Source organism: Pinus tabuliformis, chromosome 1_1 (genome assembly GCF_031772625.1).
Source record: "Pinus tabuliformis cultivar Carrire ecotype Pingquan chromosome 1_1, CPIR1, whole genome shotgun sequence".
Taxonomy (NCBI): Eukaryota; Viridiplantae; Streptophyta; class Pinopsida; order Pinales; family Pinaceae; genus Pinus; species Pinus tabuliformis.
The window spans coordinates 908,427,827-908,499,915 of record NC_142297.1 but is presented as its reverse complement, the minus strand read 5'-3'; positions in this window follow the sequence as shown (position 1 = coordinate 908,499,915).

Sequence of the window (72,089 nt, the reverse complement as noted above, 5' to 3'; positions counted from 1 at the left end):
AAAGGTACGTATTGCAACTTTATATTTGGAACCAAATCAGTTTGTATAGTATCAATGGCTTTGCTCTCGTAAGCAATTTATCACTTAGGCAATTTTTACGGAAGAATTGATAGCACATTATGAGGATACAAAAAGCAACACTTTTTTTAGCCAATTGATAAGTCTCAAACAAAAGGGTTCAATAATGGAGCACATTGAGGAGTTCCAAAAATTGAACATAAGGGTAAAAGATATTCCAAAGGAGCACAGGATTGATGTGTTCATAGGGACTTTAAAGGATAATATCCAACATGATGTTCACCCTTGGGAACCTGATTCATTAGAGAAGGCATTCAGGATAGCAAGAAAAATGGAAAGCAAAATTAAGGCAACCAGGAAGCATACCACTCACAACTATAAAGATGGAAGTGTGGCTGCTCCTAGTCTTCCACAACCTATAAGGTTGACACCACAACAATTGGAAGAAAAAAAAGCAAAAGGGCTTTGTTACAGTTGTGATAGCAAATACACCAAAGGTCATAAGTGTGCTGAGAAGAAATTGTTCTACATAGATTGTGAAGAGGAAGAAGAAAAGGAGCAAGAAAGGTCAAAAGAAGAGGATATACTCCAGGAACAAAGCCTAGATAAAGAAGAAATGAATCCGACCATATCTTGTAATGCATTGGCAGGAATTACCACTCCTCAAACCATCAAGATAGAATGACATGTTGGAAATAATACTGAGAGGGGGGGTGAATCAGTATTATCAAATTCTTTTCAATATATCTTCCTTATTTATACTTTGAATAATTCTTCAAATATTGATCATTACTTTGTATGTCAGAATCATAAAATAATGAGCAGGAACAAGAAAAGCAAATAGTCACACAAAAGAACACCAGATATAAGGTGGAAACCCAATGTGGGTGAAAACTACCTGCTGCAATATGTCTCTATCTTCTTTTAATAAGAAACTCCTTTTACAATGATTTTGTACTGGTGCAGTCCTTTACCAGTACGCAGGCTACAACCTACAGAGAGCTACAACTCTCTCTTTCGTTCTCCAGTCTCTCCTGGAAGGGAGCTACAACCCCCTACTTCTTTTCTTTCAAGGACCACTTTTCATAAATTTTCAAACTGGATCCAAGAACATCAAAAACCCATCAACTACACTTGCATCATCAATATCTGATTTCACCAAAGCCAACCCGCATACAGATATGCAAATATTTCCTTATAACTTTGCAGTTGTTACATTAGACATACCCAGATCATAACATGTGTAAAATAAAACATGAATCAATAATTCAGACCCAGATTATTAGATTTATAGATCAATTGTATGCCACATATCACAGATCAAATCATATAGAGATACCACTATTCCAGCCTTAAGATTTTGACCCATCAATAGAACTTATCCTTCTCCTTACGCTCAGGTTCCTTCTTCATTCAGATCCAGATCTGCACCATAACCCAATCACAATATTCCAGATCTAGCACTTTATCAGATATTCGATAATTCAGATGATACTTTGCCAAATGATCTCCTTCCTCTTTTATAGTCTTAGGCCTTTCACAATACCACGGGCCAAAACCATAGGATAAAAAAACTGTTGGACTAATACCATGAACCAACCATGAAAGTGCGTGAGATCAACACTTTTGACGAGGTACCATGGTCCAAAACCATAGGCTCAAATACCAAGGACTAACTACCATCGACCAAAGGTAAGTTCTCCAACATATACGCGCTTTTCCTTGCATGAAAGTGCGTACCATGGTCCAAAACCATAGGTTCAAATACCAAGGACTAACTACCATGGACCAAAGGTAAGTTCTCCAACATATACGCGCTTTTCCTCATAGGTTCAAATACCAAGGACTAACTACCATGGACCAAAGGTAAGTTCTCCAACATATAAGCACTTTTCCTCATAGGTTCAAATACCAAGGACTAACTACCATGGACCAAAGGTAAGTTCTCCAACATATACGCGCTTTTCCTTGCATGAAAGTGCGTGAACTTTTTCTCTTCATGAAATAAACTTTTCTCTGCATAAAAGTGCATGAACTTTTCTCTACATGAAATAAACTTTTCTCTGCATATAAGTGCGTGAACTTTTCTCTACATGAAATAAGCTTTTCTCTGCATATAAGTGCGTGAACTTTTCTCTACACCATAATTTATTATTTGAGATGAGTGGGTTGCCATCAAGTACAACATATGTATCATAATGCCAACAATCTCCCCCTTTGGACTTGATGGAAAAAAAAACCAATCACTCTCCCCCTTTGACATCAAGGGCAAAGGGTTATGCTCCCCCTAAGAACATGCTCCCCCTGACTATAAACCAGATCTGCAAAGAAGAACCATAATCCATGACCATGAAAGAGATAGAGACGTATTACAGCAATATTTAGACCAGCATCCATGATCTCCTTCTGTACTGCCTCCATAATGCCAACAATGCATGATATGCTCCCCCTGAACCTGTGCCATTCGATCTTTGACCAATCCGCAACCCAACACATGTACGCATATACTTTAGATGAACCTGCGTACAACCAACAATCAGAAGAGATTCAACAACAAGATGATGCATCAACAACCCCCAACTTTTGCCTGAGGTATTCAAAGGTCTCCCTAGGCAATGGTTTGGTGAGTATATCAGCAACCTGTTCCTTAGAAGGAACATACTCCAACTTGACCTTTTGTTCAAGCACTTGTTCCCGGAGAAAGTGATACTTGATTGGTATGTGCTTGGTTTTTGAATGCATGACTGGGTTCTTTGAAATGCTGATTGCACTTGTATTATCACATAAGATGGAGATGGGTGGTGTACAAGTGATTTGAAAATCCTGCAAGGTCTGCATCATCCAAAGGAGTTGAGTGCAGCAAGATGCAGCAGCAACATATTCTGCTTCAGCTGTAGACAAGGCAATCGAACTCTGTTTGTTGCTGAACCAAGATACTAATCTGGAACCCATAAAGAATGCACCACCACTTGTGCTTTTCCTGTCATCCACGCTTCCGGCCCAATCTGCATCTGTATAAGCATGAAGTCTGAGATCTGTATCTCTAGGATACCATAAGCCATAGTTTTGAGTCCCTTGAAGATATTTGAAGATTCTCTTTACTGCCTGAAGATGAGTTTCCTTTGGATTTGCCTGAAATCTTCCAACTATTCCCACTGCATGCATGATGTCTGGTCGGGTACCTGTCAAATAAAGTAGACTTCCAATCATAGATCTGTAAGTTGGTTGATGCACTGCTGCTAATTCATCATTTGCATTGAGGTTACATCCTGTGACCATGGGTGTACATACTGGTTTTGCTTCTTCCATACCATATTTCTTCAAAATCTGCTTGAGATACTTGGTTTGAGACAAGAAGATCCCTCCTTCATTTTGTTGGATTTGCAAACCAAGAAAATATGTCAATTCTCTAAGCAAGGACATTTCGAATTCTTTCCGCATCACCAAGGCAAAGCTTTGAGTCATAGATTCTTCATTGCTGCCAAAGATAATGTCATCTACATACACAACAAGTATTAGCAATTTGTCATTTTCAATTTTTATATAAAGATTGCTATCTGCTGATCCTTTTGAAAAACCTTGTTGATGAAGATATTTGTCCAACCGATAGTACCAAGCCCTTGGAGCTTGTTTAATACCATAGAGAGCCTTTTTCAATCTGCATACAAGATTTGGATCATTTCCAAGAATGAAACCATCTGGCTGCTCAATGTATACTTCTTCTTCTAAGTCTCCATTCAGAAAGGCTGATTTCACGTCCATTTGAAATACTTTGAACTTTTGAAAGCTTGAGAGAGCAAGGAACATTCGAATGGCCTCAAGTCTTGCAACAGGAGCAAACGTTTCCTCAAAATCTATTCCTTCTTGCTACGCATACCCTTTACAGACAAGTCTTGCCTTGTTTCTAATTACTTCCCCATTTTCATTCAACTTATTTTTGAAGACCCATTTTGTCCCTATAACATTCTTATCCTTTGGTCTAGGAACCAACTCCCAAGTGTTGTTCTTTTCAATCTGCTCAAGTTCTTCATCCATTGCTTTGACCCAACATTCATCTTTGCATGCCTCTTTTACATTTTGTGGTTCAGTGGAGGAGAGTAATGCCAAATAGCTTGAAGCTTCTACAATTGTTCTTCTTGTTTGTACACCTGCTTCTTTCTGCCCCAAAATCTGAGATTCTGGATGATTCTTCTGAACGTACTGGGATGGAGTCTTCTCTTCTATTCTTATCTATTCCTCTGGTGCTCCTTGAGGTTCTTCTTCTTCATCATTCTGTCTTTGAGGGTAGTCTTCATCTTCTTCGATATTTTCATGATTTACTTGCCTAGGAATGTATCCCTTTTCATCAACCACTACATCAATGCTGTCAACAATTCTTCCAAGTCTTTTATTGTAGCACTTATATGCTTTGCTGTGTGGAGAATAACCAAGAAGAATGCCTTCATCTGCTCTAGGTTCAAGTTTGCCAAGTTGCTCATCAATATTCTTAATATAGCATTTGCTTCCAAAGATTTTGAAGTGCTTTACCGAAGGAGTCTCACCACACCAGAGCTCATGAGGGGTTTGAGTGCTGTTCACCCGGACATTTGTTTTGTTGAGAATAACAACCGCAACATGTGCAGCTTCACCCCAGAAAGTTGCAGGAGTTCCCGACTCATCAAGCATAGCACGAGCCATTTGTTGGACTGTTCTGTTCATTCTTTCCACAACTCCATTTTGCTGAGGAGTTCTAGCTGTAGAGAATTCTCTTCTTATCCCATGTTCTTCACAGAAGTCGAAAAATTCATTTGAGGTAAACTCCCCACCTCTGTCGGATCTGAGGCACTTAATTTTGTGTCCTGATTCATTTTCAACCAAGGCTTTGAACGATTTGAATTTTTCGAATGCTTCATCTTTGTGCTTCATAAGTCCTAACCAGACAAACTTGGAGAAATCGTCAATGAATAATATCAAGTATTCTTCTCCTCGAGGTGTCCTTTTCTTGAATGGACCACATGTATCTGTATGTACTAGCTCAAGAGGCATGCTAGCTGATCCTTCCTTCTCTGGAAAGTTAGTTCTGGTTTGCTTTCCAAACTGACATGATTTGCATATGGTGTTGTCTGGAATTTTGATATCTGGAAGATCGCGAACTGCCTGATATTTGCATGCTTTCCTTATTTGTGAAAAGCTTAGATGCCCCAACCTCCGATGCCATAACCAGTGTTCATCATCCTTGCTTAGATAGCATTGTTGTTGTCCTTCTTCAAATATGTATAGATTATTTGGAGTTCTTTTACCTTTGATCACCGTTTTAACTGTATCAAGATCACGAACAAGACATCCATTTGTTCTAAATATCACCTCGGTTCCTTGATCACACATTTGGCTGACACTTAGAAGATTATGTTTCAATCCATCAACATACAAAACATTTCCAGCCTTGACCTTTTCTTTTAACTGAGCAGTGCCTTTTCCTTTTATAGTTGCAGGAGTATCATTTCCAAAAGAAACTTTCTTTCCTTTTTCTAGAGCAGAATATGACTCAAGTTTTTCTTTATCACCTGTCATATGCTTCAAACATCCACTGTCAATGTACCATAGATTTTCCTGTCCCTCTGCATAAAATGCTATCCCACATCTTTCTGTTTGTGGTTCCTTTATTCTCCATGTTTTGGTGCTTGAGGCTTGTTCCTTTGTCTGCTGAAACCTGCTCCTGCATTCAGAATCTTCATGACCAAAGTTATTGCAAATAGAACATTCAACTTCATTTTCAAGAGCCGAAAAGTTGTTATAGGTCCTTTTTGTAATCCCGGTCATACTTCTTTGTTTTTGAGCTTCTCTAGTCATGATTGTTTTATATGCAACACATTGAGCTGCTTTGTGACCAAAGTTATGGCAAGAGAAACATTGTCCATTGAAGAAACTTCTGCGGTTATCAAATCTACCAGCCAAATGATTGTAATTTCTATTGTCATCCATTCTTGAACCAAATTGAGAAGATTTTACCTGTGGCTGGTTGTAGCTTTTGTTCACCCTTAAGACGGATTGCCCCTGATAGTCTCTGTTTGCAATTCATCCCTGCTTTACCTGATGGTCTCCATTGTGATTTTTCTCATTCCTTCTTGCTGCATCAAGATAACTTTTTGAGGTGGATGCTTGAGAAGTTTCTCCATTATAGCCCAGACCTGTCTTATTTAGTGGAGAACGCTGTACATTGATAATCTCATCCAATGTTTTAGATCCTTTGACAAACTTAAGATTAATAGCTTTTGTTTTCTCAATCTCTTTTCTAAGACCAACAATTTCACCTTCTAATTTTTCAAGATGTTTTTCCTTTTCATCAATTTGAAATTGTAGAGTATCAATGTTCATATTCTTTTCTTCTATACATCTCTTGAGTCTAGTAATTTCTTCATAAAGGCTATCCACATCTATAGCATCCATATAATCATCATCTTCAAATGCCATTAATAGTTTATAGTCATTACCTCGTTCATCTTCATCACTATTTGATAGACCATCACTATCTTCATGAGTGTAGTAGCTTTTCTTATTTGCACTCTGTTTCTTGTTCCATCTAGCAGGTTCCTTTCCTTTATCCTTATAAGGACATTTTGTAGCATAATGACCTACTCTTCCACAAGAAAAGCATTTAAAAGGTAACTTACCTCTGAACCTTCCAGAACCCCTTTGAAGATTTCTGACAAAATTTGATTCTTCTTCTTCTTCTTCTGGCACGTGACTTGCTTCATAATAATCTCCTTTGCCTGAAGCCTTGAAAGCAGCTTCTCTTCTGTCTGATGGACCTCCCTTTCTCATTTCATAAGCAGTTAGAATTCCGTGTAGCTGAGACATAGTAAGAATTCATAGATTTTCCTTTTCTTCTATTGCAGACACTTTAGATTCAAACTTGAGGGACAATGATCTTAGAACTTTTTCAACCACAATAGCCTCTTTTATCTCTTCACCCAAGTTTTTCATGCAATTAACAATCTCATCTACCCGAAGAAAATAGTTAGCCACACTTTCATCATTATACATCCTGAGATTTTCATACTGAATCCTGAGGGTTTGAAGTTTAGCACGCTTTACCTGTTCATCTCCTTCGTAGCTCAAGACAATCTTGTCCCATATTTCTTTTGCGGATTTATATTGCATAACCTTTACGAATTCTTTTTGAGATAAGCATCCCAGCAAAGTATTGACTGCTTTAGCATTTGTTTCATATTTCTTCTTTTCGGCCGTATCTGTAGGAGTAGCTGAAGGAAAAGTGTAGCCTGTATCTATGATATCCCAAACTTCTGTACCAAGAGATTGAAGATAGGCAGTAACTCTTACCTTCCAATAATTGAAGTTTGTCCCATCAAAAATTGGTGGCCTGATTGATGCTTCCCTCTCGTAGTTGCTCATGATGAATGATCTTCCTTCAAGCGATCAAGCTTCTCCGAAGGACCTGGCTCTGATACCAATTGTTGGAAATAATACTGAGAGGGGGGGTGAATCAGTATTATCAAATTCTTTTCAATATATCTTCCTTATTTATACTTTGAATAATTCTTCAAATATTGATCATTACTTTGTATGTCATAATCATAAAATAATGAGCAGGAACAAGAAAAGAAAATAGTCACACAAAAGAACACCAGATATAAGGTGGAAACCCAATGTGGGTGAAAACCACCAGCTGCAATATGTCTCTATCTTCTTTTAATAAGAAACTCCTTTTACAATGATTTTGTACTGGTGCAGTCCTTTACCAGTACACAGGCTACAACCTGCAGAGAGCTACAACTCTCTCTTTCGTTCTCTAGTCTCTCCTGGAAGGGAGCTACAACCCCCTACTTCTTTTCTTTCAAGGACCACTTTTCATAAATTTTCAAACTGGATCCAAGAACATCAAAAACCCATCAACTACACTTGCATCATCAATATCTGATTTCACCAAAGCCAACCCGCATACAGATCTGCAAATATTTCCTTATAACTTTGCAGTTGTTACATCAGACATACCTAGATCATAACATGTGTAAAATAAAACATGCGTCAATAATTCAGACCCAGATTATTAGATTTATAGATCAAGCTTATGCCACATATCACAGATCAAATCATATAGAGATACCACTATTCCAGCCTTAAGATTTTGACCCATCAATAGAACTTATCCTTCTCCTTACGCTCAGGTTCCTTCTTCATTCAGATCCAGATCTGCACCATAACCCAATCACAATATTCCAGATCTAGCACTTTATCAGATATTCGATAATTCAGATGATGCTTTGCCAAATGATCTCCTTCCTCTTTTATAGTCTTAGGCCTTTCACAATACCACGGGCCAAAACCATAGGATCAAAAAACTGTTGGACTAATACCATGAACCAACCATGAAAGTGCGTGAGATCAACACTTTTGACGAGGTACCATGGTCCAAAACCATAGGTTCAAATACCAAGGACTAACTACCATGGACCAAAGGTAAGTTCTCCAACATATACGTGCTTTTCCTTGCATGAAAGTGCGTACCATGGTCCAAAACCATAGGTTCAAATACCAAGGACTAACTACCATGGACCAAAGGTAAGTTCTCCAACATATACACACTTTTCCTCATAGGTTCAAATACCAAGGACTAACTACCATGGACCAAAGGTAAGTTCTCCAACATATATGCACTTTTCCTCATAGGTTCAAATACCAAGGACTAACTACCATGGACCAAAGGTAAGTTCTCTAACATATACGCGCTTTTCCTTGCATGAAAGTGCATGAACTTTTTCTCTTCATGAAATAAACTTTTCTCTGCATAAAAGTGCGTGAACTTTTCTCTACATGAAATAAACTTTTCTCTGCATATAAGTGCGTGAACTCTTCTCTACATGAAATAAGCTTTTCTCTCCATATAAGTGCGTGAACTTTTCTCCACACCATAATTTATTATTTGAGATGAGTGGGTTGCCATCGAGTACAACATATGTATCATAATGCCAACAGGACAAATCAAGAAGAAAAAGGTACTAGTGTTGATTGATTCAGGAAGTACCCACAATTTTATTCATTGTAAGGTAGCAAAAGAATTGAATTGCTTCTTATACCTAGCACCAGAGTGTCAAGTGATGGTTGCAAATGGAGGAACAATAAATTGCTCTCGAAAGTGCCATAATATCAAGCTATCGATGGGAGAATATGTATTGACTAGCCCAATGCTTTCCATTCCAATGGGAGGTGGTGATGTTGTACTAGGAGTACAATGGCTACAATCCTTGGGTACAATAGCTTTCAATTTTCAAGAACATTTCATGAAATTTTCCATGGAAGGAAAGGAAGTTGAATTGAGGGGTATTGCAGGGAAACCGAGAAAGATAATTAGCTCTAATGGTATGACAAAGCTTCTAAAAGAGGAACAAAGGGGTGTAATTGCACAATTATATTCGCTAGATGTTTCCACATTGCAATCATCTATTTCTCCAGATCTCCAAAAAGTCTTGGACAATCATTCCAATGTATTTGAGACTCCCAAAGGTCTCCCACCTATTCGTGATCATGATCATGCTATTCATTTGATTCCAGGAAGTGTTCCTCCAAACATCAGGCCGTATGATATCCCTATGCCCAAAAGAGTGAAATTGAATGTATGGTTGCAAAAATGCTAGATGCTGGTATAATTCAACCGAGTCAAAGTTCTTTCTCTGCTCCAGTAGTATTAGTGCATAAGAAGGATGGATCATGGTGCATGTGTCCGGATTATAGGGAGCTCAACAGGCTCACTATTAAAGATAAGTTTCCCATTCTTGTCATTGATGAATTACTGGTTGAATTGCATGGATCAATTTACTTCACCAAGTTGGATCTTCATTCAGGATATCATCAAATCAGAATGAAGACTGAAGACATTCCGAAAAAAGCATTTATAACTCATGAGGGTCATTATGAAATTTTGGTCATGCCTTTTGGCCTTACCAATGCACCTTCAACATTTCAAGGTTTGATGAATTCCATTTTCAAACCATTCCTTAGAAAATTTGTGTTAGTATTTTTTGATGATATACTAATCTATAGCAAGTCTTGGAAGGATCATGTTGAACATGTTGACAGGGTGCTACAACTATTGGAGGAGAAACAATTATATGCAAAAAGATCCAAATGTTTCTTTAGAGTACAAGAGGTGGAATATCTGGGTCATATTGTATCTCATGAAGGAGTTAAGGTAGACCCTAGAAAAATTAAAGCCATTAAGGAATGGAAAATCCCCACATCCATAAAGCATCTGCGAGGATTTGTTGGGTTGATAGGGTATTATCACAGGTTTGTTAAGAATTATGGGAGAATAGCAGCACCTCTAACAACATTATTGAAGAAAGATGCATTTTCATGGACTCCAGAAGCAACAAAGGCCTTTGAACATCTTAAAGAGGCAATGTGCCAAGCACCGGTCTTAGCTACACCGGACTTCACAAAAACCTTTATTGTGGAATACGATGCTTTAGGAAATGGAATTGGTGCTATTTTAATGCAAGATGAAAGACCCATTGCTTTTGAAAGTTGTCCAATCAAGGGAAAGGTTTTACACAAAGCTGTTTATGAGAAGGAAATGTTGGCAATACTCCATGCACTTAAGAAATGGTGACCCTACCTAATGGGAAGACATTTCAAGGTAAAAACAGATCATGCCAGCCTTAAATACTTTTTAGAACAAATATTATCCTCTAAAGAGCAACAAAAGTGGGTCACAAAGATGTTGGGTTATGACTTTGAAATCATCTACAAAAAATGGAAGCAAAATGTGGTGGCAGATGCACTCTCAAGAAAGGATGAGGATGTGGAAGCATTGTTGTGCGCCATTTCTATTATCCAACTAGATTGGATAAATGAAGCAAGGGAGGAATGGAAGAATGACGAAGAAGTATGGGCACTTATTCGAAAGTTACAACAAGATTCCAGTACGTCTGATACATTTAGCTAGCAAAATGATTCTTTATGGTACAAAGATCACTTATACCTCTGTAAGAATTCCCAACTAAAACAAAAGATTCTTACGGCATTGCACATTTCTCCCTTAGGAGGGCACTCAGGATTTTTAAAAACTTACCACAGGGTTAAGAAGGAATTTTTTTGGGATGGCCTTAAATCGGATATTCAAAAATTTGTGGCGGAATGTTTGGTTTGCCAACAAAATAAAGTTGAAACAATTAAGACACCGAGTCTATTACAACCTTTATCCATTCCAAGCCAACGTTGGGAGGAGGTTTCAATGGATTTTATCACAGGTTTACCCAAGTCTAAGGGAAAGAGTGTCATCATGGTGGTAGTTGATAGACTTACCAAGTATGCACACTTTTGTGCATTATCACATCCATTTAAAGCCAGTAGGTTTCCACTGCATTTATGGAAACAATTCAAAAGCTACATGGAAACCCAAAGATTATTGTAAGTGACAGAGATCCCATTTTCACTGTAAATTTTTGGACAGAATTATTTTCTTGTCTTGGTACTCAGTTAGCTCATAGCTCATGTTATCATCCTCAATCTGATGGGAAAACTGAGATAGTAAACAAATGTTTGGAAGGATATCTTCTTTGCTTTGTATCAGATAAACAGACACAATGGGTCAAATGGTTGCCTCTGGCTGAATGGTGGTATAACACTTCCTTCCATATAGCAACAAAAATGACCCCATTTATGGCACTTTATGGATATCAGCCACCATCCATCACATCATATTTAAGAGAAAATTCTAAGTTTCAAGAAGTGGAACATCACATCGAACATCAACAACAAGTCCTCCAACTCTTAAAGGATAACCTCGTGTTGGCATAGAATAGAATGAAACAATAGGTAGATCAACATCGCAGCGAAAGAAGTTTTGATGTAGGTGATTGGGTATTCCTATGGCTACAACCATATAAGCAAATGTCCCTCAAGCAAGCTAAGAAGGATAATAAATTATCACCAAAGTATTATGGTCCGTACAAGGTGTTGCAAAAGATTGGTACTATGGCATACAAATTGGAGCTTCCTGCAGCTTCTCGATTGCACCCAGTTTTCCATGTTTCATGTTTAAAGAAGGTTATAGGTGACAAGCTCCTAGTTCAAACAATATTGCCAAAACTTGACGAGGAAGGAAAAGTTATATTGGAATCGGAAGCAGTCACAGAAACAGGAACTCGACAGCTACGAAATCGATCAATTTTAGAGTATCTTATCAAGTGGAAGAACTTATCCGCTGAAGATTCCACATGGGAGGATGAGAATTTTATCCAGAAGCATCCAAAACTACTCAAGTGTTGAGGACAACACTTTTTTTGAAGGAGAGGGGCATGTTGGGTCCCTATAATAGTAGTAATTACCCCATTACTACTGTAGTCGCATCCCTTATTAATATTGTTGTGCCCCTATTATCCCCATATTGTTATTACTGTGCCCCATAGAATCCCTCTATTGTTATTTTTGTGGCTTTATATTATTATTGTTAGGTCGGCTGGGTTATATTGTGACTCCTTAGACTCCTATATATAGAAAGGAGGTTTTGTCGTTTGAATCATCGAAGAATTGTTCATTTATGTAATGTAAAGGAGGTTTCCCCCTCGAAGAGGCTAAATTCTAAGGCATTGATCTATATTTTCTATCTTTTCTTGAGTTGGTTTCATAACAAAAATAAACATTACATCATCCTCCCATGAATAGTGAGGGTACAAATTAGGCTTTTGCATGACCAGCAATCTAAACAAGACCATGATATTCATGAGCAACTATCATACACCATATATGATCTGCACCATAAGCATCTGTCAACAGCATCTGTAACCTGAAATACCATTCTCTTGACCAACCAATAAGTATCATCGTCACCAAATACTTCTAACCATAATGCCAACAATGCATTATTTGAAACATATGCTCTCCTTGAACCTATTCCATTTGTTCACTGTCAGATCTGATCATGCATATATTAGCAAGAAGTATCAAAGCATCATCATCAATCAGATATACATCAAGCTAGGATCATAAACACTTCTAAACAACATCTTATGAGTACCAACACATTTCCACACATCATCAGCAGATTGTAACCATCATCAAATAGAGAAAATAATTGTCTGAACCATATCAGACCCTTTTTCTTGAGTCTGTCCCACTGCTTTTCCTCAAACCAACATATACGCGACTGTGTAGCTTCGAACTCATGTATATACATGACTTGTCTTCATGAAACCTGCGTATGAGATTTAGAACACTAAAGTTTCACACTTTCAGCTCCCTCTGAGTCTGTCATGTCTATATACTCTGCTATGCCACATCTTTCTAACTATACTTCCTTCTTCTTCCATATCTTCGACTATGATGATGTTTTCTCCTTTTGGTATGGTGCCCGTACTTTGTTCCTGCATTCCTTTGCTATATGTCCAAACTTGTTACATGCATAACATCTTACATGTTTCATATTCCTTTTGTAGCAGTCAATGGCTTTGTGACCAAACATATTGCAAGCAAAACAATATCCCTTAAAGTACCTGGAATGTGATGATATTTTTGTGCGACGGTCTTGCATAATTCTACTTCTGCATCTTGTTGCAACATGTCCAAGATTATGACATACATAACACTCAACATTATTAATCAGAGAACATAAACAACTATCACTTCCATGGTTTGGAGTAAAAGATTTTATTTGACAGATTTCTTTCCTTGGTTGTTGATGTGGTTGACCTCTTATCTTCTTGTTGAGCATTTCAGGTTTTGCATTAGAGTTCCTTGCCTCACCCTGAGAGCTAGATTCATCTTCAACAGATTCATGAAAACCAAGACCAGTTTTGATAGCAGGGGATCTTTGACTACTAAGAATATCATCCAAAATCTTAGTACTGTCTTGAAATCGTAACAGTCTATCCTTTTCTTCTAATTTACCTTTTAAGATATTTACCTCAACCTAATGTTGCTCTTCCTTTTTCATATGTTGTTTCTTCAAGATTTCTGCAGCCTTTCCTCCTTCTTCCACTTGTTGCCTTAATTTGAGAATATCATTTTCTTGTTCTTTATCTACTTGAGGTAGTTCTTCATTCTGCTTATTTTTCAATGATATCACTTCATCTTGCAACATTTGATGAACTTTGAAGGCACACTCCAGCTGAGCTTTTAATTTGGAGACTTCTTCTTGGAGGGCACTCTCTCTTTTGTTAAATAGATCTCGTTGATCTGATGCTACATTTGCTTGTTCATCTTCAATCTGAGGTGATTCAGAATTTGAGTACTTGCTTCCACCTAATGGCAAGTTGTTGCTATTCCTTTGAGCTGTCTTCTTCTTCAGACACACTTTCTTTCCCATTGTTCTACGGATCTCCTTCAAGCGATCAAGCTTCTACCAAAGGACCTTCTCTGATACCAATTGTTGGAAATAATACTGAGAGGAGGGGTGGGGTGAATCAGTATTAGCAAATCAATATAACTTTTTCATTTCATACTCTGATTCATATACGCTACTTCAGTTAAGGTAACCTGCATGTACACACAACTATGTTTAATGCAACTAACGTATATCCAGTAAACTTATGATTCAGTTAATCCATCATATGTTGATCATTAATTAGTGCATCAGAACTTCATTAACCATATAAACAGTAAACTGGTGCAGTAAAACAGAACAGATCATCACACATAAGAAACACACATGAACATCATGATGTAAGGAGGAAACCCAATGCGGGACAAAAACCACCTGCTTTCGTCTTCCTTTAATATAAGAAAAACCTGTTTACAATCTTATACTGGCACATACACATACCAATACATAGGCACCCACCTGCAGAAGGTTACAACCTTCTCTTGTTCTCTATCTTCTACTGGAAGGGAGCTACAACCCCTGGCTCTTGTACTAGCCGATATATTTACTAGTACGTAGGCGCCGGCCTACAAAAGGCTACAACCCTCTCCCGTTTTCTAGCTGATACTAGAAGGGAGCTCCAACCCCCTCACTCTTGTACTGGCCCATATGTTTACCAGTACGTAGGCACTGGCCTACTGAAGGCTCCAACCTTCACTCTTCCTCCAGGGACCACATTTCATAAATTTTCAAACTGGATACTCCTAGAACACAACACCATTATATGAAGGCCGCGTTTCATCCAATTTTCATACTGAACCCATCAACAACATTGAAGCACAAAATCAATCATCACTGCAACCTTCAACCACATCTACATCATCAATCTTTGAATCACCCAACAACTGAATCACTGAAACCTTGTCATCAAACACAGTCACCAGTACACATAGCAAAACCCAGATCTCTGCAACAAAAACTAGATCCACTGCAACTTCAAATATCATACTTTATACTGTATACGTGACTCTGCTAAGCTAAACTAGCGTGTATACATTTTTTTACCAAGGTGAACCTACATATAGATCTAAAAATATTTACTCATAACTTTGTAGCTATGCCAAACATCAGTCATACCCGAATCATAACATTTATAGAATAAAATATGTGTCAGTAATTCAGATCTAGTTTATCCATGATCAAACCACATAATGATAAAACATTCCAGGCCTTAATATCCCGATCCATTGTTAATCATCATTCACATGGGTGCATCCTTGGTTCAGATCAAGAAAATCATCACAAACCCATAACTAGCATAATGGATCTCACACTTCATCAGATATTCAATCCTTGCTCATCTTGCACACCCTGGCCTAACGATATTCTCCTCCTTATATAGGTTTAGGCCTCTCTCAATACCATGGTCCAAAACCACGTAGGACCAATACCTTGGACCCAATACCTGGGGTCAATACCTGAGACCAAATACCATGGACCAATACCATGGATCAAAATACCATGGACCAAATACCACGGACTAAAACTTAGTTTTCCAACATGTACGGGCATTTCCTTCTGTGAAAGTGTGTATGTACATTATACACTTCTTTTGGTCTGCTAACCCATGTGTATACGCTCCTTTGTCAAGGTTAACCAGCGTATACCTCTCTCTGATCATTACATCTTTGCTATTGACTTGCTGCACTATAATCTGTCATCTGAGTGAGTTGCCATCAAGGACAGCATCTGTATCATAATACCAACACCAAATTGAGCTCATGATAGTTCATTGGAAAGGTATTCAAGTCTACTTTCCAAAACACCTATAATTTCTTCATTTGAAGCTCATTTGACCCCACAAAAGTTGATTCTCCCAACACTGCTTCTGTGTGTCCAAAATGTGGCAGAAAGGTCATTTTTGGGGTGTTTTTTTTACTTTTTGGTGGACCAGTTCTACCCGAAAAACATAGCAAATGCATAGGGTGCATGTACTCATCACTCTGAATCCAAAAATGTAAGCCATTTGTCCATTGGGTGCCCCTAGGAAAAGCGCAGCGCCAGTGGTGCTGCGCGTTGAGCCAGATTTTCTGTGTTTAAAATTTTCAAAATTTGCAAATGACAAAAACTCCTCCAAACTTGACCAAAATTGGTGAGCAGCACCATCATCAAGTATCCTGATGAGCCAAGGAAGCTTCAACAAGCAACCTAAGCCTATCCTCCTCTTTTTTTCCTTTTAGAGCCCGTCTTAGCCTTGCTTTCATCTGTTTGACCCTTATATTGCAAATTTTGTTCCGGGTCTTGTAGTGGTAGGCCATGTGCTTGATGATCTAGTTGTCCCTATTGGCCTTTTGCAGCAGCTTTTCTAAGTGAAAATTGAATCTTTCAAGCCAAATCTCTCTATCACCCTCAATTTCCTTCTCAATTGTAGTCAAAGTGACCGGTGCCTCTACCTCTTGCATTGCTGACTTACCGTTGTCACTTTGTCTTTTTATTTTGAGAAGTTCCAGCTCCATGAGGACCTGCTTATCACTCAGATGCTTTTTCTCTAGTTCCAGATATGTGATGACATACTTGGCTCTCTCTAAATTTTCCATCAATGCTTGGATTTGAGCCTCTTTCTCCTGTATGATGATGTTCTCTATTGTTGCTTCATCCTGAGCCTCTAAGTCAATTGTTTCTATGCCATGATGAATATAATGTTGTTCTAGCTCATCATGCTTCATCAAATCAAAGTCTCTTTCCTCCTCATCATCAAAATCTTCCACCTGCATCTTTTCTTTCCCTTTGTGCAACTGCTGCACCTGTTCCTATTGTGTTGATGAAGAAGGCAAAGCCCCTTCCACACCCTGTGGAGCAAGAATTTGCCTATGAGTGGATGAAGAAGGCAAGGTCCTTTCCACACCAAGTGGAGCAAATACTTGCCTATAAACTGCAAACAATCTTCTTATGCCCCTCTGGTATGTATTGTAGGTCCCATGCACCTCAGTAGCTCTAGTCTCTTTGGCCTTCTCATTTGTCTTCACCTAAGCACTGCTAGAAGGTCCTTATTGCAAAAAATATTGTCACCATGACATTCTGCAATCAGTGTGAATCTATCACCACTCATACTTTCCTCCTTTGCAAGTCTTAAACCTCAGCTCTTCATGTCAAGCCTTGAAAAATGAGAGAAAGCCCTTAAAAATCTCTAAAACTCTGGTTCCGCACTTTCTCTTAGCATTACCTACAGTCCCGCACCCACTGGTCATGTCCCCTGCGGACCTGCCCGCTCTGTTTCTATGTAATGGGTGTGGACCCATGTAAAAGTAAAAAAGGCACAAGTATATTCTTAAAAACTCACTTTGGGTTATTTCTGGAAGCTTCTAGAGGGAATCTTGAGGTGGCAAGTTCGTTCCTTTGAGGTTCATGCATCCCATAACTAAAGGAGCTAACCCCTTGATGTGAGGAGCTTATCCCTTTGAAGGAGGACTCTATCCCTTCATAGGTGGACATGTAACTTCCTTCCTCTACACTATAAAATGAGGCATTGGGCTAGTTATGAAGGAGGTTGAAAAGCTGAATACTTTTGAGGGCAAATGCTGTTGGAATTTAGACTTCCTAATTGAGCTTGAGAGGAGAGATTACATACCTTTTGATCTTATTGTGAAGAGTGTGAGGCTTGTCAAAGTAGAGGATATTGTTGCTTGGACTTTGGGAGGAGCTTGTACAACATCAAGGCACCAAAGGTTGTAAAGTTCTTCTTATTTTTCAAAGTTAATACAATCAAGTTTGTTTTTATCAATAAGCTATGTTTTATGGTTTATTTCATGGATTCCTTGATCACCATGATGAATATGATTTATTATATTAGCCATGCAGGTGTTATTTGATGTGTGATTGTTTGTGTTTGTAGGTTCTCAAAAGGAAACTCATTTGGACGGTCGAAGCATGGCTGCCACAAACTAGCGTTGGACTTAAGGTAGGGTCTAAAACACCTCTTGGTTCTTATTTATAAATCGCAATATATTTAGAGAAAGGTAGATTTGCTTGTTCTACTTGTCGCTAGATATCTACTGATACTAGGGAGATCGGTCTTTTGCACAAGAACGATTTATCCAGCTGACAAATTGGTGACTCCATTGGGGACTTGAATTTTGGTTTTTGCCTTTACTTTTACTTTGACTTGAGAAACTTTTTCTCTGTTTCTGGTTTTTGATTGATGTGTGTGGGATTGGGTAGTTTTTTAGATTCTGAATTGTTTTTTATTTTTTCACGGTTTTGAAAGAGGACCACATGTTCTGTTTGTAACACAGTGGAGACATCCCCACACCGTTGCTTTACTACACAGAGCGGTACCGCATCTGGTTATACCGGAAGCCTGTGGACCCTGTCAAATTTTTGAAAAAACCTAAAATATTTTCATCCAGTTAGGCTTAGGATTTGTTTATTTTTTTAGCCTCTGCCCAGATCTGCATGTGTCTTGTTAGAAACTTCTTGTAAGTGAGTTCCATTGGTATTTTGGTTTTAGGTGATTTTCTAGAAGTTTTTCATGCCTGGTTTGATTTTCGCTTGGTCTTTGTAGTAACTCAGAGATTAGAAGCCTAAGAAACCTCAGATTACCCTGGTCTTTTTGGTCTTCTTAATGAGTCTGATTGATTTGTGAAATCGGCCTTTGGTGAGGAATAGATCTCGTTTTCTCTTTGCAAAACTTTGAAAGAACTTGTTTGAAAGTTTTGAATTTCATTTTTAAGAAAAGAAAACATAGCTGGGTGTTTTTTTTATTAATTTGTTATTCTGAAAAAATTAGTCCTTAGTTTGTTGAATAACTAAGTAAAGCATCCTCAAAAAGAAATTTTTAAAGCTTTTACTTCAATTAGGTTTTTAGAAGTTGTAGATCTCAAGATTAGATTTTTCATAGTTTTGAGTGTTTTCTAGAAATTTTAAAATCTCTTTTGAAAGAAATTGTTTTTTGTAGTTTTTGAGTGTTGAAAAGAAAGGGATATTTTTCGTGAGCATAATTAGAAGTCTCGTTTTTGAGTTTATTGAAAAAGACAAAAAAGATTTTCTTTTCATTTATATGTTGAAGAAAGATTTGTTTTTCAAAGAAATTCATTCTCAACTCTTTCTTTAGCTAGAAATTCATTGAAGAAAAAGAATTGTTTATCATCTTAGGTGCATTTTTAATGTTTTGGAGTTGAGTCTTCACACCATAAAGTTTCATCTCTATTCCTATTGACTTAAGTAACAACCAATAAAAATAATGCTTAAAATAAAATTTATCTAGCAATCTTTTTATTTCTAGGGCTCTTTATCACCAACATAGCTTAGGCTAGTATCTTGGAGTAGGGAGTAATTAACTCTCCAAGATAGTTAAAATGAACAAGTAGCTATATCTTGCGGTAAGAAATAAATTCCAATTGTTACATCTATGCTCTGGGAAGCTCCTCTTAAAGGAGTCAAGCACGAGATCATATCCGAACCAGTGAGGTAATCAATCCTTCCTCATTGGGAACAATAACAGGGATACACGTATTAAAAATGGTAAACCTCAGATTGACCATTGTCGAGGAGCCTGGGGTCACTTGTTGGTAAACCTTGGATTATGTCAAGGAGCCTTCAAGGGGATTGAGATTTGTTACTCTGCCCTTGCATGTGTATCGGATCATAGACTGTTCCCCCAGGTATATTTGTTTTTGTTGGTAACCATAGTGACCATAATCTATAGGATTCTTTCCTAAGGTGACGGTGGACGGAAGATCCCACTGTACCTGGAGCAAACATTGACTAGACTCACATGGACTCTCTGGGGGGTTCTCTTCACTCGAGACGGTTTAGTGAAGAAACTTGTGCCAGTCTATTTCATTAAGCAGGTTGTCGAGGTAACTGTTCCAACCGCCCTTTCTGTATTGAATTCTGCGACGTTGGATTTCATCACCAATTAGTGTTTTCAGTACGGAAAGTTACTCTTTGTGTGTGGTTTGAACTCCTAGATTTTTAGGCATTTGATTCGAACTTTTTGTTTCTCTAGAGACTCTAGGTGGTTTTATTGAGATTTTTCTTTGTTTGCGTGTGAAGTAATTAAAATATTTAATCGTGGCTGAATTACCGAGACAATCCCGCAGACTTCGGGGGCAACCTCCTGAGTATTCACCAATCCAGCTTGAAGGGCTACGAGCTCTTGTAACTCCTAGTGACAGTAGAGTTGGGTCACTGGAAAAAAGAGAATCTTCTTTAGTTGTTCATCCTGATTATCAAGTTCAAGCAACAGAGTATATTTCCGAACCAATTTCATTTTCCGAAGTTACGGGTAGTGTTTCTTCTACTAGTGAATTCGCTGAAGAACCTGAAATTTCTGAGCCTGAAACTAACCCTGTTGCTACTCCATCCTCAGGATTTGTTTCTCCAACTTCTAGTAGTCCTGGTTCACCCAGGGTAGGAAGGATCATTACCCAAAATCTTCCCTTTGGACTTATTTCTATTGAATAACTTGTTAGTCCGGAAGAAGGTATATCTATCCCTAAAAATCAACCAACTTTAGAACTTAGGGAGCGTGAATCAATCTTTTACAGTCCACCTAGGAGGGATGCTTGGTACGTCTCGTTGACCAACTTTTTAGAAAATCCGGGTCTAAGTTTTTCACCACCTCGCATTCCTTTTCATCCAACACCTAGAGGTTATTATCCTCCTTTGAATATGTTGAGACAGTCATCCATGTTTTCCCAATCACCGGAAACATTTTTATATGGCGGTCCTTCTGTTCCTTCTGGGTATCAGTCACTCACTGGTACTTTTTCAGGAGCATCTCCTCAACCCATTGAACATGGGCTATCAACTAGTAATAAAGGAACTAAACCATTGAGTGTAGAAGACATTCTTATGATGTCAGGTACCATTCCAAATCCGCAAGCTCAAGGTAGTCAATTACTGCTCGGGGGGAAACCTCAAGGTACTCAATTATCGCCTAGGGGGCAACCTCAAGGTAGTCAGTTACTGACTAGGGGCAACCTCAAGGACAGTACATACCTTCGGGATAGTACATTCCTCAAGGTCAACCCCAGACTCAGTACATACCTCAAGGTCAACCCTAGTATCAGTATATACCTCAAGGTCAACCCCAGTTTCAGTATGTGCCTCAACGTTATCAACCTCAAGGTCAGTACCCAACCCAAGGTTACCAACCACCTTCTGGTCAATCATTTGTACAAGGAGTTGGAAATGTACCTTTGAATTATCAGCCCTACGCTCAACCCGGTTATGGTCCTCAATATGTTCAACCTACTATGGGTCAATACACTGGAATAAACATGGTGTGGGATCCATCTCAATCTCAATAGATTTTGCAACCTAATGTGTAGTTGTCATCTCAATCTAGACAACCTTTAGTTTTTGGTTCAACCCAGCAACCCATCCAGACTACTATTCAAACTTTTGCACTTGGTGTAGCTCATCAGTCTGGGCCTAGTTCGCCTCGAAATCCGCCTCAAATGACTGCTGCAACTGCTGTAGCTTCTGTTCAATCTACCCCACCTACTTCTAGAGTATCGGCAGCTCCGGTTTCTACTGTTCCTACATCAACTCCTCAAACATCTTTACCTCAGTTTGGACCCACAATTCATACTTCGGTTCAGATGCCTGTAGGAAAACCTGGTGCAATTACTGTTGTCACAAGTCAACCTCAATTTACTTATCAACCGTACCAGGGACAGTACCAATTCGGTCCTGCTGTTCAAAGCCCAATCTACCAGTATCAACCGTACCCTGGATATACTTATCAGCAACCTCAACAACCCTAGTATGGTCTGGTTAATCTTGGTTTTCCGGGAGGATATAATATTCCAAATGCAATTCCAATTCGAAGTTATCCAGGATATCCTCCTCCTAGGGCTGGTCTTATGACCCAGGGTTTTCGAGACCCTAACCATCAGTTACCGTTCATTGCAACTTTGGACTTGCCTGATTTGTCGTGCCTTATGAACAATCCAATTAATTATCTTCTGTTTTGGCCGCCAATGCCGAATAAGTTTCCCAGTGATATCCCAAAGTTTGAAGGTAAATTAGGAGAGGATCCGTCAAACCATGTGATGACTTATCACTTCTGGTGTGCATATAACTCCATTATAGATGATTCAATTTGTTTACATCTTTTTCAACGCACTCTGATTGGTCTTGTGGCCAAGTGGTACATTGAGTTACCGCGAGACTCTTTTTATAACTTTAGTCAGCTAGCTACTTCATTCTTAACTCATTTTCAATTGCCTGTCGGATATGACAATGGCACGGAATTATTAACTTCATTAAAACAGTCAACGCCCACTTATATTTCAGGTCACATTCATGAATGCTGGCATCGACGACGTTTAGTGAAAGTTTTTATTTCGGATAAAATTTTAGCTGAATGGTTTGTTAAATCATTATTACCTAAGATCACTGAAGATGTAGCTAAGGCAGGAGTTGTTACTGAAGAGCAAGTAATTGCTCAAGCTCAGTACCTTGACCTCGTTTATATGCAGTCGGGTACTTTACACAAAAAAATCCCCGACCTTCTGAAACAAAATCAAATAACTGTAGCTCCTTCAAGGTCTCATGCCGCTAATCGTACGATTGGTTCAGTTAACACCAAAAGTAAGAAGAAATCTTCAAAGAATTCTTCTCCTATTATAACTTTACCAGATTCCTCAACAGGAGACTCTTCCGCTGAAATTCCTGCCGATATTCATGTCGTAGAATCATCTACGGCCAAATCAAATCCGGTGGTAAAAAGAAGGGGAAGAAGAAAAATAAACAAAATTTGAAAGAGAAATCATATAAAACTGAATCTACTGACGAGAAACGTAAACCTCGTTATCCTTGTCTCATTTGTGACGAAGAGAATTTTACAAGAGACTGTCCTCATTGCGCTGAGGTTGCGAAAATTGTTGAAGGTTCTCAAATGCCTATTGTCTTGAAGGATCCTTTTCCTAGTCAAGATAGTAAGATGGTTGGTTCTTCCTTAAATGCCTCAGAAGAACCCATAATGATGATGTCCCATGTAAGGATTGCAACACGATCGCAAGATTATGGCAGTAAAAGTCCTGTTGGTGGTAAGGAAGCAGAATCTTCTAATTCAAACCCATCAACTTCAACTCCTGGTTCTGATCTGCTACAGATCGAGAAACCTAACCCAAACATAGTAATCAAACTGCCTGCTAAAGGTATACTTCGAAAGTCAGCTTTCAATCCGCATGCGAGAGCTGCTCAGAATTATAACATTGTTGAAGACTTAGCTATTTCCCCTTCAGCAATGTCAGCTTTGGAGGTGCTGCAATCATGCCCAGCACAACGTAAATTGCTATTGTTGGCTATAGGAGCTATTGATATTCAGGACTCGAACCTTATAATATTCGATTTAGAAAATAGTACACCTCACCTACCTCATCAAATGGCTTTCCAGATTCCAGTGTTAGTCAAAAATAGACCTTGCTTTAGGACTGTAATTGATGAGGGAGCTTCAACGTGTATTATGTCGATCTAGTGTTGGAGATCGCTTGGTTCTCCTACACTCAATCAATCCCCAATGATTCTAACGACTTTTGATGGCCTTGGGTTCCATCCTTTTGGCATTCTACAAGATTTACCTATAGGGGTTAAAGGAAAAACAATTAATCTAGATGTGGAAGTGGTTGATGCCCCTCTAGATTACAACCTTCTCTTGGGTCATAGTTGGTCTTACGCTATGACTGTTGTTGTTTCATCGGTCTTTCGACTTATAAAGTTTCCTCATAATGGAAAGATCGTAACCATAGACCAACTGACATACTTTTCATCTGACCCAGGCTCTTCTGAAAGTATACAACATGTCGGTAAAACAACTATCCCTTACAAGGATGTTGGGGTAGGATTGATTAAAGATTCTGGTTTACTAGGAACTTTTTCCTTTCCTCCTCCTAATGTATCGCCTTCTACTGCAACCATTCATATGATTTCATCAAATACTATTGTTTTAGATGATCCTTGGATCGCACCTTCCGAATCTGAGGTGGATTCATTTGGTGATGCGATGCCTTTGAGTCCTTATGAAATTGCGTATCAAGTTGTACAGTCATTTTCTGACCCTTGTTCAACCGAAATTGATCTAATGAATGTGGTCCATGGAGAATCACTTTCAACATCAAACTCAGATTCAACAACTTTTTCCGAGCTTGTTCATACTGATGAGCAGATTCATGAAATTTTGTCTATTGATGACTTACCATGGGAAGATATTCATCATCGAACTTCGTTCTTACATGAGCTTGATCACTTTGAGAATGATTTTTAATCTATTTTTACTACTGATTATGTCAAAGAACCACAAAATCCATTGCAAAATCCTAATTCTGAGTTAAATTTGGGAAATATTTCTTGAACGGTTCCTATTGACATTTCAGTTAAACTTGGAATTGTTGAGAACATTCATATAGGTGCCTCCTGTACCGAAAATGAACTCCAAACTTATAAGGCCCTATTTCAAGAATTCCACGACGTGTTTTCCTGGTCATATGAAGAAATGCCAGGAATTGATCCAGCAATTGTTGTTCATGAAATCAAAACTTACCCGGATGCTAAACCTGTCCAACAACATTTGCTTCAGATCCACCTGCGAAAAGCCGCTGCTATTAAAGCAGAAGTTGAGAAATTACTTAAAGCAGGTTTCATTTATCCAATTCCCTTAATGGATTGGGTATCGAATATTGTTCCTATTAACAAAAGGCAAGGAATGATAAGAATATGTATCGATTCTAGGGATATTAATCGAGCTTGTCCCAAAGACAATTACCCAACCCCCTATATCGATCAAATCATTGATGACTGTGCCGACAGTGAAATGTTCTCCTTTATGGATGGTTTTTCCGGTTACAATCAAATCAACATTCTACCTGCTAATCAACCAAAAACGGCTTTTATTTGTCCATGGGGGACATTTTATTATTGAAAATTACCTTTTGGGTTGAAAAACGCCGGAGCAACTTTTCAAAAAGCTATGTCTGACGCGTTTCATGAAAACAAGAACATTGTGCGGCCATATCTCGATGACTTACCTGCCCATTCATTACGTAGAGCCAATCATCTCACTCATTTACGAGCAATCTTTATGAGATGTAGGCATTATCGAATTATGCTGAATCCACACAAATGTGTTTTCTGTATAGAAACAGTTCGTTTACTGGGATTTGTTGTTTCAAAAGCTGGCATTCGTATCGATCCCTCGAAGGTTGAAGCTATTGTCAAATTGCCTCCTCCTTCGACTCTTCGCCAACTCCAAAATTTCCAAGGGAAAGCAAACTTTTTACGTCGATTCATTCCTAACTATGCCGAGATAACAAAGGGTTTTACCAGGTTGTTGAAACAGAATACTCCATTATTTTGGGATGAGATCGCTGACAGATCTTTTGATGCACTTAAACACATGTTGACCCATGCACCGTTATTGCATCCTCCCAACTACAACTAGGATTACTTCTTGTATCTCGCCGCTTCTCATTCCACCATCGGGATGGTGTTAGTTCAGGAAGATGAATTCAATAGTGAACATGTGATTTACTATCTTAGTCGAACTTTGAATCCGACTGAGCTAAAATATTCGCATGTGGAGAAATTGGCCTTGGTAGCTGTTCAAGCTGTCCAAAGATTTCGTCATTACATATTACTATGCAAAACTACCGTAATTTCTAAATGTAACCCTATGACCTATATTTTGACCAAAAAATTGCTAGGGGGCAAGTATTCCTAATGGATTGTTATCCTGCAGAAATTTGACATGGAATTTGAAAAATCCAAGTCAAGGAACTCTTTAGTTTTTGTGGAATTGATGTGTGACTTCCCGCGTGCTGATACTGAAACTGTGGTGGAAGAGCCCATTGCGGACGAATCCTTGTTTCTTATCAACACTCTTGATCCATGGTATGGAGATATCATAGCTTATCTCCAAACCCAATCTTTTCGGCCTGAAATTTCACGATCTTAGCACTGGAAAATACGTTTCCAATCCGAACAATACAAGATTATTGGAGATACACTCTATCGTCGTGGGGCGGATTCTTTTTTCTGACGTTGTTTAACTCATGAAGAAGCTGAAAAGGTTTTAAATGACTATCACTCTGGAGCATGTGGCAGTCATATGTCTAGGTATGCCACAGCCCAAAAGATATTGCACGCTGGCTATTTCTGGCCATCTTTATTTAAAGATTGTATCTATGTGGTCTGAAAATGCCACAACTGTCAAATTTTTGATCGAAAGATGCGTGCTCCACCTGCTCCTTTCCACCCTATAATTGCCGTTGGTTCTTTTGCAAAATTGGGTATCGAATTTATTACATGTAACCCTCACTCAGCCGGGGGGCATGCGTTTATCATCCTTGCAGTAGATTATTTTACCAAGTGGGCTGAGGCGATGCCTACATTTTCGGCACACGGAAAAACTGCTGCAATTTTCATTTTCAATCATATAATTACTAGATTCGGTGTTCCACAAGTGATTATCACTAATCATGGGCATCATTTTCGAAACATCATGATGACTGAACTAACAAATCAACTTGGCCTGTGTCACGATAGTTGTACTCCGTATTACCCATAGGCTAATGGTCTGGTTGAAGCCATCAACAAAGTTCTAGTCATTATGATGCGACGAATAATTAGTATTCATAGGTCGAATTGGCATAACATGTTATTTTCAGTGCTTTGGGTGTATCGAACCTTAGTAAAAACATCCACTGGTTTCACTCCTTTCCAACTGGTTTACGGTTTGGAAGCTGTGTTACCCATTGAATGCAAAATCCCATCATTGCAAATAGCCATAGAATTACTTCCAGCCACTTCCTAAGAGGAGAAACGTTTATTGTACTTAGCTCAGCTAGATGAGAATTGACGTGATGCTGCACTAGCAATCGAAACTCATGCCAAACGAACTAAAGCTCAGTACGATCGAAATGTTACACCTCATAATTTTTTGGAAGGAGACCTAGTCTTACTATACGATCAAGTAAACGATAAGCTAGGGGCTGGAAAATTCGTACCTATGTGGCATGGTCCTTACTGGTGTGTTTTAGATTAGAAAAGTGTGCTTAGTTTAGAGAGTGTTTTTGTCATTATTCTTGCTTATCTTGATTTTACTCTTGATATTGCAGATGTCGACGTCTCTTCAAACATACATTGGTTTCACTGATTGTGCTTGTCGTAATACACGGAACATTTCTTCCACAACTTGGGTCATCTATTCACCCTCTGATGAGTTGATATCTATGCATGGGGTAAGCCTCGGTCAAACAACAAACAACATTGTAGAGTATAGTGCAGTGATTGAGTTATTATCTAAATCCATCTCATTTGGGATTTGGAGTTTGATTGTTAGGTTAGATTCTGAACTCGTTGTATTACAACTTAATAGAGTTTATGCCATTAGAAATCCAGTGTTATTAAGATTATTTTTGAGAGTTCATCTCTTGGAACGTGAATTTGACTACATTGAATATCAGCATATTCCAAGATATTTAAATACATTAGCAGATGCAATTGCTTCTCGAATGTTAAATAGACATTTGAAATAACCAAACAGTAAATTTAAAAACATTCCATAACATGTTTTACAAGATAGCTAGTAATAGTGATATAGCATAGCATAGAAGTGTGTCAAATATACATCGTCTTCGATCATAGGTTGAAAAACACCTTATGATCGACAAAAATGATAGTGCAAAAAGGAAAAATGTCATATCAAGTCTACAAAAGTGATCATCCTATCACTGGTGATGATCACGATAAGAAAACACTGCTCGGGCCACCCTACAAAGGAACCTCCTGAAAGGTCCTGGGACCCCAATCACATAGCACTGTAACCTAAGGGGAATGTCATCTATGCTAGTCTCTGGAATATCTACTGTCAAATGCTCTAGATGATTTTCCAATTCGGTCAGGGTCTCTGTAGATTCATCCCGTGGTGCTGGTACTATTGCAGCTAGGTGTCTCCTCTCATAAGGCCGGAGAGTGGCTGGTCGTCGTGGACCCACATCTGCATTTGAAACTTTTTACTATCAATTTTGGACGATTTAAAAACAAAAAAATTAAAAGTTAGAAAATGTTGAGAATGATTTTACCTGAGTCATCCCACTGCTCTCCTGGTGGAAGAGTCATGTCTGGGTCACCACAATAATCCATCCCAGCATAAGGAAAATCCTGAATAACGAAAAGTTGGTTCTCCAACCAATGAAAATACTCAGGAGGAAATTGAACAACCTCTGAACCCTCCTCAGGATGACGAGCCATAACTGCAACCCAATGCATCAGCTTGGGCTCTCGGGGAAGTCCAACTTCAATGGAAAGATGCTGTGGGACCAACATCGGGACCCTCTCTAGACCAAAGCTCACAACTAAGAAACCATATCCAAAGTTTTTTAGTTGTCCATTCTTTGCTCTAGTCAGTTGGCCTTTTACATTCGCCAACACAACTTCACACCAGTTGAAGATGGTGCCTCGATAACAGTCTACTGCCATTCGCATTTGGGATCTAGTAGCTACATGCAGTGCTGCGCTTCCGCAAAGTCTGGTGATAGTAAATGCAATCACTTTGAGTTCAGGACGAGAGATGGTTTTGATATCAATCCCTTTGTCCTTTGTTTGGTCATTACAAAACTTTAGTTGGAGACTATCAATAGACTGGCCACCTGGCCTAGTCCCGAATACAGATAATCGTTCACCTCTCTTAGGCAAACCAGTCAAGAAGTAAATGTCCTCTAGCTCCATTTCAAGCTGGTGGCCACCAATAATGAAACACTGGTCCTGTATATTCCATCTGTCCACCAGCCACTGCAAAAAGTCTACTTGGGCCCTCATGCCAGGTATGGCCCAGAATTTAAATAGCTTGCATGCCCTCAATGCATCTATTGAGGGTTGATGATTAATTGCGGCAAGGTCCACATCTTCGTGCTCCCCTTCCCGCCAAATGAGCATTGTGTATATCCTACATTGAAAGAAAAAGGCGGATTAGAACATTTTAGTTCAAAGTTTTTGGGCGGAAATTGAAAAAATTGAAGTTGTAAAACCTATGTCGCGGGGTCCGCACTCTCCAGTTAGGGACAGTGCGTAGGTCCGCACTCTACCCAAGCAGCAGGTGCGGGCCCCTGGCTCTTTCCTTTGTGGGAAAAAGTCAGGGTTCGCAAGTTTCGCATGTTGCGCCTGCGGACCCCCGCGAGCGGTCTTTTAAACTAATTTTTCTCTAAAAAATCAAAATGGAAGCCTAAAAACAAAATTCAAATGGTTGAAATGCAAGATTAAAGTGATGTGGATTACCTGGAGGTGACGGTTTTCATTTCCAACGAACGGATTTTCCGCAATCTTCACAGGAAGTTTCTTACCCAAAAGCTCTCTTTTCTCACTCTAAAGTCAAACGGTAAAAATGAATTTACAAAAGCCCTTTTTATAAGCTTTTTTGAATAAATGAATTTTTAATTTGTTTATTTTTCACTTTAAAGAGGTAACTTTTTGATGCATTTTTATTTATCTTTAAACAGGTATGAGTAATGTTTGATTTTTTGTGCAGAATATTGGATTTTTCAGGAAAAATTGATTATTTTCAACAAAAAAAACATTGGAGTCCTCTTTAAGCTCTTTTCTGACTCGTAAAATATGAAAAGATTGCAGAGTTTTTCTTTTTAAGCTCGTTAAAACGGAATTAAAAGGACGGTCCACTTACAGCTTTTTTCTGACCGTATAAACATGAAAAGATTGCCGGAATTTTGTCGTTTCAAGTTCGATATTGGTAATAAAACGACGTGTCTTTGATTGCTTTTTTACTTTTTTTAGATCAAAGACACTGATTATGAAAAGTAATCCTTGATCATAATGGTCAAGTGGTTCTCTCAAGTATTATTTTATACTTTTTCAGGCTTAGGAGGCACAAATTTACGAAAAAGGACAACCATGGAGTTTTCTTAAGTTTTTCTTCTGACTCCCTAAAATTGAAAAACACCGAGTTTCTCCTATACTGGACTCGTTAAAATTTAACAGTAAAGGACCTGTTCAATTTCAAACAGGAACGGACCACTCCTTCTTAGGGTTTGAATTTTAAACTAAGTTGGACTCATTCGAAGGATGAGCTTATAACCAAGCAAATGTTATCCTCCTCAAGCTTGTAAAAAATAAAGAGGTACTTGCTAGAAATGGTGGGGGAAAAGAGAGAAAAATGAACTTGTTTGTTATACTTTGTGTCTCAGAAAAGCATTCAACCACTCTTGAACACGACACTTTTTGTTCACCTGGGTTGGGAAATCCTTTGCCTAATAGTTAATCAAACCATATTGAAATTCTTCAACCTGTTTCTAGGTATTAGCTTTGGGTCAATTGTCACCAAACCATCTGCAGTGTCGTTATGTGTTCAAGAGGTCAGTTCAAATAAACCATTCATTTGCAAAATATCTGTCATCCATCTTGACCATCCCTGAGTTAGTCCTTGCAAATATATTTCTTCAAACTTGATCTATGATTTCATGTTGTAGGCTTGCCTATGACAGATCGCTTTCTATCGACTTTAGCTCATTATCTAGAAAGATGATCTAGAAATCGTCAGTACCTTGGAATCTGCATGCCTCAATGGTAGGTTTCTCGCCTTCGATGACAGGTTGCATCATTGACCTTCGATCAAAGGATTCTGTGACATGTTCGACATCAACTCATCTATTCACATTTCATGGATTGTACTGAGTACTTTGAGAGCCATTGACATTACTGGTGGTTTCTCTCACACTTGTTAACAATTTACATCATTGAATGGTAATCAAGTGGTTTCTACCATGTTCGACTTCAACACATTCATTCACATGGATAGAATCGTACTATTTCGGGAAGTAGAAATCAAGACCCTGGATCTAGTTTCCACCATCCAGGCTGCAAGGAATTTTGTTATTCATTATACAGTGGACTATTCATAAATAGATGGCTACACCCATACTGTGTCTACATATGTCTATACTTGTGATGTATTATGAAGCATTTCTATATCAGAGCAGTTTAGTTAGTTCTCTAGTCAGTTTTGATCTGAGTATGGGAATGCCTACCTTAGCGATGATATGATCACATATATATATTTTGTATTGAATGTTTTTACAGGTTCCAACCAGGCTCTCCACGGGATGATCCTCGAAATGATAAAGTACTTCACTCTTCTTAGATGACAAATTAAATCCTCATCTATTACAGACTTCCCACTTTAGGGGGCAATTTGTTGCACAAAATATTGTCACCATGACATTCTACAATTAGTGTGAGTCTATCACCACTCATACTTTCCTCCTTTGCAAGTCTTAAACCTCAGCTCTTCATGTCAAGCCTTGAAAAATGAGAGAAAGCCCTTAAAAATCTCTAAAACTCTGGTTCCGCACTTTCTCTTAGCATTACCTACAGTCCCGCACCCACTGGTCATGTCCCCTGTGGACCTTCTCACTCTATTTCTGTGTAATGGGTGCGGACCCATGTAAAAGTCAAAAGGGAGCAAGTATATTCTTAAAAACTCACTTTGGGTTATGTATGGAAGCTTCTAGAGGGAATCTTGAGGTGGCAAGTTCGTTCCTTTGAGGTTCATGCATCCCATAACTAAAGGAGCTAACCCCTTGATGTGAGGAGCTTATCCCTTTGAAGGAGGACTCTATCCCTTCATAGGTGGACCTGTAACTTCCTTCCTCTACACTATAAAATGAGGCATTGGGCTGGTTACTAAGGAGGTTGAAAAGCTGAATATTTTTTAGGGTAAATGCTGTTGGAATTTAGACTTCCTAATTGAGCTTGAGAGGAGAGATTACATACCTTTTGATCTTATTGGGAAGAGTGTGAGGCTTGTCAAAGTAGAGGAGATTCTTGCTTGGACCCTGGGAGGAGCTTGTACAACATCAAGGCACCAAAGGTTGTAAAGTTATTCTTATTTTTCAAAGTTAATACAATCAAGTTTATTTTTCTCAATAAGCTGTGTTTTATGGTTTATTTCATAGATTCCTTAATCACCATGATGAATATGATTTATTATATTAGCTATGCAGGTGTTATTTGATGTGTGCTTGTTTGTGTTTGCAGGTTATCAAAAGGAAACTCATTTGGACGGTCAAATCATGGCTGCCACAAACTAGCATTGGACTTAAGGTAGGGTCTAAAACACCTCTTGGTTTTTATTTATAAATCGCAATATACTTAGAGAAAGGTAGATTTTCTTGTTTTGCTTGTCGCTAGATATTTGTTGATACTAGGGACATCGGTCTTGTCTGCAAGAACGATTTATCCGGCTGACAGTCCTCTTGATTCTTGAGACACTGGTAGGGGAATTTGAGGACCCCTAAAGATGTCATGAGAAATAAATGTCTCCCAGGAGATATTGACAAGGTTAAGATGATGAAGCACAATCATCTTGATCAAGGAATAATGATAAAGACTACTCATCTGTTGAGGGTATGGCTTTTTTTGTACAAAGTGGGCGATCTTATCAATATTCCTGAACATGAAATAAGGGAGGTTTAACATCTTCACCCTGGTAAAATCCATGAGAATCCTGATGTGATAGGTGTACAGTCTGGAAAATATGCCCTGAGAAGTGAAATATTTCATGATGATTTTCATCATGGGGGCATACTTGTCTTGAAGGAACCTGAAAGGAAAAATCCTTTTTGCCTCATTTCTATACCTAGGTTTGATGTAAGGCTCATAATAGTGTTCATCCAGGTCTTGTGCCTTGTACCATTTCTCTCCCACATTTAGAATCTTGGTCGCATTTGCAATGATGGAGGGTGAAACTATGAATGTCACCCCAACAAGAGTCACTTTGTTGTCATGAAGATTGGCCACAAAAAGCCTAGTGAGCTCAGGATGGTGTTGAACTCTCTCTACTTGCTCATACAACTCATAGCACCCTAGATGCCTAAAACAAGTGACAGCCAAATGAGAGTCTTGCAACTCTCTGAGGTTTGATGGCACTTCCCTGGTAATTCTGCCTCCCTTTTGTGGTTTTGTTTGATGCATAGGTCTATCTGTTGAACTGTCACTGCTATTGTTTTCCTCCTCCTCATAGTCTCTGTCTCCTCTCTCAATGTTTGCAAATTTTGAGGCTGTGTACTCCTAGAAAAGGGATGAAGGGGGTGAGCAAGAGTGATTAGGAATAAGGGAAGGGGAGGTGACCTTGTGAGGTATTTGGTGGGCTAGAAAATGAATGGGAGGGTATGAATCACAAAAATGAGGGACAGGAGCTTGGGTTTTTGAGATATTTCTTTTGGGAAGAAGGATAAAGGGATGTGAATATTATAGAGTGATATAGGGAAGGGGTTTAGGGTTTAGTGATAGGTGATGGGAAGAGTAATAGGAGTTAGGGTTTTAGGCATAGGTGATGGGAGAATATAGGGTTTTACATTTCCTTGGTAAATTATCCTTAAAAAACGTTAATTACAAACCAACAATGAAGTCCAGGGAGAAAACTTACTTGTTTGAGGGAAAGGAGGGAAATTTTGATGTTTTTAAGGTGGCAAGAGGTCTTTTGGCCCTTGTTAGCCCAATGCATAGCACCTCCTATAGGCGCGCAGTGCCCTTCTATAAGCGCAACACCATTGTTTTCTCCACTGCCAAAACTACCCTACACGTAGCACTCTGTCTATACGTGTAGTGCTCCGGCCTGAACGCGCAGCGCCACCTCCAACTGCCCCAAACGCGCAGCGCCAATCACCCTAAGCGCAGTGCCACTTCTCCTTGGCCCAAAACTCACTCAACTTCTCCTCTCTTCTTCACTTTTGGACTCCTTCTTTGCCAAATAAGAATGATAAGCTTGAAAATGAAATGTGACACCTTATATAGGAGTAGATTTTGATTTTTCATTAGAAAAACCCACTTTCTAATGTTTTTTGACCTTTTCAAAATCTCTATTTTAATGCCTTTTCTTCATTATTCCCTTTCAGGCAGATGATGCTCAGTTTGTTTGTAGTGGTTCATTGTCTTGTAGCAAGGAGAGATGCATTGATGCAGCCGGGATCATTTATTACATAAAGTGACTAAATTACATAAAAATATAAATTAACCTAAAATACTTTGTTTTCACCTCAAAAACATGTTTTTGAGGTGAAAATTACATTAGTGAAAGAGATAATTGTACAGTGACTATGACTTACTAGCAATCATTCTTGATTTATTTATCATCCTCATACCCTTTCTGCCCTTTATTTACACTTTTAAATCATGCCTTTGACCTTGGAAATGAACCCTAAAACCTAGTGAAAACATGTCCTAAGACCTAATGGAAACATGATTGCATTTGACTCTGAAACTATGGCTGAATATAACCTGGAGATGGGTCAGCAAGTGTACTTTATGAGGGAGAAATTGGATTTTCTGAGGAGAAGACAACCATCAGTGGATCAGTTTGACATGACCTAATGGAATGATGCAAAAATTTCAGTATGGGACCCCTAAAATGAAAATTCAAAGAGCAAATTTGATCCTTGATGGAAGTATGCAGATACTGACACTATCACACCTAAGTGCTATGCTGTCAATCACAACACCCAGTCATATGGTGAAAAGAAATAAGGGGCTAAGAAAAACAAGCTAAAGTCTAGGTTTAGGATTTCAGGATCTCCTAATATTATAAGCTCACATGAATAAAAAATTACGATATGTGGTAGCTCCAAAATTTCAATACAGAGGTAGATGAAGTTGTTGGTCACAACACCTGGTCCCATGGAGGTAAAACAATAAGTGGTAAAGAAAAAGGGACTAAATTCCAATCACAAGCTCAATATTTCCTAATGTCACTTTAATATAAGTTATGAAATGAGAGGCTTTGATATTACAGCATAGAGGTGTATGGAGTATGGATGAGTTGCAAGCTAAGAGTAAATGCGTTTAGGAGAGTTGGTCACTAGAATAAATGGAGACTGTCAAGATCGCGAAGTAAAGGGCGATGAGGACCACAGTTTTTAGAGAAGAGTGTTGGGCCTGTCTCGAAGTTGAAATAAGCTACCTCTAATCTCCCGTGCACACCTCATTGAATTAAATGAAGAACAAAGAAGCCATATTGAAGTACCTGTCAAGCTCTATGAGCCATGAATGAGCATGGAGATCCTCATTGGAGTGTGCAGGTTGATTGAGAATTTATTTCTTAGCATGGTGTTGTCTAGGTAAATCCTCTCTATGGATAGAGATCATCCCTCTAACCCGATGAGTGGGTCTGGCAACAAACGAGACAATCTACATGACACTTTCCTAAATTACAATCGAAATGAGTGAAGAGGAAAGAGACCTACCTAGCGTTGATGCTATAATGCACTCCTTTGTTGAATATCTTGATCTCTTGCTCCTCAGGCTTAGTCCTTACTCTTCATAGCATTTTAATACCTGTACAAAATGGCAAAGACACAACAAAGCATAAAAGTGCAACAAGCATAATCGAATGTAATCCACTTAATAGATCAAGTAGCATTAAGATAAATGAAGCATTGACACAAACATTTATGGAAAGTAAACCAGTAGTTGTATATATTAATAAAGAAAAGAGGAAGCATACAACCCAGGCCTTGATGTTGGAAGCCCTCCTTGAGTGAATGTCCAAGTCCAAGTTCAAGCTCTCCAAGCACTCCTTCTCCAAGCCAAAGTGAATAGCATGTAGGCACTATCTAAGCATAAGGGTGAAAATAATCAGAGACCAACCATTTTGGAATGGAAGAGGATGAATATATAGGTAGGGAGAGGGAGTTAGTCTCTCACCAAATATGTGGGAAGGCCCTCATCTCAAAGAGGAATCTCATAGGGATAAGATCAAAGGGAAATATTGGGAGAATTAGATCACATCGACAATGAACAACCTCCAGCTCATCATTCTGGAAGCCTCTAGATCACAAAGCTTCTTGTCCTCTTTGGGAAAAATTTCCTTTTAGGGTTCAACACAAATATCTAGCTAAAAGCCACGCTACCAATGCGAGACTGGTATGGTGCTGTTATCACCCCAAGAAACTCACCTAGGTTGTAAATCAGTGATGCTCAGGAACATTAAAAATTCAATAATTATGGTTGGATAAGATGATGGATAAATGAAGATATGCTGCACATTTAAGCCAGATAACCACTCGTACTATGATTATCCCCAGACATGGGTGAAGACCCCCAAACTACAAGGCTTTCAACTACCAACTACTCACAGTTTGAGGTAACGATGATAATGGAGAAGACTAATTGCACCAGCAGATGCACAGGACCCTGTGATGGCTAGCTGGAATCAGTTATAAGATCTATGAAACTATTGTTTAACACACAGGCAGGATGACAGCTCCCTGATGTTAAACAACAACAATCTGCAAGCAATTTTAATGAACCACTAAAATATAATACAGAGGTGGGATGACAGCCCCTCTAATATTAAAATCCACAGCACATCAAACAAATGCAAGCAGGCACAGCCTAGAACAAGAAAGAGAAGTGAAAAGTGAGTAGGTGACAGCAAAAGAAGCTTGTATTAGTTGAAAATCTAGACCAGAAGCTGCAGGTCTCATAGTATTTACAGTCTCCAGAAGTTAAAGGCAACAACAAAGCTTTCATTCATCAAACACTCATCAATCGATTACATATGTTTTTTCAGTATATATGGTGTCTCATTACACAATCTCTCTGTTAGCTATGCGTGGAGGAGCCCATAAATGGCCACCAACCACATTTACATTTAGGAATGGGCCTCTGATACAAATTTGTCTGAGTTTTAAATAGATTTGACCCTCTATGGCTCTCTGCGGTCCTCCTTGGGCAAGTGGAATGAAATATGGGTGAAACCCATAACCATTGAATGCTCTATCTGGATCTGTGGTGTCCTGTTTCCTCCTCGGCCATACTGCTAATTAAATGCTGCTGCTGAATCATTAAACGGCTCTATCATGACTGTTTTGGATTTAAAACAGTGAAACGCTGCCCAAACCATTCATTCCTGCCCATCACTGCTTCCAAGTTGACTTTTAAAAGGCTCAGGCATGGTTTATTCACTATCGGGTCTACCTTTGGCTCACAATTCACATTAAAACAGGCTCCTCCTTTGTTTTTTAATAGTTGACAAATATATGCAAAACTACCGCAAAACCACGAAAAATGGATTTGGCAGATTTGAAATATATATACATACATATATATATATATATATATATATTTTGCTTTAGAACCCTTTCGGATCTGAAAACCCATCGCAATTGGCGCTTGCCAGGCATCCTTTATATTTCTTCATATTTCACAATACACAGAAAATGCTCCCAAAACCATTGAAAATGGCTCAAGCGCGGATTTGAAAAAATATATAATGGAGTGTTGTGTGGTCGTCGGGTTCGGTCCATCGGGTCGCAAACATAAAAGGCCCATGCTCCATTGGAAGTGCCGATAGTGATATGCCGATGCGATATCGGCGATCGCTCGTCAGCGAATAATAAAGCCCCCTTGGTAAGTCCTCCATTGCGATACGCCGATAGCGATATCGACGATCGCTCATCGGCGATGTATCATGTCGCTGCCACTGCCTTCCCCGACTTGCGATATGCCGACGTGATCTAGACCGTTGATCGGCTAGATCCAACGACTGAGATTAATGTGGATCCATAAGCCTGCGCTTTTGATTTTAATATGGTTTTTTGGGTATTTTCACCTCCCGATAGTGTAATTCTGCCCTCCAAAGGGCTTTTCTCTTGCAACTTTTTTGATTGGTGGGCAGCTTTTTGTCATAATTTGAGGATTTGAACCGAAAACATGGATCTTGGGCATGATTATAAGTATATTTGCAGCATTTGAGAGCATTTTGAATCCATTTTTGATCCTTTTGCATAGCAAAGCTAACACTGGCTTCTTCTGGGGATGAGATCCTCCCTGTTAGGTCTCAAGAACCTGCAGATCAATGCCTTTCCAGCAACAAACAAATTAGCCAAAATTCCTAGTGTTCCATTGGGCATGGAGTCTACTATAGCTATACTAAAAACTGAATAAAGCACACTATTTATAGCTTTCAAGGCCAAAAGAACTTAAATCACATAGTTTTTCAAAAACCGCCCATTAACTAGGCCATCAAAGACTGGTTCTCCTGCCATACTTTTTAGTATGAAGGTATTGTTCCCTTGAATCTGTGAAATGATGAAAGGGCCTGTCCAGAGAGCATCAAATTTCCCATGATTGCCTTTCTTTTCTTTAAATTCATCCCATTTTAGAACCAAATCCCAACCTGCAAATCATTTCTTTTTGCCTTCTTGTCAAAGACTTCCTTGATCTTTTGCTGATGTGCTGTAGCTTTTTCAATTAGCTACTCTTTGATCTGATACAATTATGTTAAATCAGTGATTCTATTGGCCATATCATCTTCTTCATTCTGCGCTGTTTGGAGCAACTTTTCCATAGGGAGGGTAAGTTGAATGGGAAAAACAACATCAGTACCATATACCAGCTTGAAGGGAGAGCAGCCTATAGATCTCTTAATGGTCACTCTATCCGCCCAAAGTGCATACTTCAGCTTGGCATCCCAATTCTTCTTATTATCCTCTAACAGCTTCTTAATAATCCTGATCATACTTTTATTAGAGGATTCTGCTAGACCATTCCCTTGGGGGTAATAGGACGTGGAATGAACAAGTTTAATGCCCATTGAATCACACATTTCCACCAACTCCTTTGCCTTGAAGGCTACTACATTATCTGTTATAAGCTTATGTGGGCAACCAAATCTGCTGAAAATGTTCTCTAATAAGAATTTCATGACCACATTATGATCAGCCTTCCTTGTTGGGATTGCTTCAATCCATTTTGTAAAATAATCAGTGGCAACTAATATCCACCTGTGCTGGCCACTAGAGTGTGGGTTGATTTCACCAATGAAATCCAAGCCCCACTGCTGAAAAGGTCCTTTTGCAATTATTGGTTTTAGGGGCAGGGATTTTAACTGCTGTTTACCTTCAAATCTTTGGCACCTGTCACAAGATTTAACAAAAGCAAATGCATCAGAAAATAAAGAGGGCCAATAGTACCCATCTCTCAGAATCTTTTGGGCTGTAGTCTTCCAATAATGATGTCCTCCATACATGCTGCTATGGAATTGCTGGATAACTTCGATTGACTGTTCTTTGTCCAGGCATCTTAAAAGCACTCCAGATGGATCCCTCCAATAAAGCAAGCTATCATTTATGCAATATTTCGTTGCCTTGAGCTTCAACGTTCTTGCTTGACTTTGAGAAAATTCTGAAGGAACTTCTAGCTTTAGCAGGAAATTAATTATTGCAGCATACCAGCTACATGAAGCTAGGTTCTCGGCCACTAACTGTCCTCTCTGCATTTCAGCTATTTCATGCTCTTCTATTTGACCATTTTCTGCTACATTGAACAAGAAATCAATGTCCAAAGACCTGCAATTTTCTTCAGCCAACAGTTTAGCAAGTCCCTGACCTCTTACCAGCTTGGTGGGCTTCAGCTCTATGTTGAATTCTATCATTTTTGCAATCCACTTCGCTCTTTTTCCATCAGCATCAGGCTGCGTTAAGACATCCTTTATTGTAGCAGAAGACACATATGCAACTATTTTGGAATGCAAGATGTATATTCTGAAAGCTTTCAAAGATTTGATAAGAGCATAAGCCTGCTTTTCAATAATATAATACCTTAGTTCAGTATCCCTCAAATTCTTGCTAAAAAGGCCACTGGATGCTCTTGACCTGCTTCATCTTGCTACAACAGAACAGCTGCGATTGTGTCCTTGGAGGCAAATGAAAACAAGTGAAACTCCTTGCTATAGTCAGGGCTTATTAAAGTAGGAGCTTGCATAATAGTCTTCTTAATGGAATCAAAAGATTTCCTTGCTGCATCAGTCCATCTTACCTCTGCTCCCTTTTTCAACATGGAGGTTATGTGCTTAACTAGCTCAGCAAAATTAGGAATGAACCTCCTTACAAAGTTGATTTTTGCCAGAAAAGATTGTATATCCTTCTTTGATCTTGGGAGAGCCAAGGCCTGAATTTCTTTGACTCTTTCTGGGTCTATTTGAACACCTGCAGCAGACACTACATGCCCCAACAGTTTGCCTTCTTCCAAAGCGAATTGGGATTTTTTGGGATTGAGTGAAATCCCAAACCTTCTGCACTTCAAAAACACCTTTCTTAAATGTTGTAAATGATCATGGTGGCCGCTGGAATAAACTGTTATGTCATCAAGGTAAATTAGCACAAATTTATCCTTTTCTCCCACAAAAGCTATATCCATAGCGCGTTGAAAGGTGGCTCCAGCATTCATCAGCCCAAATGGCATTTTAGCATACATAAACATGCCCCAAGCTGTGGTAAATGTTGTCTTCTCTTGATCATCTGGATGCACGGCGATTTGATTAAAGCCTGAAAATCTGTTTATAAAAGACATTACTTTGGCACCTGAGACTTGCTGCAACAAATGCTCCATTTTTGGTAGAGGATAATTATCCTTTTTGGAGCATTTATTTAGATTCCTGAAATCAACAAACAGTCTGATTTCTCCATTCTTCTTCCTCACAACAACCAGATTTGCCACCCATTTAGAATATCTGAGAGGTACTATTATTTTAGCAGCCAACAACTTTTTAATTTCTTTCTCAACCAGAGGAAGAAGCATAGGATTCATTGGTCTCAGCTTCTGTTTGAAAGGAATAGTGTCTTTCTCAAGCGGAATCTTATGCTGAATTATATTCCCGTCATATGTTTTTAGATCATTATACTCCCAAGCAAACACATCAGCAAATTGCCTCATTAATTTGCAATATTCAGCACTCTGATCAGGAGATAGATTAGTGGACAGATTTATGAATTTGGGCTGACCTAGACCTCCTATATCGTGCTTGCAAACTGCAGACTGATCTTCTTTTTGGGCATCTTTGTAAGGCACATCATTGTGGTCAAACAATCTCTCAAGAGGAACAAGACCCTTAGGGATATGGTTACTAGGAAGCTGGACTATGCTATTCTTGCCAATTTTATTTCTAAGTTGGGACTTGGGATCTTCTAACAAAGCATCATTATTTTGGTCAATTTGCATTTCAGAGAATTCATCAATGACTTGAAGGAACCTATTTAACTCATCATCATCATCAAAAACCTTCTAATGGTGGACACTATCAGGCAAGGAGGGTCTATACTTTACTTGTACCTCATAAACTAGTTTGGGAGGAGATGGAGGGATGAACAAACTAGCAGAGACAGCAAGGGAATCAGCAAGCTGATTTTGGGCTCTAGGAATATATGAAATGCAGAAAAAATCAAAGAACTCTTTGACTCTCCATACCTCATCTCTATAAGCTTTCAGCCTTGGATTCTTTTCTTGGAATGTTTTATTTACTTGCTGAATTATCAGATCAGCATCTCCAAACACCTTCAGATTTTTTATTCCTCTATCTTTGGCTTCATGAAGGCCCAACAGCAGTGCTTCATATTCTGCTATGTTGTTTGTCACCTGAAAAACCAGCTTTAGAGACAACTGAACTATTTCTTATTGTGGAGATACTAGCACCACCCCTGATCCTGCAGTCTCCTTGGTACATGCTCCATCAAAGAACATCACCCAAATCTAACCTCCTGTATTATGCTCAGCCTGAGCTGTTGGTTTCCTGATCTACAATGTAGCGTTCTGAGATTCTTCTATTTGGAGAATTCAAGCTCTAAAGTCAGTGTCCACTGCATATATGGGATGGTTTGTAGGATTCTTCTCATCGCTAAATACAACCTCCTGCTTTCTCCTCAAAACACTGGAAAAGTTCCATAAGATAGATCATTCTGCAATGTCCCACCTAGTCTCTTAATCCATCCTCTAGACAACAGCATACCAAACTTCGGAGGAACACCAGCCACCACTATGTCCATCCTCATACTTTTCATGGGTAGCTGGGTTAAGGTAATGGCCAGATCCTTAATTAATCCAAGGCATTTTACCTTCCTTGAATCAAAAGAGAACAAATCATGATAAGGTCTAGTGATATCAAGGCCTAACTCTTCCATGACAGTTTTAGGCATTAGATTGTGACTGGCCCCTGTGTCTAGCAGGCAATTGTGGAGGATTTTATCATGGATGGTTAATGAAACATAGAAAGATGGAGAACTATTATCAGTAGGATCAATCATGGGGCTAAGCACAATAGCCGGCTTGTCATCTTGCAAATTGACAGAGTCAATGGAGGTTTGTTTAGACTCTAGTTCAAGGGCCTCAAGGATGGGTTTTCTAAATAATTCACTCTTCACCAACTCATCCATAGGCATGGATATTTTCAATTTCTGAATTTGTGACTCGAAACTAAAAGAAGAGAATACTTTATCAGCAGTTTTTACCTCTTGAACTGGAGCTTTGAGGGTGACAGGATCAGCTGCTGGTCTTCCTTCCCTGCTATTCTGTGGCACTGTTTGAGCAGCTGCTTCTTGTGTAACATTTTCTTTGACATTCTTTGCATTGGATCTTAGATTATATCTTTGCTGTTGCTCACCAGATTGCAGAACAACACCACTGTCCCACCTCTGACTGTCTTGCTCTTGCAACAATGACTCTTCATATTTGGCCAATGTTAAAAATGCAGTGCTGCCTTATTCTCCAAGCAGTGAATTTCATCCTCATCTTCTTCAAATTGTTCCCTCTCCATGACTACATTCTGAAAGGGAGCTTTAACTTTATGATCTTCTTTTGCTTATTCACCCCTTTGCATAATTTGTAGCTGCTCATTTGCTTTTCTGAAAAGGTTTGGATTTCTTGGAGCAAATGTGTTTTGCTGCCTTGTTTTGCCTGAAGTCTACTCGACCTTTAACTTAGAAATTTCAGCAGCCAATGACTCGATCATTTTAGTCATTTTCTCTAATTTAGGCTCTGAAGTTGATGTAGGGGAAGAAGAAGCCTCACCTCTTGGCCTTCTTCTATCAACTTGGCTCTTTAACTTCTCTGCTGCCAAAATATTGGATTCCACTTCCAAGGCTGCCTCTTGCATATCACCCAGAGTAGCACATTGTCTTTCTCTCAACAATAAGCAGAAATCAGAGTCAAAAGCATTGGCATATGTGAGTTTAGCAGCAGTGGGGGTAGGCTTTATCTCAGCTAGTATTTTACTATACATTCTATTAAATCTTTTATTGAAGTCAGGCAAAGACTCACCCTTTTCTCTTTTCAAGTTTCCAAACTCTGTATGATAATACAACAAGTCCTTCTTATCTCCCCATTGCTTCCAAAATGCATCATCTAATGCTTCAATATCTATTATGGATCTTTGGGGTAATTCTCTAAACCACTTCCTAGCCTCTCCATCAAGGCTTTGGACAAAAACTCTCATCCATACATCATTCTCACTTATATCTAAATTATCAGCATAACTATAAAAGGCTTCAAGATGTTCTTCTGTTGTTACTCCCTCTGTTCCAGTAAATTTAGGCATATATTTTTGATATTCTCCCACAGGCATAGGATTTAGAGGCACAGGCAATACCAAAGGTCCATATCTAGCAGCAACAATCCTCTCAATCCTAGTAGGTGCTTGCTGTCCTGCCATGTTTGGAATATGTGGAAGAATAGTAACAGATGGAGCAGTAGGAAATAATGTAATGGATGGCAGAGATATTGGGATGTTTTGGACAGTATGGGAAGCTTTCTTTGGACTGAGATTCAAAGGGGAACTAACTGCACAAGGGGCTGAACTAATCTTTGAAGGAATTTCTTTATTAACAGTGCTGGGCTCTAAGACTTCAAGCTGTAATTCTTTAGTTATAAACTCATCTTTCATAGATAAATTGAAGTTTTTAGGCTTACCTAATCCTGATGCCCCTTTCTGTGATGATTTCTTCGATTTAACAACTTTCTCAGGGTCATGCAATGGTTCAGCTGGAGATTTCTGTGGATTTCTTCTAGTATGCCTCACAAACTGAGCCAGAACTTCAAAGTGGAGTCGCCAAAGGATGGCCTTCCACCAATGGAGTCGCCAGACAGAAGATTACAACCAATACTGTGTTCAAACCTTGTCTGTCATCAAAGCTTGAAACTATGTCGTTCTCCCAGGGAAGCTTGAGCTCCAATTCTCCTCTCCCCGGCAACGACGCCAATTAATGTTATCACCCCAAGAAACTCACCTAGGTTGTAAATCAGTTATGCTCAGGAACATTAAAAATTCAACAATTATGGTTGGATAAGATGATGGATAAATGAATATATGCTGCACATTTAAGCTAGATAACCACTCCTACTATGATTATCCCCAGACATGGGTGAAGACCCCCAAACTACAAGGCTTTCTACTACCAACTACTCACAGTTTAAGGTAAAGATGATAATGGAGAAGATTAATTGCACCAGCAGATGCACAGGACCTTGTGATGGCTAGCTACAATCAGTTATAAGATCTGTGAAACTATTGTTTAACACACAGGTAGGATGACAGCTCCCTGATGTTAAACAATAGCAATCTGCAAGCAATTTTAATGAACCACTAAAATATAATACAGAGGTGGGATGACAGCCCCTCTGATATTAAAATCCACAGTACATCAAACAAATGCAAGCAGGCACAGCCTAGAACAAGAAAGAGAAGTGGAAAGTGAGCAGGTGACAGCAAAAGAAGCTTGTATTAGTTGAAAATACAGACCAGAAGCTGCAGGTCTCATAGTATTTACAGTCTCCAGAAGTTAAAGGAAACAACAAAGCTTTCATTCATCAAACACTCATCAATCGATTACATCTATTTTTTCAGTATATATGGTGTCTCATTACACAATCTCTCTGTTAGCTATGCGTGGAGGAGCCCATAAATGGCCACCAACCACATTTACATTCAGGAATGGGCCTCTGATACAAATTTGTCTGAGTTTTAAATAGATTTGACCCTCTCTGGCTCTCTGCGGTCCTCCTTGGGCAAGTGGAATGAAATATGGGTGAAACCCATAACCATTGAATGCTCTGTCTGGATCTGTGGTGTCATGTTTCCTCCTCGGCCATACTGTTGATTAAATGCTACTGTTGAATCATTAAACGGCTCTATCATGACTGTTTTGGCTTTAAAACAGTGAAACGCTGCCCAAACCATTCATTCCTGCCCATCACTGCTTCCAAGTTGACTTTTAAAAGGCTCAGGCATGGTTTATTCACTATCGGGTCCGCCTTTGGCTCGCAATTCACATTAAAATAGGCTCCTCCTTTGTTTTTTAATAGTTGACAAATATATGCAAAACTACCGCAAAACCACGAAAAATGGCTTTGGCAGATTTGAAATATATATATATATATATATATATATATATATATATATATATATATATATATATATATATATATATATATATATATATATATATATTGCTTTAGAACCCTTTCGGATCCGAAAACCCATCGCAATCGGTGCTTGCCAGGCATCCTTTATATTTCTTCATATTTCACAATACACAGAAAACGCGCCCGAAACCATTGAAAATGGCTCAAGCGCGGATTTGAAAAAATATGTAATGGAGTGTTGTGTGGTCGTCGGGTCCGGCCCATCGGGTTGCAAACATAAAAGGCCCATGCTCCATTGGAAGTGCCGATAGCGATACGCCGATGCGATGTCGGCGATCGCTCGTCGGTGAATAATAAAGCCCCCTTGGTAAGTCCTCCATTGCGATATGCCGATAGCGATATCGGCGATCGCTCATCGGCGATGTATCATGTCGCTACCACTACCTTCCCCGACTTGCGATATGCTGACGCGATCTGGACCGTTGATCGGCCAGATCCAATGGCTGAGATTAATGCCGATCCATAAGCCTACGCTTTTGATTTTAATATGGTTTTTTGGGTATTTTCACCTCCCGATAGTGTAATTCTGCCCTCCAAAGGGCTTTTCTCTTGCAACGTTTTTGATCGGTGGGCAGCTTTTTTTCATAATTTGAGGATTTGAACCGCAAACATGGATCTTGGGCATGATTACAGGTATATTTGCAGCCTTTGAGAGCATTTTGAATCCATTTTTGATCCTTTTGCATAGCAAAGCTAACAGGTGCAACCAGCCATCAGCACGGGTAGGCAGTGTCACAATTGCGTTGATCCTGAAATTAGGTTTTCGTGCTCATTTCCTCAGGGAAGGCTCAAGGCATGTTTCCATAAATTCTTTAGGAAGGATTGGGACTGAATATTAGGATGGGTACACTACATAATTTCCATGTTTTGGGCACTTCGGGGTATAACACAGGGAAGTGTGGAAGGTGTGACAAAATACTATGTAACACGTGGAATCTCTCAGGAGCCCATTCCCAATGTTTAATGTGGCTGAAGAGCTCAAGGAGTTTGATGCAGCAACAACATGGCAAGTAAATGGTCAGTAGAGAGAGAGCATCATTCCTAGCACTGGACATGAAAAAAATAGAGGATCATAGTAGATGATGGGATAGGGTCCCCTGGGTCAGTTTCGGGGTAAAAAAAACCCAATTTTTTTATGTAAAATGATGCAAAGTCTCAACAAGTTGTGGTCGCGGAGCATGTAGTTAGTTAAAGAATAAAAAATGGTTTTACCCTTCTTCTTTGTAACTTGAGTCGGCTTTGAAGATCTACCGATGGTCCGCAGACCATGGGATTGTATAAATAGGTGTGTCTTAGGAATGTTTAAGGAGAGGAAGAAGAAGTCTATGGGTATGAGCAAAGAATTCTAGCACAAGAGTAGAAGTCTTAGAGGAGGGAAAGGCTCTGCAGCTGAGTGCGTAGAGGCCTAGAGTAGTGTCCGTAGTTGAGTGCGCAGACCCCTGCAGTTGAGTGCACAAGAAAGTATTGAGTCTGTAAGCTTAACTGAATATCAATAAAGGCGACTGTTGTAGAAATTCATGTGTTTTATCTATTACTTATGTTATGTAGGAATGCACTCTATGTTGTGATGAATAATGGTTTTATGAAATAATGATGTATTGATGCGCGAATTTACTTGATCTACATTGTTATCTAAACACAATTAATGTTAAGTGATTACGTGAAGATTATAACGCTTTCTGTTAAAATGATCGAACACTTTTTAGATTTGAGAAAATAATGGTCTACGAGTAATCTATGGTGCGCATAAGAAGCTAATTGACTTGTTCAGGGTCCGCAAAATCCAATTGTAGACCTTCGCGGAGGTCTAGAGGCTGATCGAAGGAAGTTACAACAATAGGCTACAGGAGCATAGAGGTCTGCACGAAGGCAGATCTAGGTCACCAAAAAGACATCACATTGATCTCTGGGTGCAAAAACTTGGTTCTAGCATCCCCCCATACTGCTTCGGGTGAGACTTTAGTCCGCGCACTGTGGATTGATGCCGAAAGGGCTAGCAGGGTAGGGATTTGTTTGGCACAACTAACTCTGAACCTGGGTCAGGACCCCCTAAGCCAACAAATGGTTCCATTGTTAGGACTTGAACTATAATTTCACCCCCTGAGAGAGTGATGTATTTCTTTGTATTTATATTTTCCCATGTTTTCAATTTCAAAATTGTATGAAAGGTCGAACAATGGCTAGAGTAGGTGGTGGCCTACATTCATAAGAGGTTGGTGCCTATTGGAAAGTAGGTTCTTGCTATCATAAGGGGGTCAGTGCCTCCTATGAGTCGGTGCTCACAAACAAATTGATATAAGTAAGTAGGTGTTTAATTCACATCATAACAACAAATAGATTGGTGGTTTTTTCCCTTTGAGTTTCCATGCAAAAATACCTATGTCAATATGTGTATGCTTCTCATGTGATGGATTGTATGTACATGTGAATGCCTTATATTGTTGATTATTTGTATTGCGTATGAAATATCTCACAAGTAACTAACCATAGTGAAAAGAGTTAAAGATTTATACTTAAAATTCGAAAGAACTTCACTATTATCGATTCAACACCCCCCCCCTAGTAATTCCTTATTCAACAATAGCACCTTCCTAACAAGTGATCCCTACTAAGAAGGAGGGCCCATCCTTCCTAGTAGGGGTTGGTACACAATACAACACACAAGCTAGTCAACAAAAAAGTATGGTGTCGCGAATGATTGAGATTTCCATTAATGAAAAATATAGGATTACAATGTTGGTGCTCTTCCCCCCTTGTATCTATATGTCTATCTTTCTTGCATGGGAAGAGGGTACACCTCTTTATAATCTCATATTACAATGATAATATCACCATGAGAATCTATCGATTGTCATGTGGTCTAAATAGAGAATACATATTTATATTTTGATAACAATTTCTAGGGTTAGAAAATAGTTGTACAACTTTTCCAAATTACAATAATCCTATAGAAAATCCTAACTATTTTTGCTACGTTGTCCATAAATATCTCATTTGATAGTCGAACTAAATTTTACCACATGATTTCTAGATCGATGTTCATATGTGATTAAAGGAGATCAATGCATCCAAAAGAGATCTCAATGTGTAATAACAATGCTCAACAAGTTCTTGTGGACCTATCCTTGGCAAGGAAAAACTAGAAAATGTAATCCTATAATAGCATCTCAAGAGACCATAAACCCTGTAACAACCCAATTATCAGTTTTATGATAAAAATAGCTTAAAATAGTATTTTTCATGGAAAATTACAAATATAATTAGATCATAAGGATGTTGTATAAAGAGAGACTTACTTAGGTTAATAACAGTTGTTACAGTAATATAGTATGGTTTTGAGAGTCAAAAAGGGTAAGAAAAAGGTAGGAAAATGAATGAAAAAAGATGCCATTTTCCACATCTCAACATCTGCCCCAACTTAAGTATCTACATATCCTCATGCATACCCTTGTAAATTGTTTTTGATGTGTTGAGGGTGAAATTATGTAAAATTATAAGCTTTTGCAGTATCCTCTAAATTTGCCTTTTAGCCTCGGGAAAGTACCAATTCAATTTTCCAAATTTATGAGTGAGATGGTATGGATGTTGATATTGATAAGCAAGGAGCCAAATAAGAGGGAGCGTGAATCTAATTCCAAGCCAACTACGCCCACTATCGTGATGCATTCTACAGACTAAGAAACCATATATAGTGCCTATATGACATTCAAAAAATAATAAGGGTCCTCATCTCTCAACTCCTTCCTACAAGAATTCCATCCAAGCCTATTCCCATATAATGCATCATGTTTCATCCCTCTGACACTTCTAAGGAAATGCTCCAAAACCCTATCGCTAAACTCCATCGATATCTTCTTAGTATTAAAATATCACCACATCCTGTTATACAACATAACAACTCTTTTAGTAGGCCCAGGCTCATTTTGGATAAGTCGTTTTTACCCTTTCTTCATTAGTTGTTACAATGTCACAAGCGACCTTCTAACTAACTTGATTTTGTACAAAATATATAAAAATTCTTAATTGAACATCTCCAACATACGGTGTAAGGTTAAAGTTTATTTCCCAAAAATAGACATAATCATGTAGATAACATCCACAAAGTAAATGTTGTTCTAGAAAGGTGGCCTTTTGGAGAGTTTCCAGAAAGCATTGAGCCTCCCTTACCTCATATGGTCATTTCTACTTTAGAAATAAGGGATAACAAGGATAAGGAGGTATGAAACTTAATATACTATGAACAAGTTCATATGTAGACTCATTTTCCTACTATAACAATTGTACTTCGCCTTGCAATTCTTCTACCTGTAATAGTTCTTGCTTCCTTTCTTTCTGTATCCTCACCAAGTCCTGAACCTTTAGCTTTCCAACCCATTTATTCTTCATATTATCAACAATTCCCTGATACTCTTTTAAAGGAATAACTTCATCTTTCAGCGATAGTGTTAATTTATTCCACTTATCCAATTCCTAAAATATGAATGTCGACTTCAATGTCTCCTCCTATTTCAACTGGGATGTCTTTGTTACATCTATACTAGCAGTTTCAAAATCTTCCTGAAACATCTCTTCATCCCATTTCTCCACCGGCTACCCTACCTCAACTTCTAGCTCTTATGTGACATCAACATCGTCGATAGTTTCTTGTAGAATAATGACCAATTTTATTTCAGTTTGCTTTGTTTCAACTATTGTTTGTTGTGTAATAACAACATCATAAAACATTTCTTGTGGAATGGTAGATTATTTTTCTCCATCCCGCTCTGCTTCAACTGCTAGTTCTTGTGTAATAGTAGCACCTTTAGCAGGTTCTTGTGGAATAACAGTTTGGAATTATTCATCCTACTCTCGAACTTGGACCCTAACCGAAATAATTGTTGGCATTTCACAATATTCATCCTCTAGAACTTGCTTACACCCATCACAAAATCTCATTATTGTATCATCAAGTGACATTACTTTTGCCACTTCTGCTAGGGTTTCTAATCCATTTTTTTTCTAAATTGAAGTTTCCCTTTCACCATGGTAAGTTGTTTTCTTAAATTATCATTTTCCTCCTTCAATTTATTAATTTTTTGAATAAGGAGGTCAATTTCAGGCTTACCTAGTGAAGAAACATCTTCTTTTTCTTTTGTGGGCTCCTCCTTTTCACACTGATCCTCAAATTCCTTACACCCATACGATTACATGCTAACATGAATTTTTTGATATGATCCTCAGGGGCTTCTCCATTATAAATATTGAATTTAGGGAGGAATTTCTGAATATGATTAGGTAAATCATAGTGCACTCTTGGAATATCATTTATAGGGTGTTCTTGGTTTTTGTCCTCTTCCTCCTACTCCAGACATGTTAATTTAAGTTAATAATGATATGTTCTATTCTTAACATATTTACTTCAATATCCTTTTAACAACCCAATGACAATTTCTAGTTTAGTTTTCGAGTAGAAAACACATTAACCAAAAATCACATTGACAATAATTCTAGATAGAACATGACTAACAAAATTCATAAGACAAGGCAAGAAAAGAGAACACCATATTTGGCGAATTGCAGGGGAAAACCCTTTGATCAATTCTTCTTATTATTATATCAAATGTTCAACAAAGACATAGAGTACAATAAAGTGAATACTGACTTGCCAAATCACAGTCAAAAGAACCCGGTCAAATCTGCAGTTAATAGAAGTGAAAATCAACCCTAACTAGAAAGTCAAATTGGTCAATGCAAAAAAAATCAATCCTTTATGTAGCTAAATCAAACCTAGTGAAACTTGGTATTCTTTGCTAGTCAAAGTCACCCCAAAACAAACATGAAAAAAGTGGTCAAACTCTGTGGTCAACTATGCGGTCAGGTCTACGATAAAAATCAATAGAATGCCTCAATTCCTGTTTGAATGTGGCCTACCAATAAAAAAAATTTGACCTAAAAATCACAGTCAAATGTGGTCAAAACACCCTTGATCAACACTGGTCAAAATTGCAATAGACTCTAGAATTTCGGCCATGTAATTTGTCCCTCTCCTGCCACACATGTGAGGAAAAGAGATGCCCAATAAGTTGTACGAACCAATCAGATGAAGAGAGAGAAGAATGTGTGAGATGAGATGATGTCAAATGAGGTTTGAGGTCTCTCATATTTATACAAGTCATTAGGGCTCAAGTGACATGTCCATTGGGCTTCATGAGCCTACATGATGATGTGGCTGATCTTGACAATTTTCACATGTGTGGGCATAAATTCAAAAACACATTTCTTCTTAGCCAAATTTAATGATCTTTAGGCCCATTTTGGTCCTCTCGAAGAGAAGAATTCAATGCAATAATCATATACATCAAATTAGTTTCCCAAAGTGGAATTTGACCCTATTTTTCAATTTTAACACTCCCTCTCAAATAGGGAGAATTCCACGTACCAATATTTGATCATCAATCATCATCCCATACTTTCATCATGTACCGTATTTGCATCTCATCTCAACTCTACTGAAAATTGATGTAATAATGAATAAGAATCAATGGAAAGTGAGTCATAAGACCTTGCCACTCTCCACTAATTGAAGTCAGTCCAAGGGTAGAACCCATATCAAACTTGAACCCAAATCAAGTTGTTGAACACCATGCATCCTAGACATAGGGAGTACGATAGTACACGATGTGTCCATCTGTAGTGCTATGGTCCCTATCCACTTTTCCCAACTCATTGGCCAGATAAGAGGTACTTTCCATGAGTCCTAGACTACATGGGTAGGATGTATGTTTAGGAAGCCTCAGGAGAAGGTGAACCACTTATCTTGCTCATATGCTATGGGAGAAGGTGAACCACTCATCCTATGCATATATCATCAATCTTGGTGGAAAGTGAACCACTCATCCTACACACATCTCAACCATGATGGGGTATCAAAGGGGAAGGTGAATCACTCACCCTATACATAACACACCTATAAGGGAAGGTGAACCACTCATCCTATGGTCACTCATAGCTCCAAGAAGTACCCCAAGTCCTTAGGAGTTCCTAGATATTAGTGTCAAAATCAAGAGGAATCCTCATGAGAGGGTCCTTACACAAATCCAAGTCTCTCTTGGAAGGCTAAGAATTTGACCTTCCCTAAGGGCTTCGTGAGAATGTCAATGATCTTTTCATTAGTCCCAATGTGTTGGAGCCTTATTTCTCCCCGTTGTACCATATCCTAGATAAAGTGGTACCAGATATAAATGTGCTTAGAGCGGTCATGGAACAAGGGATTCTATAAAAGGAAAATCCCACTCTGGTTATCACAATAGATCATGGTGGTATCCAACACATGCTCAAATAGCTCACTGAGGAGCTTCCTCAACCAGACAAATTCCCAACATTCCATACTAGCAACAATATATTCAGCCTTATTGATGCTTAATGCAACTAATTTCTTCTTCTTGGTCATCCATGAAATTGAAGCAGTCCCCAATGAGAAGAAACATCCTGATGTTCTATTTCTATCTACCATATTTCCAACCTAGTTAACATCAGAATATCCATGTAGCCTTAAATTCCCGAAAGTGTATCTCAATGCATAGTTGATTGGAATATATCTCAAGAGATTCTTAGCAATAATCTAATGTATGTAAAAAGGCTCAACCATAAATTGACACACAGTATTCACAACGAAGCATATGAGTAGACGAGAGTTTACCAAGAGCATGAGCCCCCCCACAAGTTTTCAATATTGAAAAGAGATTTCCAATTCAGGCCTAACAACACTTACACATAGCTTCTTGAAGTTTAGTTCCATTAGAGTAGACACAATTTTCCAATCTAGCGTCCCACATCTCTCTAACAACTTCACAATGTATTTTCCTTGAGAAAGGAAAATATCACCTGGATTTTTCTAGACCTCCATGCCTAGGAGGTAGTGCATCAGTCCTAGGTCCTTCATCTTGAACTTAGAAGTCAACTCCATCTTGCATTGATAAATGAGAGCGTCTGCACCAGTCAGAAAGAGATCATCAAAATAAAGGACAAAAATGAGAGGCATGTCCTTTTCAACCTTGAAGTAAATTTTCGGATCAACATAGATCCTTGTAAATCATAGCTTCATAAAATAACTATCAATCCTATTATACCAAGCCCTAGGGGCTTGATTTAACCCATATAGGTATTTCTTCAACTTGCATACATGTGCCTTTCGATCTTCAAAATAAAACCCTTGAGGTTGATCCAAGTAGACTTCCTCCTTAAGGAAGCCATGCAAGAAAGTAGTTTTGACATCCATTTGATGTAGGCTCCATCCTTGGTTGGTAGTGAGAGAAATGATAAATCAGAGAGTGATATATTGGGCAACTGGTGCAAATATTTCGTCATAGTCCACTCTTTCCTTTTGAGAGAAGCCTCAAGCAACGAACTTGGCCTTATATTTTTCAGCACTCCCATAAAATCCATGTTGAATTTTGTAAAGCCATTTAGAAGTGACCACAAACTTGTCCTTTGGTCTAGGAACCACATCCTAGACATCATTCTTCATGATTAGCTCATACTCCTCATTCATCGCATCTTTCCAAACTTGATGTTTTATGGATTCCTAAAACGTGCATGGTTCATCTTGAACAATAGTACTTATAACAATTAAATAACCTTGATACCTGTTTGACTTCTTGCTTTCATCAAATGTCCCTCTTGGAGCAATATCTCTTTCAGCATCTTCAAGAGTATATTTGAGCCATAGTGGACGTTTCCTTGAGGAGGAGGTATCACCAGGAGGTGGATCAATAGGCTCCATGAGGCCTTCAACATTGGTCATAGGCTCATCTATCAAAGTTTCATCCCGTTTTTCGGCATCATCATTGTCATCCTTCCTTAGGATAGGGAGATCTCTAGCTTTCCCAAGGGTAGTGTCTTCATCAAAGGTGACATAACGACTTACTTCCACATATCTCTGACTAGGCACATAGATTCTATATGCCTTTTAATTTTCACTATAGCCGATGAATATTCCTTTCTTCCCAGAAGCTTCCAACTTATTTCTTTTCTCATTAGGAACATGAAAATACATGGGACACCCAAATATTCTAAAATGAGAGACATTAGGTTTCTTACTAGAGAAGACTTCCTTGGGTGCCTTGAAATCCAAAGCTTGATGCAGGCTCCTATTTTGAACATATATAGTAGTGTTGGTAGCTTCTCTCCATAATAACTTTGGAATGCCTTGATCATTGAGCATGGCACGAGTGCCTTCCATGATTGTTAAATTCTTCCTTTTAGAAACAACATTTTTCTCAAGAGCGTATGGAACAATTGTCTCCCTATTGATGCCAGCCTCTCTGCAAAAGTCATTGAATTCATTTGATTCATATTAGGTACCATTGTTAGCCTCAATATCTTGATCTTCTTCCCTATTTGATTTCCCATGAATTCTTTAAAAGAAAGCAACCATTTGAACACTTCATCCTTCCTACTAAATAAATATGTCCATGTTTTGTGAGAGTATTCATCCACAAAGATTGTATAATATGAGTATCTTCCTAATGATGTTACAGGAAACATACTAGACAGGTCAGAATGGACCAATTGAAGAATAGCAGTAATCTTGCTTTCACTAGAAGGGAATGGACTCTTTGCATGTTTGCCAGCTGCACAACCCTGACAAACACCTTCACGGTTCATGTTAAACTTAGGCATACCTATGACCATCTTCCTTACCCCAGGTAATTCGTTGTAATCTAAGTGGGTGAACCTCTGATGCCGTAGCTCAGATTGAACAGAAGTATCCCTTGCCAAAGCTCCCAAATGACTTCCTCCAACTTGATAGAGACCATAAACCATAAATCCAAGAGAAAATGCATCTTTAGGGTTTATTTTCCAAATATGTACCTTTCCATTAATGAATTCTACCTTGAAGCCTTTATCTTCCATCGTAGAAATAGACACTAGGTTATTCTTCAAATTGGGCAAATACAATACTTCTTGAAGATTAATTGTTTGAATTTGATTCAAGTGAAGAGTGATAGTACCTATCCCTTTCATAGGGTAGGTGGATTTATCTCCAAGTATGATCTTCATATTAGTCTTATTTTCAACCAAATTTGAGAGGGCCTCCTTGTACCCAGTGAAGTGCCTTGAGGCTCCACTATCAGTCAACCAATGATCCAACATATTCAGAGGAGAGGTAGTAGATGGAGCAAAAATAAGATAAAATTCATCTTGTTTTTCTACAACCTTACTTTCATCATACCTGACATTTCTTGTCCTCTTAGGAGGTCAACCATTTCCATTTCGAGCAGTGGGAGCATTCCTCTTTCCTTTGTTGTTGAACCTTTTGTTCCTTTGGTTTCCATTTCTTTTCAAATTATTTTGGTTATTTTTATCATCATCCCTTGGAGAATTATTCTTGTGAGGAAACTCTCTAGCATATTGGCCGAACTTGTTGTAATTGCAACACCTTCCTTTTCTACCTTCCTTGAATCCCTTCTCGAATCCTTGACCCTATCTCCTTGGACCAACATTATTCTTCCCTTTTGCATGAGAAGAAAATGTTTTAGGTTCATTTCCATTTGAGGGCTTGTCTCTCTCCATCATCCTAGTCTCTTCTTGAGTGCATCTAGCCAATAATTCATCAAAACCATGTATCCTATCATTGTTGAGAATAGTGGTGACAAATACATCCCAAGGTCTTCAAAGACCTCCAAGTGAAATGAGAGTGAGCTCCCTGCTAGCAATAAATTCTCCAATAGATAATAGATCATTCTTGATTTGAGTTATTCTCATGAAGTAGGATTGTATGGACTCCCCTTTAACGATATTGATGTACATCAACTTGTTTTTGAGAAAGAGGATTTGATTTGCATTATTTACTTTGAACATCCCAACCAACTTATCATACATCTCCTTAGATGTTCTCAAATCATAAATATAGGCAACCAAATGATTTTGAATGGAGTCAATGATAATTTTCTCACCTTTGACCTCACCTTTCTTATACCTTGTCTTAGCAACATCTAGTGCATTTGAAGGAGGCTCGACCACTTTTCCCTTCACATAGTCCATCACACCATATTATTCCAAAGTCAAGTCCAAAGTCATTTTCCATGCATGATAGTCAAATTTTTCATTGAGATTTTCCTCGGTATTGAAGTAGGATGTAGAAGACACAGAGACTTGTACAAAATATCTCTATTAGTGATTTCCTTTCTCTCTCTTCCTTTGGGTTTGTTTTCTCCTGGGCTCTGATACCATGTTAATTTTAGTTAACAATGGTATGTTCTATGCTTATCATGATTACTTCAATGTCCTTTTAACATCCCAATGTCAATTTCCAATTTAGTTTTCTAATAGAAATCAAATTAACCACAAATCACATTGACAGTAACTATAGATGGAACATGAATAACAAAATGTAGAAGACAAGCCAAGATAAGAGAACACCATATTTGACAAATGTTAGGGAAAAAATGCTAGATGGGGAAAACCCTTTGATCAATTCTTCTTATTATTATATCAAATGTTCATCAGCGAGATAGAGTACAATAAAGTCAATATTTAATTGCCAAATCACAATGAAAACAACCCTGTCAAATATGTAGTCAATAGCAATCAAACTTAGCCCTAACTAGAAAGTCAATGTTGGTCAATGCAGCAGAAAATAAATATTTTATGCAACTCGGTCAAACCCATTCAAATTCAGCTTTCTTTTTTGGTCAAAGTTAGCCTAAAATATACATGAAAATAATGGTAAAAATTGGTCAAACTCTAAAGTCAACTCTGCGATCAGGCCCATGTTCAACCCTATGATTGGTTTGTGGTCAAAGTCAAAAAAATTCCACGGTTCCTATGCCAATAAATGTGTCCTACCAAAAATGAAATTATGACCCAAAAATTGCAGTCAAATGTGGTAAAAACACCCCTGGTCAACGCTAATCAAACCTGCAACAGACTCTGAAATTTTGGCCCTTGAATTCATCCTGTAACTCGTCCTTATCTTGCCACACATATGAGGAAAGGAGATGGCCAATAAGTTGTACGAAGTAATCATATGAAGAGAGAGAAGAATGTTAGAGATGATATGATGCCAAATGAGGTTTTAGGTCTCTCATATTTATACAAATCGTTGGGGCTCAAGTGACATATCCATTGGGCTTCATGAGCTTACATGATGATGTGGCTGAACTTGACAATTTTCACATGTGTGGGAATAAATTCAAAAACACATTTATGCTTATCCAAATTTAATGATATTTAGGTTGATTTTGGTCCTCTAAAAAAGAGGAATTCAATGCAATAATCATCTCCATGAAATGAGCTATCCAATGTGGAATTTGGCCCTAGTTTCCAATTCTAACAAGCCATGATTGGGAATGGTGTAAGTGATCTGAAAGGAGTTGTAGAATGTGAAGGGATTGGTTGGTAAGTAGGACTTTGAGGTGATGGAGAAGAGTTGAGAAAAGCATTAGTTTCTCCTTCTGATACAAATTGTTTTGTCTCTACTTTAGTTTGTGGGTGTTTTCTTCTAGTGGGAAAAGGGAATTGTAGTGCCCTTTGACCAGTTTTCTTACTCTCTACTCTTGTGAGAACTCTTGATGGGGGAACATAGGGACTATTTTGGTATGACCCAATTGATTTTGGATAACTTTCTCTAAAGATATGTTCAATTTATTTTCTAATCCTTAGGATTTTAGAAGATGCATTTTCGACTAAGGAACACTTCTGATAGTATCCTCGAGGAAGGTCAAAATAAATAGTTTTAAAAGTGACCTTGGAATCAATAGCTTCATGTTAGGGTGAGATGGGTTCTTCTTATGAATGATCAACTTCAGAAATCATAGGATTTTATTTGTGAGGGGTGCTTGAAGCTAATTCAAGGGTTCAAGGCGATGATGATCCTAGATAACAGTGTTGGCATTATCACTCAATTGTTGGTTTGAATTGATGTCAACCTAGTAGCAATGGTGTATTGTTGGTAGGCATTGATATCAACCTGATAGTATGTGATTGTTTATCCACATGGTTGATTGGTACATTATTTATTGGTTTATTGGTTTATGATCTCTAGTGTGTGTGTGTGTATGGATGAGTTGCTACATGGTTGATTGGTATAGGTACTGGGCTTATGCTAGTGAGATGGTACTTGACTTGTGCATTGGTTGCATACCTTAGCTTGGTGGTTGCAGATGTTAGTGCTCATTGTTGGCTTGTGTGTGGATGCCTTGATAGGATGTAGAGCTGCTACACCTAGTTGACAGTATTGGAGACTGTCAAGTCATGTTTATGGTACTAGGTGTGTGTATGGATGGGTTTTAGCTTGTATGATCAGTTGCAGGGTCTATCATTGATGGTTGCATATGTTGGAGTAGTTGTGGAGAAGCTTGATGGTTTGAGTGTTGAAGAAACTGATGGGTGGCATTCAAGTCAATCTAGTTTGACTTGTGTTGATGATGTCGTTGTGATAGTACGTTGTTGGAGTGTTGCAGTGTCTATATTATGTCCCTAAGGTCTTATAAAAAATTGTCAAGCAGAGGACCAATTTTGGGCAGAATTTGAGCAAAGGAAAAATTTTTTCAGTCATATTTTACCATAGTCGCTTGCATGCCAATGTTGTGGGAATGAATAAAAGTCCCATTTGTTGGCTTGTTGTGTTGTGGGAGAGATTGTAACTTATTTATCATAGGTGTAAGCATGTGACTGAGACTTCAACTAAAATTCCTCCGCATTCCACGTGCTCATTAGGTGTTTATTTGTTTTTCTAGCTTGTCTTGTTAGGGACTCATCATGTAAAGGTCAAAAAAAGGTTATTGTGCTTCTAGAAGAGAATATTCATTAGTAAATGAAGTTATTGGCTAGATTGAGTCAAGAAGCAATGAACCAAATGACTTCTAGCATATGAACGAAGCTCCATTATATAATTGTGATTACAGATTTAACCATTACAGAAGATTACAAATAGATGGAGATCTTGAGTCTATTTGGTTGGCTCACTTGAGAAGAAAGTGTGATGGTGTGTGAGCTTGGAGAGTGTGAGTGAGAGAAGAGTGGTGTGTGAAAATTGTGTAGGGACTTATGTAGAATATATTTTAGTAGATCACAGTGGTAGAAGATGGTAGCAAAACTATGATTCAACCAAGATCATACGCAGTAGTATGGTAGAAGAGTAGGAATGATTGTATAGATCATTTCCTTCATGTTTCCTTATCATATTTTCATCAGATTATCTTTTATTTTTTTGCATGTATTGTTGATGGGATTATTGCAAAGTGAGTTGTGTAGAATTTTTTTAGTGAGATCATCATATTTTTTTGAGCCTATATTTTTAGAGGTTGTTGTGTTGTTCTAGTTGAGCGATTCAGATTGAATCCAGTCTGAAATATTGTGAAACAAGGGTCAAATAAAAGAGTGGAGTGGGTGCTCCAGAAAAGTAAGTATAGTGAACAAATTTCTTCATAATTCAAATGGGTTTTGGGCAAGGGTTTTTGATCAAATGGGTATCTATAGAATCGTGAGATGACGATCATAGTTCTCACTAATAGTAGCCATTTATATAAATTCTATGTAACTAAATTGTTTGACGATTAATATAATTATTTGAGCTGCACAACACCAACAAGGGTGGTTTTTGACCTAGAGGGGGTTTTCCACTAGAAAAATATTGTGTACTCTTATGCATGTTTATTTAGTTATCTCTTATGGTTCTCATGTGTTTTGATATATGATTTAATCTACTGATGGGTTAATGAATGTTGTGTTTTAGTAATTTGAAAAAGATTTAAAAGTTGATAAACTCTATCACTACTGATTCAACCCCCCAGTAGTGAGGAAATTTCCAACAATTGGTATCAGAGCCAAGTTCTCTTGGGGAAGCTTGATCAATTTAGAAAATATCGTGGGATTATGGAAAATAATAAGAAGAAGCAAACTCAGAAAAGGAAGAGATGCAAACAATCCAAGAATGCTACAAAACTTGGAGAACCTCTTCTGCTGGTAAAAGGTATGGGAAATGGTATTTTTAGTCATGGACATTTTCCTTGCCAATCTAGTGATGATGATTTTGGGGTTATTCAATAAGTTGATGATCAAAGTTTTGAATTTGATTCCTCAAGAAGTGAGGAAGGTGTATTTCCCTTGTAGGAACCTGGAGGTGAAGAGATTAAAATAATAGTGACCGCTGAAGCCAAAAACAAATCTCAGGCAAGGTTGATAGAAGAACTTAATATGGAGAACAAATATTTGAAGAAACTTCTTCAGATTCTTGAAGATAGAGAGCATATTTTCAAAGAAGATATTTTTTATTTGAAAAATCAGTTGGAGAAATCAAAGAATATTGAAGAAGAGATTGGTAGCCAGCTCAAGAATCGAATCATCCACTATGAGAAACTAGAATTTGATTTCGAAAAGAGCATCAAGAGAACAAATGAGGCAGTAGTTGAAGAGTCTAAAGTAGAAATGTCAAGCAGTAATGAAAGAAACCACCAAAAAAATCGAGTGCCAAGTCAAGAGCCCATAAATTTGACAAGGAAAGATATGAGAAATGTTAATTGTTTCAACTGTAAAAAAATTGGGCACATTTCAATCAATTACATGAACAATAATATAAATCATTTCAATCAAAATAAGCAGCCAAAGAAGGAGCATCCTCAAAGATCAATCCCATTAGTTTCCAGGTAGAAAAAATTATTTTATGGGTATTGTTTCTTATGTAATGATTTTGGTTATAAAAGTGTTGATTATAGGACCTATGGCGCAAGGAGAAGAAATTAGATCAACAAAATATCTGAAAATTTTCCTACATTTCTTGGGCACATTAGATACTATGTTTGTGATAATGTGGGCCATAAGGCCAAGGACTACATGCTTCCCATGTAGTTCATTCAATCAAATCAAAGTAAGAAAGTCATATAGAGCCAATCAATCAAGAAGCTAAATAAGAATATGCATGTCAAGGATCAACCTCACAAAATTTGGAGAAGAAAGGAGCAGCGAATCACTCCCATTAAAAAATGAATCCTTCATGGTATTAGGGGGAGCATATGGTAGAATTATGGATTCCATACAGATCATTAAAAGTGTTTCCATATTGGAAATTTTGAATGAGAATTATGTTGCAAATAGTTGTCATGATTTTGTAGCACTAATAGTTGTTGTTGTAGGAGATTTTTTTTTTAGATGACGTGTGTGTGGGGGGAGCATCTCCCATGCTTTCATTTTCTAATGGTTTATTGATGGCATCATGGTCCATGAGATTGTTTGGAGTAGGTTGATATGTTTCTTACGATGATATACTTATCTAACATTGGCTATTGCAGGATCTATTACAGGTTGAGGATAATTGACTTGAGTTTGTATGAGTTATGTGATTCTCTGTAATCTTGTATCAGTTGGATGGGGTTGATTATTTTTATATTAATTTTGATTCAAAAATGTTGTTGGTGTTTATGCTCTATATGCATGCCTATGTATTTTCTACTGTTGTTGGCTTTTTCTACATATGATGTGATGTATTGGTCACATTATTGCATGGTCAATCACCTATGACTTGTTGGTTGGTACCATTGAGGAGATTAGTTGTTGTTACTATGCTTATGGTGCTTCTGGTATATTTGTTTTTATGGTTCATTGTTGTTGGTCTTACTATTGACAAATCTTCCTACAAGTTTAGTGTTGGTTCAAGTTTATGATTATTAGTTGCTACTTAATTGTTGGGATTATGCATATATGGTTGGTGGTTACCAATGATATGACATGCTGGTACTAGTTGGAGGTTTTGATGATTAGGTTTATTATTTCATGGATCCATGGTTTGGTTTCGTAATAGTTTGAGGCTTATCTTATGATGTGAGATGTGTTGATTTGATTTCTGCTACTTTGAGTGGATGATTGCCTCCTGCTAGAAATAATGCACATATTTTTGACATGTTTATTTCTACTATTATATAGATGCGTTGGTTTTTACATTATGGATGATTTGAGATGACAATCATATGTTGTTGCTACAATTCATGAGATATACTTATGCTACTAAGTTGATGTTCATGGTTATATGTTACTGATGCTTATTATTTGACATCTTATGATGATTGGTTACAACTACTATCACTTCATTTGCTGCTAGATGATGGTTCCTTGATAATATGGATCTATATTATCAACGTGGATGGTTGTATACATGATGAGATTTATACATTGCTAATCACTCATCATCTCATTGATTGGCCTACATGTTTGCAGTGCTGGTTAAGGAGATTATATTGAGTATGCCCTGGTGAGAGGCATGATTTTTGGTCATGTATTGAAAATTTTGAATATTATGTAACAACCACATGCTTCATATTATAATTCGTCAATTTTGAGTCATGTATCCTATTTATGAATCCATGTATTCAAGTGTTCATGTCATTGAGTTTATGTTGTCATGAGTTGGTGATAGGAAGGTTATGAGTCATGACAAGTTGATGTTGTTATGAGTTGTTTCAACCATCTTTGGGCTATTGTATATAATGTCATAAGCATTTTATAGCCTTGTATCTCATTATACAACCATGTACTACATTTTATTTCATATCATTTCTCATGGTCATGTTGGAGAGAGATTTTTGGTGTCTAGTATCTATTGTTGAGGGATGAACCAACCATTCACGTGGGCTGATGGGTGTTCTTTTAGTCATGTATTATATATTAGTTGTATTGTATAGTCAATCCCTTGATCCTTGAGGTGTAGCCTTCAACTAGAAGGAATTGGTTACAGGATGATGATGATGCTTAGGGGGAGCATGTCTAGTGTTTTTGCTGCTGATCAGATATGGTTTGTTGTTGTTGTTGTTACACTATGTTGATGTTGGTTTGGATGAGAGTGAGGGTGATGTAGTTGGTGCTGTTGAGTTCAGTGATGTTGTTTCTATTGCTTCTTATGATGTGTTACTGCTCATATTATATTGATGCTCCTAATGGAGAGAGTGTTGCTACTCATCGTATTTGTTGTTGTTTCTCGTGATGATGTTGAGTTGTGTGTTATTGTTGCTAGTTGAAAGTGGTCTTCATGGAGAGTTTGTTGCTGCCACTTCATAAGAGAGAGAGATATTGTTGATATTAGTTGGCATGCTTCCATGGGGAATGATGTTGTTTGTTGGTTCATTATGATCTAACCTTATTGGTGCATATTATGTGCTACTATTTTTATTGGTTATTGTATGTTGTCGCCCACACTATGTTGAGGGTTATGGTTGTCGTTGTTTATTGAGTTACAACTAGTATCCAGAGGGAGTAGTGTCTATTCATCTATGGTTACTTAGATGAGCTCAACCCTTTACCATTGATGTCAAAGGAGGAGTGAATGAGGAGGTTTTCAAAGGCCAGTTGGTTGGTTTAGCTGGGGTTGCCATTGTTGAGCAATAAAAAGGTGTCTTTTTAACTCCTAATTATCTTCACATTAATTGTCAACCCAGGGACGACTTTTTATTTCAAGAGTGTACTCAATCTAAGGCGGCTATTTACGCAAGAGTAATGTTATGAAAGATGTAGTACAGTGCTCAAAATGCAAGAGTAAATAGATGCTCAAAATGAGATCTACTTACAGCAAAGCACTTTAAGACTTAAATCATGCATTCAGAGAACTACAGCAAATGATCAGTCAAGGGTACAGTAACAGTAACTCATCCCTTTGTAAACTAATGTAAATAAAAATAATCAAGGAACATATCATCAATCTGGGAACTAGACAACAAATGTCAATGCCCACTACAGTCTTAGATCGTTCTTCACACCAAAGCAAAGATAATGCGAATAACAGGAAATGTAACGACAACTAATTCTTATAAACAACACCACCTTAATCTACAAAAATAATTGCAGCAAGTGTATCCTACAGAAATCAGATAGCAATCTTTACTCTAAGAATAAATCAGACAGCACACGGAAATAGAACAGAGACTAATTAGCAACAGTGCTCTGAGCCAAAAAACCAAGATGAATAACACACACGGCATGCCTTCGTAATGAGAGAAATATTAATCTGACCTTGGTACTACAAATATCAATCTCGGTTGTAAACAAGAACGATTGTAAGTTGTAATGGAACAACAATGTCAGTTGAACAATAATCGCGATTAAGTGTAAACCATAGACGAATATAGTAATACCAACTTATGAAGGTCACAACATCGTTTGTTGAGATTGCAACAAGATGATGGAGCTTAGTGAAAAGAGTCACCTTCACTAAGTGGGCCTGCAGACAAATTATGGCGCAAGTTCTATTTTTGATCCCAGCAGGGATGATCACAGTGTGGGTGACCACAGTATGAGTGATCACAGTGTGGGTGACCACAGTGTGAGTGATCACAGTGTGGGTGATCAAAGTCTATTTTTAGACTGGCTGTCAAAAATAGAAAAGTCAAATATTATCATCTCATAATAATATTTGGACTATAAACTTGATCTTATTCTCTTGGAGCACTTCAGTTTGAGCTACAGATGTAGCCCATGCAGCTGTCAGAAGGAAGTACGCTTTTCTTATGACTCAGTTGAGTTGTTACATGCATGACTTCAGTTATAACTCAATCAGTTGAGTTTGGTGGAGTTGATTGTGGAGTTGATGGAGTTGTGTTCAGTTTGACTTGGTTAAACTAGTTGTATTTAGTCTAACTGGCAAATAGACTAGAGATGAGTTGGGTGAATTAGTTATTAATTAATTCACAAGTTATTAACTCATAATGCAACTATAGAATACATCACTGAACTTAGTTGCATGTCAGTGCATGTTCAGTTCAGCAGGGACAGGTGTTAGAGAATCAGATTGCTATCAGTTGTGACTATAGTTGTGCATCAGATCTTGCATAATCAAGGGATTGAGTATGCCAATGAGTTTGCTCATGTATTTTCCCAGTATTATAGCCTCTGTGATTCTTTGGAGGTGAAATACGAGTTTGGTAAACCATTCTCATTCATTCTTGAGCAGGTATTGAGCAGTGGAGGTAGGTAAGCAGTGGAATAGATTTGGAGATCAAATCTGAGCTGTTTTGTGTGTAATAGGTGGAGCTGGTACTGGATTGCTTGTGATAAGCATTGTACTTTGTAATGTTACATGTTCTCAATCATTAATATACAGATAGTGTGGGGTTTTTAGGGAGATGCTTTCCCCGGGTTACATACTGTGTTAATGTGTGAATGCTCTTGATGTTTTATTGTTATTGATGCTGCTATATTGATGATCAATGTAGAGGAGCTTATGTATTGTGTATGTATTCCGTAATAGTACATGATTAGGATAATCTCTATTGAATATGTGTTAAATTATTCAAAATTTCTACATGGTATCAGAGCGAGCTAGATAATTGTAGAAAAAGTTTCTACATGGTATTGGAGCTGTTGATCATCAGATCTACTATTCAGGAAGTGTTTACATTCTATTTCTTTAGGCAGAGTCTGTAATCGGGCCAGGTAGCCTCTGGATTCATCCTTCCTTTGGAAGGTGAGATATCCGGTGAATGCCCATACAGTCAATCTCTGTACGAGAAATATTGTGTTCTCACGAATCTTAGATCCGAGGTAGTTGAGTTGGTTGCTGGTGGAATTCGAATTTGCAGCAGTGTTGTTGAAATGTCTTTCAACGGATTGTGAATGTTATTCCAAAGCAAGAGCGACCTGGTGCTCAAGGATAAACTCAAAAACAATAAAGGTGAGAATGGATATTCATCAAAGGTATTTGATGAAGAGAATTGCGCTTTGGCTGCCAATGCAAAGAAAGGGAAGAGCAAGAAAGCTTCTCAGTCTGGTGCGAAAGGTAAGAAGCAGGATATGTCCAAGGTGAAGTGTTTTCACTGTCACCAGCATGGACACTATGCCACTAATTGTCAGCAGAAGAAGAAGAACAAGTAGGGTGTTGGATCTTCAGCAGGAGAGGCTCTAGCCTCACAGTTTGAGCTTGATTTTTCATTGATCGCATGCTTGGTTTCAAGTGTGATGGGATCGGTGTGGTTATTGGACAGTGGTGCATCTTTTCACATGACGGGAGATAGAGATTTTTTCTCTGATCTGGAGGACAAAGATCTTGGAGTGCACATCGAGATGGGCGATGATGGTAGATACAGTGCGACCAGTATCGGTACCATTTCCTTTGAGAGGGAGTCTGGTAAACCCTTCATATTGAAGGAAGTCATGCATGTTCCAAGGTTGACGAAGAATCTCATCTCAGTGGCGATGTTAGAAGACAAGGGGTATGATGTTGTTTTCAACGAGGGAAAGGCTTTCCTGCGTAGCAAGACAACTGGTGAGACCCGGAAGATAGGGGTTCGAGTGAGGAACCTTTATCAGTTGCATGTAGATGGATGTGCAACAATGGCAGGCAAGGTAGAAGGATTGGTGAGCTAGGATGATGGCGAGTTGTGGCACAGGAGATTGGGTCACCTTCACCATGGAGCCTTGAAGATACTGCAGCAGATCACTACAGGGCTTCCTAAAGGCACACTTGCACAGTCAGATCAGTGCAAGGGGTGTACTTTGGGGAAGTTTGTGAAAGCCACCTTTCACGAGAAGGATAGTCGCGCCATGACGATCCTTGAGAGAATTCACACAGATGTGTGTGGACCTTTCTCAGTTGCTTCGACAACAAAACACAGGTATTATGTGATTTTTGTTGATGATTTCTCTCGTAAGTGCTAGATCTTCTTCATGCAGAAGAAGAGCGAGACATATTCAAAGTTCTGTGAATTCAAAGCACTGGTCGAGAAGGAATCGGGGAAGAAGGTGAAGGCTCTTAGGAGCGATAATGGTGGTGAATACATCTCGGATGAGTTCAAGGATTTCTGCAAGGCAGAAGGGATTCGTAGAGAGTTCATAGCTCCCCATAACCCACATCAGAACGGGGTAGCTGAGCGGAAGAACAGAACAATTGTGGGTGATGCACGGGCAATGTTGCATGATCAGGGCCTACCCCTTCACTTGTGGGCGGAAGCATGCAATACAACAGTTTATGTGTAGAACCGTTGTCCTCATAGGATACTTGGCATGAGTACACCTAAGGAGACTTATTCTGGTAAGAAGCCTGATCTTTCTCATTTGAGGATTTTTGGTGGTAACGTTTACATGCATGTGACGAAGGATGCCAGGAAGAAGTTGGAGCCGACCGTAGAGATTGGGATATTTGTGGGGTACACTGATACGCCCCACAACTATCGTGTGTATTTTCTAGACAGTGGTAAAACTGTTGTGCGACGGGATATAAAATTTCAGGAGGAGAAAGCCATGAAGTGTTCACTTGAGAGGGAGCTACACTTGCATGTAGATGAGGAGCTATTAGTTCCTAAGGATGAGCTTCAGGATGTGGATCAGCCACAGGATGAGGTTAATGGAGTGGAAGAGACCACTCATGCAGCGCCAACCATCAGAGGGCGAAAGCGCTTGAAAAAAGCTGAGCGACTGGCTCAAGATGCAAAGAAAGTTGTAGGACCACCTACAACCCAACGTAGGCAGAGATAATGACCTGATTGGTACACTGGATACATGGATCTGATGAGCAAGTGTGTTGTGACTGAGCCATCCTCTTTCGAGGAAGCTGTGGAGGATCCCGCATGGGTAGACGCCATGGTGGAAGAGTATGATTCTATTGTCAGAAACAGTGCATGGGAGATTATTCCTAGACCAGAAGGGAAATTAGTGGTGGGTTCGAGATGGATCTACAAGGTCAAGTAGGCAGCTGACGGGATTGTGGAGAAGTACAAGGCAAGATTTGTTGCCTGAGGCTTTTCACAGATAGAGGGGATCGATTATGAGGAGACCTTTGCACCTGTCGCAAGGTATTCTTCCATACAGACGATTCTTGCTCTCTCAGCGCAGATGGGATGGCACATTCATCAGATGGATGTGAAGACTGCATTCCTCAATGGAGTCATTGAGGAGGAGGTGTACATTGAGCAGCCCGAAGGCTTTCAGGTCTTCAGCAGCGAGTCACATGTGTGCATGCTCAAGAGAGCAATGTATGGGTTGAAGCAAGCACCACGTGCTTGGTAAACACGGATAGACAGCTATTTCACAGGACTTGGATTCTCCAAGAGCGAGGCAGATCCTAACCTATACTAGATTGTGGTGGAGGGTAAGTTGCTTACCATTTTACTGTATGTTGATGATTTGATTCTAACGAGTGATGAGCTGTTGATACTGTCATGCAAGAAGGATATTGCTACAAAGTTTGAGATGAAGGACTTGGGCCTCCTTCACTATTTCCTAGGATTGGAAATATGGCAGCGCAGTGGTGGACTGTTTGTTTCTCAGGGCAAGTATGCTCGGGAGATACTGGAGAAGTTCAACATGCATGGCTGCAAGCCTGTTGATACTCCTCTTCCTAGAGGTTGGAGGAAGGAGGATGCCACTTCGGGAGAAGAAGTGGATGCCACTATTTATCGACAGTTGGTGGGGTCGCTGATGTATTTGGTCAATACATGACCCGATATATGCTATGCAGTTAACCAGCTTTCACAAGCTATGGTTAAGCCTACCAAGCTCTTCTGGAAGGCAGGCAAGCATGTATTGCGCTACTTGAGAGGCACATTGGGATATGGCTTGTGGTACAGACAGGAGGATGAGGTGAAGCTATGTGGCTTCACGGATGCAGTTTGGGCAGGGAGCCCAACGGATAGAAAGAGCACATCAGGAGGGGTCTTCAGTATTGGATCGACAACAGTTTCTTGGTACAGCAGGAAGCAGAGATCCATGGCACTCAGTTCAGTGGAGGCCAAGTATATGGCAGCAAGTTTGGCTGCATGCGAGGCTATATGGATGAGGAAGATCCTGGTTGGTTTGTTCGGTTCTCATTTGGATCCTACTGTGATTTACTGTGATAACCAGAGTTGCATTAAACTCTCGGCTAATCCTGTATTTCATGATAGATCTAAGCATATTGACATCAGCTACCATCATATCAGAGATTGTGTGCAGCTGAGGATCATGTTGCTTTCATACATTCCAACGGAGGATCAGGATGCTGATATTCTGACGAAGGCTCTCACCAGGAGAAAATTCGAGTACCACCGAGGCAGGATAGGGGTTGCTGATAATCCATATCTTGTCGAGAGGGAGTGTTGAGATTGCAACAAGATGATGGAGCTTAGTGAAAAGAGTTGCCTTCACTAAGTGGGCCCGCAGGCAAATTATGGCGCAAGTTCTATTTTTTATCCCAGCAGCGATGATCACAGTGTGGGTGACCACAGTATGAGTGATCACAATGTGGGTGACCACAGTGTGAGTGATCACAGTGTGGGTGATCAAAGTCTATTTTTAGACTAGTTGTCAAAAATAGAAAAGTCAAATATTATTGTCTCATAATAATATTTGGACTATAAACTTGATCTTATTCTCTTGGAGCACTTCAGTTTGAGCTACAGATGTGGCCCATGCAGCTGTCAGAAGGAAGTACGCTTTTCTTATGAGTCAGTTGAGTTGTTACATGCATGACTTCAGTTAGAACTCAATCAGTTGAGTTTGGTGGAGTTGATTGTGGAGTTGATGGAGTTGTGTTCAGTTTGACTTGGTTAAACTAGTTGTATTTAGTCTAACTGGAAAATAGACTAGAGATGAGTTGGGTGAATTAGTTATTAATTAATTCACAAGTTATTAACTCATAATGCAACTATAGAATACATCACTTAACTCAGTTGCATGTCAGTGCATGTTCAGTTCAGCAGGGACAGGTGTTAGAGAATCAGAATGCTATCAGTTGTGACTATAATTGTGCATTAGATCTTGCACAATCAAGGGATTGAGTATGCCAACGAGTTTTCTCATGTATTTGCCCAGTATTATAGCCTCTGCTCATGTCTTACAGAGTGTGAGTGATTCTTTGGAGGTGAAATACAAGTTTGGTAAACCATTCTCATTCATTCTTGAGCAGGTATTGAGCAGTGGAGGTAGGCAAGCAATGGAATAGATTTGGAGATCAAATCTTAGCTGTATTGTGTGTAACAGGTGGAGCTGGTACTGGATTGTTTGTGATAAGCATTGTACTTTGTAATGTTACATGTTCTCAATCATTAATATATAGATAGTGTGGGGTTTTTAGCGAGATGCTTTCCCCGGGTTATATACTGTGTTAATGTGTGAATGCTCTTGATGTTTTATTGTTATTGATGCTTCTATATTGATGATCAACATAGAGGAGCTTATGTATTGTGTATGTATTCCGCAATAGTACATGATCAGGATAATCTCTGTTGAATATGTGTTAAATTATTCAAAATTTCTACACGGTTATGTTGTAATTGAATAATAGTAACATTTTGTAAGGATCAACAACGTTATATCAATGATTAAAAGAATAGCAATGCGTTACCAAGATGAATCAATACGACATTCCTGGCATTGACAACGATATTACTTTGTTGAACATAAATCGAATATAACAGAACCGTGATGTAAAATAAAAAAACACATCAGATTACCGAACAAAACTGATAATGAAAACCACGCATGAACTACAGATATAATATACAGCAGCAGCACAATCCACCAGATGCTGGGCCCTTAGCCACCTGCGGATGCTGTTGAGCTACTTCAGACGAGAAGAATGAATGGAAACCCTTTTATTTATTCATCATCAAACTGTGAAATCATTACAGTAGCTGAAGCTTTGAGAATTACAATGGTAATGCAACAATCTCATTTTCCTCTTATTCTATCCTATCCCATCATCATTCTTGATTTTCCAATTCCGAATCCTCAATTCTCCATCATTTTTCCATCCCCATCTCTGATCTCTATTTTCATTTAAATAGAGAGAGATCAGAGAGAAGTTACAACAGAGATAATTACAACATGATTTATATTACAAAATTGGATTGTTTCTAACCAATTGATCAACAAGAAAATATAGTTCCATCTATCTTTCAAAAAGAGCAAGGCGAATTTGGCTTTGCAGCTGAGATTTGGAAAAAGGCCACATAGCAAATCTTAGAAAATCAAGCTCAAAGAACCCTGTGTTTCTCTCAATACGAGTCGAATTTGGGCAAACCGTTCTTTAATAAAGTTAATTTGGTCCGTTTTAGACAAAACCTAGATTCCGGATTTTCTAGATTCTTCTTCATTTGCTCAGAATATCAACTGCAAAACTATCACTTCTTATTCCAGCGAATTTCTGTGTTGGCACTTTTAATGATCAAATCTTCAATCTGGAAATTATCTTGGAGGCTAAAAATGGTGAATAATGTTACAACCAATTTATTAAAACTATCATTGATAAAATCATGCATAATCATAAATTTATTAGAAATAAAGGAGAATAAATAATATTCATTCAGAAGAGCATAAATCATTATAAAATGGATTTATGTAATAAATTATGATAAATGACATGATAAAGAAGAGTAAAAAAGGATGAAATAAGTGTTTAAAAAGTGGTCGTATTCACGGCCCAACATACCCCCACACCAAATATATTGCATGTCCTCATGCAACAAAAAACTGAATATATTGCATGTCCTCATGCAACCCAAAGACAAAACCCATGTGTTAACCAAGCAATAAAAAATTTGTTCATCTTAGCTCATAGAACAAATGAATTCTT